This window comes from Mytilus californianus, unplaced genomic scaffold (genome assembly GCF_021869535.1).
Source record: "Mytilus californianus isolate M0D057914Y unplaced genomic scaffold, xbMytCali1.0.p SCAF_10, whole genome shotgun sequence".
NCBI classification, from domain to species: Eukaryota; Metazoa; Mollusca; class Bivalvia; order Mytilida; family Mytilidae; genus Mytilus; species Mytilus californianus.
This window is the reverse complement of record NW_026262582.1, coordinates 47757288-47829376: the sequence shown is the minus strand read 5'-3', so window position 1 is coordinate 47829376 and position 72089 is coordinate 47757288. Positions and strand designations below refer to the sequence as shown.

Below are 72089 nucleotides of genomic sequence, written 5' to 3'. Positions count from 1 at the left end.
TTAGTTTCATACGATAGTCACGCCATCTTGAAATTATTACGAAACAAATATTAGTTCTCATTGGTTGCTATATGATTAGGGAAAGATTCTATTTGCTAGAACGAGAAATAGAATTAGGAATATGTCTCGCTCAGGAGAAGATCTTAAATACGGACAAAATTGCAATATAGGTATTCAAGATCTAATCCGATACCCGGTCAATGAATACTTTTGCCTTTTCTGGTTTAGCATGCTTATATAATGTAGAGTCAAATTTATGTTACAAAATAAGAGAAGGGGAAAGATGAACAAGTTTCTAAATGATCATATGCCTATATAAACATATATATACCAACACTTAAAATACATATGTTTGCACCTGTCCTAAGTCAGGAATCTGATTACAGTAGTTGTCGTCTGTTTATGTAGTTCATACGTGTTTCTCGTTTCTCGTTTTTGTATAGATTAGACCGTTGGTTTTTCGTTTGAATGGTTTTACACTAGTAATTTTTTGGGCTCTTTATAGCTTGCTGTTCGGTGTGAGCCAATGCTCCGTGTTAAGGGCCGTACCTTGACCTATAATGGTTTACTTTTATTAATTGTAACTTAGATGGAGAGTTGTCTCATTGGCACTCATACCACATCTTCCTATATCTATATAACTGCCAATGATCTTCAAGAATTTTGTCAGAATGCATGTATTCCATGTTCTAAAACCAAATGATATATACAAATAACAAGTTACGCAAACGGTAAATGAAACTTTTGGAATGTGCATTAAAATTGTCGTAAGGATGATCTGGAATATTTAGGAAGCATCTAATAACAAGTAACAAAAAATGGCTGTGTAGAAAAACATACATGAAGATATTTATTTGCAAATGCATATTGCGTAAAAAATTCCCACAACTCTGGAACGACTAGCCATACAAGTTCCAAAGTGAGTCTAGATTCATCAATATCAACATTTGAAATTTATTAAGTTGAGCAAAGCATACTATTGCATGCCATGTAGAATATTGCCTTTTATTGATCTGACCGTCAAATTTTCATAACTGTGGGATGACAGAATCATAAATTTTCACAATATCATTATTAATGAAACGATATCTTTGGAATGACGTCACCAATCACAAGGAATCTTCCTTCTATCAATCCTGATATTTTAGGGAATTGGTTCAAGCAAATGTGAGATATTGTTGGAATTTTTCATGGAAAAACTGCAATTTACCATAATACGTCCCATTTAAGTCATGTTTAAAATACCACACTTATGAGTATATGCACAAAGGAGATAAATAACACATTTCCCATACTTAAAAAACCACATAGACCACATCTTGCTTAAAAGTATGGTAAGTGAAGCACTTCATAGCTTTTTAGAAAGCTAAAACTTGTTCATTTGTATTTTTGTAGAGAAATGTTATAAGGTATCCCTTTGTTGCATTCGTTAATACGACAGTACATGATCTTTCCTCTGTTTTCGGGTGCATTGTCGGTAAATGAAATTTAACAGGAGTCAGTTTTATCTATTTCGTGCGTCCAAAAAGCTTTTTCTAGATTAACCTTGATCAGGAACGCTCAAACCTAAACATTTGATAATCAGGAATGCATAGATTCGTGGACACGGTTAGAGGTATATGACCAAAATAGACCGAAAAGGAATAGCCAAATTCATATAATGTCAACTCTGCCCTAGGGAGTAGGAAACATAGTTTGTTGATTATTTATTTATTTATAAACGATGAATTTTAGAAAAGTATGTTATAAATCATGACAGTATCGAAGCACCGAAGCACCGAAACCCGTAAAAACGATAGCAGATAGAAGTGTACAATGATAATTAGCTTGAGTATGTCCTTTTTTTTGTAAATTACGGATGATATTCAGATGCATAATAATTGATAGGAGATTTCAGAATAGTATACTGACAGTGCATGTGATTTTGTTCTAATGATGTTTTTTTCATGATCGTATCCTCTACCTGTATACTTGTAATACATGGTTGTTTGTTGTGAACCATTTAAGATATTTAGGTAATAGGGCCTAATTATTAAGATAACTGTAATTTTTAAAAGACGTACGGACAAAATTGTAAATGATAGACACAATAGATAAGCTTTGGATCGTTAAAAAAACTCCATTCAACCTCCTGGTTTCTCTTTGACGAACCAATGCTTATCCTTTGTATCTTTATTATTTTTTTTTTCAATCAAACCACATCTACTTATTTTCATATATTGAATATATTATTATATAACAACATCTCAAATTTGGATTAATTTGGAATACCAACTATGCAAGACAAAAAAAAACAAAAAAAACAAATAAATAAACAAAAACAAAAACAAACAAACACATTGGTGCCTCGGCATTAACAGCATGTTAATAGGCAATAATTTTTTAATGTCTAAATATTAGCTGTATTCATTTAGTACGAGACGAGAAATGCGAGCTTTTATCGAAGTCAGCTGAAGACCGGTGCGCCGAAAAGAATCTTACATAGTGACGTTAAAAATTCAGTTTCGCCTCGGTTCACAACGTTTTCTTAGGGTAACAATCACCCTCTCAGTTACACGTACTTGTTATTTATGTAATCTCCGATAGATTGGTACAAGAAACAGGAGAAAAGCGATGTTTATCCTATTCTTCTGTTTCAAGCCGACTACAAATACAACTGATAATTTAAGACACTAAACACTCATTGTCTGTATCCTGCGAATTATTTTCTGCAATGTTGTTGCTTAAACAGATGAGAAAACTAATATAAATTAAATTTTTTCTTTCTTTTTTTGAAATTAAATTTTTGTGTATTCCTCTTTGTTGCCTCGCTGTAGTAATTAAAATGAAATTAATACAGTCAGCTGTTGACCGATAAGTCAAAAAGAATCTCACATGGTTGGCAATGTACCATCTCAGTTATGTGTTATTTATGCAATATTCCAGCTTTAAAGAAATGGTTAAAAACAACATAAAATGAAAAATAAACGACATTTCACTATATGCCAAGAGATACGTCATGGATTGCAAGTCCAATTCACAAATCTATAGGTCATGTTAGTTCACACAATACGTCATTGGCTAGCAAAACACAAAAATAGTCCGGCAGTTGCGGTGCCTAAATTAAAAAAAAACAACCAACAAATGGCATTTTAACGTTTAGGTAACGTCTGTAAATAAATAGCAGTGCAATGCAATATTTCGTCAAAGTAGATACGAAGTACGCACTTCACACATTTTTGTAAAATGTATGGCTTCATGAGAGAAGGGGGTCTCTATGTAACCCATTGACTGTTCGTTATTGTAAAAACGTTGGAATTAAAAACAAAATATTTGCAGCAGGATATGATTTGACATAAGATATCAATGACAAGTGCACTTGCTATTGACAAATTATTTCCGTTTGTAATTCTACTTAACATATTACATATTTTGGTGCACCTTCATGGGTTACCTGGTGTGATACATGCTCCATCTGCGGAATGTTTGTAATGGATAAATTAGGTAAACATAAAACATGCTTTATCCCAGGTATGCAATCAAACACAAAATATGAATATCAAGGCCTATTGTCAACAAAGGAATGACAGTTTCAAATAAATGTTATTTATATACAAAGGGATGACAGTTTAGATTGGAATGCATATTCCGTTTATATAGTCAGGGTACGTTGCCCATTAGCAAATAAGACGTATAGCAAAACATGCATATAAAGATTAAGAGATATGAATGCGAATGAGACAACTATTCACCAAAGTTCAAATGGAGAGGATGTAAGCAATTATAGGCAACCATACGCGAACAGTTTCAACAATGACAAAAAAACATACCGCATAGCCGGCTATAAAAGACTCCGACATGAAACATATGAAACAATTCAATTGCCCAAACTAATGGCCTTATCTATAACAAAAAAAAAAGAAAAGCAATTTTGACAGACATTCACCAATGACAACCGTTGAACTTCAGATTTGGGAAAGCCACATAAAGAATGTGGCTTAGTTTAATTTAGGTGTGATTGCTCAACCCTCCCCTAACCTAGGACAGAGTATTTATTACATGCCTAACAAAAGACAAAGACACACAGTACAATCGGAAAGTACTCGCAATTATTGACAGCTAGTGCAAAACCAACTACAACTATTAAAAAAATCATATATCTAAGCCTAAAATATTAATCAATTCACATCCAAAAGCCAATGGATTTAGTGTAAATACGTCATGAACAGTCAGATAAAAACATGACTTTGTTAAATGCCAAAATATAGGTATCGACAGATTGTAGTACCTTGAATGTGCATATGTGTATAAAAGTAATAGTTAGTTTTTAAGAGTTTTGATTTACTGATAACAAAATTAATATTCATCAAAGTAAAACCAATATTCAAAGATGGAATTACTTTGTTGAATGTTTACTTTTATATGTATCAAACTAATAAGATTCCGCTTGTAACACATCCATATTATTCCTGTTGCCTTTCGTTTTTAGTAATGTGCTTAATTATTAGATGTACTAATCTTAAGCCTTGCATTTAATCAGTTACGTACTTAAATTAATATGTTTCATAAACATGTGTATGTAGATATAAAATGCCAATTCAGTTTATCCTAATTGAAATAATGTCGCTAATTTTAAAGACTAGGAAATGACCCATACCGGTTAAAATATAAAAAAATATATATATAATTAAAAAAAACTGATACACCAGTCTTTCTACGTTTGTTCTTAACCACTAGTTCATGCAATTTCATAATCTTTACCAAAACGTCTATTGGTCTATTAGTGTAAACAATATTTTATTTAGAAACAGATAAATAAATACGTACATCAATACAATACATGGATTGGAAAACAAGTGACAGGTCACTTATACAAATTCCTCTCCTTATTGGTCTATTAGTCTATTGGATGAAAATACAACACCAAACGTTCATGAAACAGATTTACATAATACCAAGCTTCAAAAAGACCAACATTATATATAAATATTCTGTATTGGAACGATACATTCTTAATCAAATCAGAAAATAGAAATCGTAAGTAAATGTTCACACACATCAATGGCTTTTCTGTACAGATGATTCCATTTGTACCAAAGCGTAATAAAAACTGATACTTTACATTTATTTTTCATCATTTTTTAACCAAACGAATGCAATTAAAAATTAATAAAAATATTAAGGGAAATTGAAAACTAAAATCCAATAAAACAGACAAAATCACGATAAAAAAGAAAAAAAGATGAAAGACAAACGAAAGTCCACAAACTCCTACATAGAAAACTTAATTCACCATCGAGGAAAAGATACGTACGGGATTATTGCTATGATAATTTGTGGTCATCTGTGACACTAATATTCCATACCGATCAATCAAATCACGGCGGCGTCTGCAAAATTTTTTAAAGGATGACTTCATCTTTATGATTTGGATATTGATTTCTAATTGTCCATTTAATTCCATTGATTTGTTAAATAAAGGCAACAGTAGTATACCGCTGTTCAAAAGTCATAAATCGATTCAAGAAAACAAATCCGGGTTACAAACTAAAACCGAGGGAAACACATCATCTATAAGAGGAAAGTCTGAATATACAGCAACTAATACTAACGTGTTTTTCTTCGTTGTTAGTAATGTTCCGATGGCTTTCTTTTATTGAGTGAACATGTCTCAGTTAGCTCGATATGAACGTGTTTGAAGGGAGTATTGTATTCCAATAACCGTAATAATATGTTTTTGCAGGAAGGATATTGATACATGTAACACATATTGATTAAAATTTCATTACTCACTAATAAAGAGATTCCAATTTGAAAGTTTGGTACCCCCTGCATGGATTTAGCTGATAGATGGTATTTTGCATCTACCTTTAAACGATGATTTTGTTTATTAATCCTACAAACTTAACATTGTCCTTTTAGATAATCCACAAACCATTATCATTGTTTAACAACAGCAAGTGACGTGGCCGTTTATATAATTATCATTATGTGTTTCGCAGAGTAATAATAAGATTTTGACAACTTTAACAGCAATTTAACAAACAAATCCTTAAAAACAATATAAGGTCTAGACATATTTAGGAGATTGAACCACTAACAAGGTTTTTGACCTGAAAAGGCACATGACCGGTTTTGTAGGAATATTATACTTTTAACGACTACCCCTTTTCGACAGTAAGAATGAACATACACATGAAAATTAATACACCAGCTTTGCAATGTTAAAGGAAAATTCAAGGGTGAATTTGATAATCTAACGTAAAGAGTAAACGTTTAATTGCAAACGAACTTTAAAACAAAGTTTAATTTATTCTTTGATGGATTGAAGTCGAACATGTTCACAAGCCTCTTTTCAATTTTGAATCATATTGTATAAATGTCAGCTATTTCTGACCGGTATAAATAATTATTATGTTACTATTTCATGTTAAGACAGATAACAAATATTAAGTGTCCTTGCACTGTCACATTGTTACCGCAAACTTTCTGATAACATACCCTCACTGTGTCTAAACTACCCCGGCAAAAAATGTTTGGACTCAATTAAAGTAAACGTTTTTATACAAAGCAAAATTAAAATGATTTTTGTTCCAATAACGCAGGAATTCAAGTGTTTACGGATTCAAATAAATAATAAGTAATCCTCTGAAAGAAATCGTTTTCCAACGTGCCATCAAACTCATGAACGCCGGATTTTAATTTACGTTATGCGATTATGCATTATTTTCTATGACAAAACCGGGTCCCGCTTTGTGAAGTTTTAGGACAAAACCGGGTCCTTCCATTTTGACATGACGCATTTCTTTCGCTCTATGCAGAGAAATACAAATATTGAGGTGTTCAAAATGACTTGTCTTGCAGTTTCCATGTTAATATCTTTCTTTCCGTACAATGTGCACAATTTAACGAGAAATTAAACAAATTAGAGGCAAGGTTCACTCAATTCACCATTTTGATGTGCCTTTTTACTTATTTCTCCACTAATCTAGAGCGGTTGTACAACATAGTACATCTCACATTCGAAAATACTTATGTGTGTATTATATTCTTCAATATCATAAAAATAACTAATAAATAAACAAAAATCCAACATTTTCTCTGTCTGTTGACGGTCCGTCACCGTACCAGATATTAGATATTATTGAGTCCAAACTTGTTTTGCCGAGGTAGTTCAGACAAAATGACCCTTTTGTTAGAAGTGTTTAATAATGTAAATAAAAAGTAACGTATATTGAATGATAAAAATGTAATCAAAACGGTTAAATCCCATCCCTCCTATTTAAAGACACCTATAAAACAGAGCGAGCACATAAGTCGAAAAACAGCAATTGAATACAATAATAAAAATATTCCTAGTACCACTTCGTTCTTGTTTGTCCAGGCTACAGAACTGTGAGACTAGAATATTTGCCTAAATATTATTGTTGTTGGCCAAATACTTTTAAACTTTTTCATTTGCTTCAAGCAAAATCTAAATCATTTACAATTAAATTGTGTAATTTTCTGAAACATGCAAGGAAAATTAGATCATGTATTGTGAATTAATTGTACCTTTATTACATTATGTATTGTTCTCTGCTATCTGTCGTTTTTGTCATATTGTATATACTTGTCTAATTATTGCTACAGCATGTTATTTATGCTTTTGCAAATAAAATATTCATTCAATACTTAGCGTTTCACTATATTAATTCCTTTTCTAAAATTTTGAGAGAGAAAAACAGAATGTGTAGTTGTTTACATATTCCAATGATCTTTATTGTAGTATGACTATTGACTGCTGTTTGACCTTTTTATGACCAAGAATAAAAGATTTACTGCAAACTGCTATCAGACAATCCGTTTCCAATAATATTTACTACATTAAAACATTATATCATTTTTTTCTAACTTTAAAAATAATGAACATTGAAATCATTCCTGTTATTTGTGCTGTTTTGTTGTTAAAAAATCACAAAATTAAAATTTAGGGTCAAACAATCTGACTTTTAATTAGATGGTATATCAACATTAAATCATTTTGGGCGACTATTTGTTTTATCTTTAAGGACAGAAAAACAGGTGTTAATCTTAAATATAAATATTCTACATGACATAATTGCAAAATATATTAAGTTTATTTATGAATTGCAACACAAAATCTCAAGTATAACAAAAATAATACTAGAACAGTTATCATTGTAGTTTTAATGGGATTTATCATATTATATTATGTAAGTGATTACAGTCCACGATATCTTCACACACGTAGACAGTGTCAAGTCTTGAACGAATAAAATTGGATTGATATAAATTTTATAATTTCTAGTTTTGAATTAAAGGGACAATATGCAATTACTATTTCACTTGCATTACTTTAATATATACGTCACAATGAGAAATAACATAAACATACATAAAGATGAAACATAAGCATGATAAGTGAATAAGTAAATAAATAAACATAATACGAATGATTATAAAATCATATATAAGTACGTCTAAACAAGTGACAACTCCACGATCCCGGCGAGGGAAGAACAAACATTTGCTTCCGCAAATTTGCAGATATAACATTGTTGAGGCAGAGCTGATATTTAGAGTAACTATATATATATAATATAATATATAAACACAAAAATAATAAACGACAGTGAAAATTTAGTTTTGTTAACAAATAGAATTGATTTAGGAAAATGTAACCCAAATCGATTCTGCTACCTCACACCAAGATACCAAGAAATGATAACATTGGTTTCTTTCAGCTTTTATCGCTCCATAAAAACGAATATCAGGCTAAATAAATCAAATAATGTCTGTATACATATCAGTTCCAAGTTATTGACAGTTTAAATATATATGCCAATACATATTTGAATGTATTACCTATGAAAGAAAAAAAAAGAAATGTTTGAACGTCTATATAGGGTAACTGCATGTTGTAATTGCTTTATTTCTTTCATGATAATCAGAGTTGTCTGTTTGACAAGATATATTTACTGGATTCATAATAAATTACACTAGCAGGCATATAGATAATTATACATATTTATGTAGATTCCGTTACGTTTTTTCAACAGTACCTTCTTTTACGGATCGTCTACGGATTGGATAAGTTGCACGTAGAAGATTAAAAATAACTAAATGTTCGTTTATTTCATTTACGCATTACGATGTTGAAGTTAGAATAAGTGTAGTTCAAGATGAATATATATATATAGATATTTATATAGTTTACAAGGCTGTGTTTATTTTTCCATCTCGTGTTTGTCTGTTCTATATTATTGAAATATTACAGATATCCAGATTTTCGACAAATATTTTTTATAACCAGTTAGGGAACAGTCATTATTTACCAGCTGGGGAGGGATGCGGGGTTGATTTTTTTCACCAAAACTATGATGATAAAATTATGGACAATTTCAAAACCTTTTTCAAACTAACCTTTACTCAGTCCTCACCTATCGCAACTACTCCATCATTCTCTCCATGACAACTTTCACTCTTCATTTGCTCCTCACTTTCATGACCACTTATTTCCTCCATACTGGCTCCCTGATCGGCAGTCCCTAACCAACTTTCATGCTGTCTTTCATACAATTCCCAATATCTTTCTTCCACACAATTATCCAAGTTTTCCAAAATCAAACATATATTACTGTATGGTTTCGCTTTTGACCACGCTATCTTTTTATCAAATATAGAAAGTCTTTGTGCAATAAAATATATTTTTATCCCAATAAAGAATAATAAAGCTTTCATAATTGTTGCATGTGAGCATAAAGATTATTTTGTGCAAAATGTATTGGTAACAATATAAGGTAGACCAAATTTAAATTGCCATTCTTGGTTGTAAAACAGTAGTACAATCTTGGTTCAGTTATTTGCTTAAATCTGAAAATTTTGAGACAGAATGGCAATTTGTTGGATTTATTTAAAAAAGAAAAATAAGCAATGAATTATATTATTTAGACTATTTCAACAAATAACAAATATTTGTTTTGTTCGATTTAATTTTTCAACTTAGCCATATAAGGGTAGATAACTCTTTTTGTGAAAAGAATATAAAGGAATATTAATGAAATCGTTGTGTTTGCTTTTTGCAAGATAACAATTATTTTTTTTTCTAAAAACACATTACAAAAAATATCTTCTCATAATTCAGTTTGAAATTCTATCAGATAGATGTCTTTTTGTTCACAAAAAAAATTGTTTTCATGAATAATATATGCAAATTTGGGAAGTTTTACAACTTATAGCTTGAAAAATATCACGCTGGCCCATACTTTTTATTATATCTTTGAAAAAAGCATGGTAAAAATTACACTATCGTAAAATAGAAAAAAAAATCTTTATGAGGAAATATTTCTTGATTATCCACTTTCAGTATCCTATGTCTTCTCGAATATTTCCAAAACAAAAATACAAATTCTTAAGAATGATCACTATTTACATCGACAATATGATATCAAATCTACAAGCATTTACAAAAAATGTACATCATGTGTAAAATTCTTTTAAATTGATAAAAAATGTTAGACATCAGCTTTTTTGGTCGTTTGTTTGTAATTCAAATATAGTCCGGCCTGTATGCCGTTGGCCTAAAATAAAAATTTACAAATATCATGTGCAGTAAAACTGTTGATTTTTGTAATGATGAAAGATACATAGATGAAGGTACGTGATAAAATGTGGTTAAAAGGACAATTATATATCATATGACCAGCTCTTTAATTAGTGTTAATTCATCATTAGTTTTGTTAGGTTCGATGCATCCTTTGCGTCATAACAGGTTGAAGTCATACTCATTACTAATATTTTATACATAATGTATACTTGCAATTATATACGTATGCAGTTGTCATCGCATTTATCAGAACTTCGCTGTGCATTCATAGAACTCGTTTATCAAACAGAGGCCAAATTTTAATTCCATTTATATTTAAGACGTTAATCCCAAACTTTATTTCATTGTTGTTTTCTTTCAAATGGTACGTATCTAATCATAGTTATGTGCTGTCGTCATTGATGTGGAACAAAATAGCCCACTGAACGTTAAACATCAAACAATCATCTATTTATTCGTCTTCTTGCCTTTTTTAACAATCGTACCCGTGCTGTCTGACATTTGCATTTGATATGTAATTCTCAGGAATATGACGTTTCAGAATCGTCAATGTATCGCATTTAGGTTTATGATTTCGAAAGCGTACAGCAAAATGTTAGGATTGCTTATTCTAATATGACGCTCTACCTTTAGTTTTGCAAACAAAGCCATTAAAGAACATGGGGTTGGGTGGGTGTATATGCGTGACTTCAAAATTAAAATTACAAAGTCAGATGTATTTTGAAAAATGCAAGAGTTCAATATGGACATTTTTTTTTATGTTGCTCGCTGGGAAATTAAATAAGAATATTTTTAAAGTAATTTTTCACTATCTGTTCGCGTTTCAACCGTGAAACGTTTGTTTTTGAATAACGTGTTGGCTCCATCAAATCAAAATGGTCGCCTTTCAAACGTGTCACGTGTCTTATAGATCCGGTTCGAATTACAAAGATTTTGAACTTTCCTATAAGAATCGAAATTATTCTATCGTGCCATGTTGTTTACTCATTCTAACAAAATAAAGACATTGTCTACATTGTACCAAAGTAAAAAGGAACACAGATCATGGCGAGACAGAATTATGTTTTAAATAGCGTACCATTAATATACTTTCCAACATTTTACACCTTTCTAACGCACTGACAAAATATACTAACAAAAGCAATGCCCAAACATGCCAAAATGAGCATAGAGCAATGCATGAAAGAAAAATGTCTCAATTTGCGTCTTATTTTTAGAAATTCTAACAATGAAGTAAAGTTATTCCTATTTTTAAACAAACGTTTTGGAATACGTACAATGTTTGAACACTTTTCATGTCCGGGCCTTTTAAAAGCCGACTATACGGTACGGGTTTTTCTCATTGTTGAAGGCCGCACAATATTATAATTGCTTATATCCACTTCATTTGTACTCTGGTGGAAAGTTGTCTCATGTGTTAGTCATACGACATCTCCTTATTTATATAATTAAACTATTTAAACTCTTTATATTATAAAACGCTGAATTGAAACAAAGATTCAATAATAGTTTGAATTGGAACAGTTTAATCAGAGATCTGATTTGAAAACTATAACATCTTGTAAAACATACCTTCCGAAACTGTTAAAGACGGGTATACTTTCACTTCTTATTTGTGGTCTTTTTATATTAAACTGAAATAACAATAAAACGTGGATGTGATAGCTACAATATGAAAAACAACAAAACAGCATAAGCATTGACGTATATGATATGGAAACATTTTGACAACTTCTTAATCAATTTATTTCAAAGTTAACATATACTGAATATGAATATGATTTAATGCAGTGCGGATCTACACACATTGTGCACGTATTGTGCGGAGTATAGCATGTAACCCCAAGTACAATGAAAAAAAGCTTAATATATCTGCTTCATAATTTATAAATGTTATAGCCTGAAATAGGAATATATTTCAAATAAGTCCATTTTTCTAGAGATTTGTCACTTTTTCGACCTTTTTTCATGATTTCATATGTGGCGCTACCCCTCGCCTATTGAAATATTTGTTGAAAAGGATTAAAAAAAATAGTATATAAAAAATATTTCAGCCTAAAATTTCGTGTGCGAGGGATGGCGCCACTGTGAATTCTTCAAAAAACTATCCTTTATTATCACAAATTATGCAAAAAATCAGGTTTTAATCAAGTTTACCTATATTGATGTCGTCACAAACACATCACTAATGACGCAAATGGTAAAAATCATTTTAATTGAAACAATGTCACATTGTAACATATGTTTTCATTAAATTTTTACAACATTATCGCAGTTACAAATTTCAGATTTTAGGGCCATTGTAAAATATGAAGTTTTTTGTCGAGTGAGCACAACGAACGAAAAAGGGTAAATAATATATAGTCATCTCCCGTTTAGCAGAACAATCCTTGTTGCATGTAACGTGATGCATGTGTTTGACAGTGCAGGGTGTGATATATACACAGCCACATCCGTTAGGAATGAGGAAGCTAAATTCCATGCCTTGTGTTTGGAGAGTTTTACACTGTGTGCAATTTGGAGAACCTTTGCATATACTGTCTGATAGGTACGTAGGTGGCCTGTTTCAATGTGCAATTTCTGTCTAACACCCTATTTTCTAGTGGCAGTCAAAATTACTATTGCTTTATCCCAGTTGTCCTATCTTTCAAAACATACTTATTTCGGTGCTTTATGTCTATTGATTTATGTTCGATCTTATTAATTAGACAATTGCAAGTTATTTTTAGAGTTTGTTCTTGTGTTGTTGTGCTGTTACACCACTGTCCCAGGTTAGGGGAGGGTTGAGGGCTCATAAACCAGTTAAACCCGCAACTTTCGTTATGTGCCTGTCCCAAGTAATGAGCCTATAGTACAGTGGTTGTCGGTGTTCCATTTCTGTCATATTCGTTTTTCGTAAATTGATTTGTTATAAAATAGGCTTTCAGTTTTCCCGTTTGAATTATTTCTCATTTTTCATGTATGGGCCTTTTATAGTCTTCTACACTAGTATGGTGGCTTTTTAGTGCTCATTACCACTTCATATTAACTCTGGTGGATAGTTGCCTCATTCGCAATCATACCACATCTCCTCATGTTTATATCACTTGTATTAAATGTTAAATTGCACTGAAAGTTAAGCAAGTAACGATCAATTAATTATTGTTTCAAATTATAGTTAGAGTAGGCATCCACTGTTGTTCATGTCATTATTTATGAATATCCTACATCGTAGCATTTTTTTTTAACTATAATTCATACAGTTTGAAGAAAAGGAGATTATAGGGTAGTTGCCAATGAGACAGTAATCCAACGAAAAAAACAACACAAAAGGCACCTATAAGTAAACATACATTATTCATGAATAGACAAGTGTCTATTCAATATGTAAAGTTCTAAATCATCCCTAGTCTATTAAAGCTGTGAATAAGAATAACCGAAACAATAAGTCTGTCACTCAATATGTAAAACCAAATTCTCAAAATAACGAACATTAAGATGCGACCACTATTGACGATGTTTCCCAGTCGGTATCTACATTACTGCGTACACGTGTAGTTTTTTTTACATGTATATATTTAGAACAGCACTCTGTTGGCATTGATTTAATTTATTACTTTTTTCATAATTGCTGAAATAACCATATCAGGGCGCACAAATATGATTCAGCTGTGTCCAATAAATCCAAACGTTTTGGAAGACTTCATTTTTAAAAATGTTATTTTGGTTTTACCTCTTTTTCAAAAATAGCATTGTTGCAGAAATCTGGAACGTAGTCAATGTCGTCTTGTAGATCAGATGTAGTTTCATTAGATAACTAAAATATAGTGAATCAAATAATTAAGATAGGTATTAAATAAATTTGACGTTGACTATAAAATAGATGTAATCATGGTTACCGTAATACGACATATGAAATATCATTTGATTTCTATTAATATGAACAAAGAGTAGTTTCTGAAAACTCTAAAATGAACGATCCAGTTCTATTATGATAATTTGATTAAATTGGATTACACCATTCGTAATACTACAAAAGTTTTGTCAACTATCATCACAAATGTATTTATGACGTTTTGACATAAGGTTAGCTGCAGTACTCTTTAACTTCGTAAAACACACTTTTATCACAAAGGTCTATTGACTATTTCTTTTTTATCTAATTAAATAAAATATCTGACACTCGATTCATGTAACGAATAATTCTTGATTCAAATTTTACATAAGATAAACTGCATCGACGTTTATTGTAGAAAAAGAAAGTTGCGGAATAAACCAAGGGGACAATCAAAACTCATTCGTCGAAGAAAATCTGACAGCGTCGAGTAAACAAAATCGACGAAAAATCAAAATCGGGGTTGATCTCAGGTGCCCCGAAAGTTAACATGTACTTCTCCACATAAAATGCGTTGTTTAAGGTGCGTAAGTAGGGGTGTCATCCCAAATTCCCGAAAAAATAGAGTAGTCTTTCCCGGATCCCGAAACATTAAACAACAAGAGAGTAAATTGGTGCACGCACCAAATGTTTGGGCCGAAAGTAAGGAGGTTTTTGGTGTAAAAAAGTGCAAAATGCTTATATAAACAATCTGTATATTGAGTTGACTTGAATCCTCAATTGCCAGAACTGTTCCAATCCAATTAGTTATGATAATGCTATAAAATATTACTAAATTGTGCAGGTGATGAAATCGAATATTATTTAAGTGCAGTTGATGAAATGGAATATCATTTAATTCATTTTCAAGTCTTCATTTTGAAACTCGTGACTATCAAAGTTGCATCTACTGACAAAATATTTGTATTCCTCATCTCAGATATGGACTTTAACGCAGCCTTTCACCTCATTTTCTCATCAATGAATTTTATGTCAAGATGACTTATTTTTAAGGACCCTCCTGACTATAAAAGATGCATCTGCTGACAGAATATTATTTCTACACGAGTTGTATCTCAGATATGGACTCTAACGCAAACTTTAAGCAGTCACTCATATATGAAATGTAGGTCAAGATGGCCTTATTTTTATCAGGACCCCTTAGTTATTTAATACGCATCTATAAAAAAAATCTCATGAACTATGACTTATACTTCCACAGATAGATTGACTTGAACTTTGTGACGGACAGATGAAACACTTCGTTTGACAAAAGATATAAAAATCTTAAACCAAACAAATGTCAAATTATTCATCTCAGTAAAGGTTGAGAAATCCTCGACAAAATGTTGTCATTTCTATTCGGTTTTGGTGAAATTTTAAAGTATCAACAAACAGACATAAAAATATGGATGTAGCTTTGTATGATATTTAACAATGAATTCTGCTCAAACCGATGCGAGGGGTCAACTGGAAATTATTACCAGTTATGAGGAATATTGCTCATTGTTGAATGCCTCATGGTGACTGCTTACATACTTCAACTAAAAATCAGAAAGCTTCAGACAGTATAGCAAATTATTCTCTTCGTAACAGCTGAGAAATCCTTGACAAACTGTTTTCATTTCTGTTGGGTTGCAGTAAAATTGCAAAGTATTAACAAACACCAAGTGGATATTTAAGAGGCTTGAAAATCACGTTCAGTTACTGAAGTTAAAAATCCTTTTTGCTTAGGGGGTTCACGCTTATATATTGGTGAGTTTTGGAAGTGTCTATGGGTCATTCGATATCATCAGAATCAAGATTCTCGGAACGTCTCGAAATTTTCGATCATTTATACAGGTAGTTATATATTTGTAGATTGGAAAGTAAAACAATAAAGACTAGGTTGCAGTAAAAAAAATCATTTACATGTTTAGAACCTATTTGACTTTCGACAAAACATGTGTTTTAATAATGTGAATGTTTATTAAATATCAGGTATAATGAAAACGCAATTATATACTTCATGCTTTGAGACGGTCCCTGTACGCGTTGTGTGTGTAGTATTTAATATAGCGTCACGTTGTGCATTGTGACTATAAACCTGTGAATAGAGTATTGATATATAATGTCCCACAAAAAAACTGATTATTTCTGAACGTTTATCATTTGATATTTTGTATTTCAATCATAGCAGGGGGAAATGTCGGAAGGCATGAAGAAAATTAAGAAAAACGATATTTCTGTTAAAAATATTTATCTTAGGTCGGAAACACAGTGGTCGGAAAGCAGAAAGATAATTAAACAAAAGGATTTTTCTGCTAAAATATCTATATTTCATTAATAGATACTACCAGACTAAGCGAATATTCTTATTAAGTTTAAAATGAGACTGAATTCATTCTTAACAGAATATGATTAAAATGACATAGATACGTGCATTATGTCTCACAGGTTTGAACAGTCATTACATTTATGAAAATTATATGCAATGTATGAGCACCAATGAGCAGGGATGCGTACCCAAAGGTAGCTAAATATTTAAATTTTAAACAGTCGTGAATGAAAAAATATGAAGATATGATAGATAAAATAAATGCATCCAGTTTATAGGTTGCACTTTGTAAATACAGCTGTTTCTCAAACCACGCCTCTTTTGGGGAGATATAGAATATTCATAGATAATTAATTTTGTTTATATACTGGTTCCCAGTTATGATCTCTATGTTTCATTTCAGAGAGACATAACTTGGGAATGTTACCAGTAAATATACATATGCATATTGTTTATACTGAAATCTGTGGTAATCCTCCAGTTAAGGTAGGGGTAGTTAAGAAATGTAGTGTTAGTTTAAACTCGTAGAAGTTCGGGGCGTATAAACGTTGAAAATATGCCGCACAGCCCTATATTTTGACCTTTAAAAAAATAGTAGTGCATATGAACTTTCCATTCTAGGATATGATTTTTTTCAAACTTCATAGTAAAAGTGGTACAGTTTTAGCCGTAAAAGGAGTTCCTATGGGAAATTGCATTGCCAATATTTACAGAAATGCAACCTATATTGGGTGAAAAAAGAGAACATACAGAATTCAGCCAAATTTGGTTTATCTCACAGATTTTAATGATATCAACTCAAATATGAAGTTTTATAAATATTTCATGAAGATTGAGAAAATCTTGGGCCTTAACTATGATGACTTAGCATAAATTCACAGTTTACAGTATGCATAGTTTACTTAAAGCCCTGAATGCAAAATACATTCATAATATATGCATATTTGTAAATTAAATTGTTTAGAAGTGCTTATATTTACTCTTCGCAGTCATTGAAACTCATAAATCCTTCCTGAATATTATTGGTGGGGTGTTTTTGTCCTGTCGATAACCCAAAAGTAAGCCGTAACACCTGAATCTCCTTTTTTGTCACCGCACAATAAAAAATACAAGCTAAAAATACAAAAATATCTCAACAAAACTTACAATAGTGTGTCCTATCCTGAATATGTACTAAATATTCCATATTGCTAGAAACAGCAGAATCATTTAGGAAATTTGAGGCCCCATGGGCAAAAAACAGAGAAAATTGTCTACCCCTGGGTCATAAAACAAATAATATAACTTGTAAATGCTATGATTTTATGATTTTAAAGGTCTTTATATAGAAAACAATAACAGTGCTTGGAAGTTATGCAAAAATCAGATGTTAGCAGTCATTTCTATAAAATTGTAAGTGAATTTGTACATCAGACAGGTATCTGCATACATACAACTATTGCAAATATGGCTTTGTTTTAACACTTCTAGTTCATATATTAGCTAAATTATGTCAGATATATGGTTAGAGATGATACTGTTGTGACAAAAATTCTAAACTGACCATTTGAGGCAGAAATTGTGAACTTTCGTTGGCAAACAGGCATACAGTTAGATGTGGACTGGAGACAGAGGCTGGATTGGATACTTTATATAATCTTGAATGTTGGAATGGTTGACTGCTAAACATTACATTTACAGTATTCTGAAATGCTTTCAATTTGTTATCAGAACAGTTTTAAACAGGTTCTAGACATTTCATGTCAGAAAACATGCAAATAGGGTAAGCTGGCAATAATTAAAGTATTGTTTTCAAATTCTTTAAAAAACTGAAACAGGGAAGGGGGTATAAAATGTACAGTAAAAGAAAACTTCGAGTATATGCAGTGATTTCTTTAATGCTATAATTCTGATAAATAAGTATTAATGTAGGGAAAAGGTGTTTTTAGAGAGTTTTCGATTTGAATAAATGTCTGTATAGATTGCACTTTGTAAATACAGCTGTTTCTCAAACCACGCCTCTTTTGGGGAGATGTAGAATATTCATAGATAATTAATTTTGTTTACATACTGGTTCCCAGTTATGATCTCTATGTTTCATCTCATAGAGACATAACTTGGGAATGTTACCAGTAAATATACATATGCATATTGTTTATATTGAAATCTGTGGTAATCCTCTAGTTAAGGTAGGGGTAGTTAAGAAATGTAGTGTTAGTTTAAACTCGTAGAAGTTCGGGGCATATAAACGTTGAAATATGCCGCACAGCCCTATATTTTGACCTTTAAAAAAAATAGTAGTGCATATGAACTTTCCATTCTAGGATATGATTTTTTTCAAAACTTCATAGTAAAAGTGGTACAGTTTTAGCCGTAAAAGGAGTTCCTATGGGACATTGCATTGTCAATATTTACAGAAATGCAACCTATAAAGCAAACGGAGTGCTTAAATTTATATTGCGATTGGTTTGTGTAATTTGCATTAGGCATCCGGTTTGTAGACACTGGGATTTGCAAAAGGGTTTTGAAAAAATGATGTACACTCCCAAGTAATAAATAAAATAGTTGAGCCTTAAAATGTATATTCAAATAGTAGCTGTACAACTATCCAACATTGCTTTCAAATGACTTGTGCAAAAATCTACACACAATTACATATTTTCAATAAAGGTGTTTTAACATCATCATTATCTTATTCTATTCACAGTCAATTATTTCAATTCAAAAGCAAACAATTTTCAGCAACAATTTTTGGTGACCAGTCAGCGGTCTTGGGTTCACGTATTGCTTTCCTTTTTTTTTTTTTTTTTTGAAAGAAAGCAACTTGTATCTGTGCTATGCTTCTGGATTGGACTGATGATAATCTCCGAAAAAAACGAATGGCTTGACTTTGACATTTCTGTGTCTTTGTGAAAAACCCGCGAAACATGGAAACATGTTACCTATAAAAACTCCCGAGATCGTTTAAGTTGAAAGTAAAGATATCTTTATTATGATTATTTTTCTTAGTGATGAAAACTGTATATATAATAATCAAAATAGAATATAAAATAACTATTTTGAGAAAATAAAAACGCAAACTATAAATCATTTCCCATGCTCCGACGACGAGTTGTTGTAAGATTATGGTACATTCTTTACATTTCTAAAAATAACCTAGGATGAAATTTGAAAAAAAAGCAGGACAGGAGTTTTGAGTAAAAAAAAGGCAGGATGAGCAACTTGGCAAAAAAAAGGCAGGATGACAATTTATGTAAAAAATGTCAGGATAAACTAATAAAAAAGGCAGGACCGAATAGAGTGAAAAATAAAAAGGCAGGACAGAGATTACAACTTAAAAAAAATGCAGGACAAAATTTTTCATCCTAGCCCCCATAAAAATCAAATGGTTGCTCCCTAATATAGATCCGCAGATAATCATGTAAAAATCTCAACTCCATATCATATGATGGACCGGCTTAGTGCCGGCCCATAATAAGTCCCGTGTACCGATATGTGTAAATCCCGAATTCCCGCTAAAGTAAAGACCCAATCCCGAATTCCCGCTACAATAATGGCCTAATCCCGACGTCAGGGAAAAGGTCCTTCATACCCCTCATTCATGCTTACTTCTCTTCTTCTATAATCAATGAAATAACTGTCATCATCTCTACTGGAATTTGTTAAATATAAGTTAGATGGTACTCTCTGACGCCCCAACAGTCCCATTGGATGGTTATAACTCAAAGTACCATGTTCATGTCTAAAATACAATAGATTAGCAAATTAAAGAGGTCTGCATAAAACATTAAACACATATGTTGGCAGTTAAAATTTGCTCTCACTTCGTAAATACATTTATTAGCACTTGCGTTTGTTTTCGTCTAATAGTGCATGCGGTGTGCGGTTAATCTGGAGGTGTTTGAATATAAGTCAAGATCCCGTTTTTTCTCTACTTCATACTCTTTTTTCGTTTGATATGGTTTTTATTATTTCTGAGTAAGTTATATTCTACATGTTTACATAATTCACACAAGCATGTAGCTGACAATTTTAACGGAGTTGCTCGTTTTGTTTGTCCTACCGTAACGACGGTTCTTTCTAATTCACTTCCGTGTTTGTCTATAATTCTATGTACATGGTTTATGCTATTTGAACACGCTACGATGATGATTCCAAATGTGTACCAAAAAAAATAAGAGGGTAGGTTGAATAATAAAAATATCAGAAGGTGAGAGTAGCAAAGGCTCGAAAAAAAAAACGATACACCGAAAAGTATTACAGAAAATTAAGGATAAGGCAGCATGACCCGAAATCAAAACAAAAATTATACGAAAATTTTTTTTATAAATTAAAAAGCTGGTGAATGTTAAGTATTACGAATGGACATCCAGTAGCCGCTAATTGTGAAACAAAACTTGGTATACATTGCACCCACAGAACTCTACGATTAAGCCCTTTTCTAGATGCTGTATATTTAAGTGTACCTTGATTTATTTTAGATTTTGTTTTCTTTGTAGTTTTAGATATTGATAACTAATACCTAAACAAATTTAACTCATCTGGTAAAAAAAAATTCCTAGAATATCTCTTTCAAATTACTAACAGATATACGCATGAAGTGAGAAAGTATCGGCAAAACAAAATATTTGGATTGCATCCAATTTGGTATAATGACATAAATGTTATACGAAAAAACACCAAGAAAAAGTTACAATTTAATTCTGGTCAATAATGTAATATCGACGCAATCAGAATTATTTTCCAGAACATGACAAAAAAAACAGTTTTTTGTGTTATACCCATGTTATAATACTCACAAGTTTTCATTGTCATATTGGGTCCTCTTATCTCCCCTTTTCGATCTATAAATACAGCAAATGACTGCGATAATTAACACAACAGCTGCGGACCCACCAGTTACCGCAGCAATTATATAGTACTTAAAATCAGAAGTAATTTTTTCAGCTTTATGTTCGCAGTGTGCACCAGAATATGTGAACACATCGTCTTCGGAACACCTACAATAGTAGATATGAAATATGATATAGTAATACTTTGAAGTTGGTCAGGCATATAATATGCAACCCCTGTCTTCATGTTTGCATTCGTATATGTAGTCACTTCTTCGTAAAATAAAACTGATAAAAAAATAATCAATTAAGATAAAAACAATAAAGAAAAACAATAAACTCAACAAAAAATAATCAAAAAAAAAAAAGACTTGCAAAGGGTAGATTTTTGTCTCTAATGAAACCCAAAATAGGCAATGTTTATGGTACATAAATAGTGGAGATAATGTAAGTATAAATATATTATGTGACAAGTTCGTAGAATAGACAAAATAAATTTACATAACTCTTTAAACTTGTAAACCAACATGTCAGTTTATAGCTGTGATCTATAGTTGTTAATTTCTGTGTCATTTGGTCTCTTTTGGAGAGTTGTCTTATTGCCAATCATACCGCATCTTTTCATTTGTATATGTCAGTGTAGAAATTGACTATACAACAGATACATTAGATTAGAATGATATCGATTGATAGTTTGACACTAGCAGACAAATATCTAGTCAAACCCGTAACATGCAAAGCAAGGAGAGAGACATGTTCTTTTTGTAAATATATCCAGTCTTATACTTAGCCGAAACGATTGATCGCGTTTTGAAGGTTTACAGGCAAGCTTATGAATACCAGGATTTGCTCAAATTCCCTGATCCGTTGGTTTATAGAACGTTTGTCTTTAAATTAGATAATCCGAAATTGGTTTCCATTCTCTAACTTTAGTTTGTCTCATCCAAATGTTATGAAACTGATACACAATGCTTATTACTATAAAACACAGATCAAGTTAGAATTTTGGAGACGTCACTTATACCGTTCAAGAGTTAAGCCCTTTACAAATAACAGATCTAGAAATGCTGAATTTTACGTTTCTGTTCTCTAACTAATTAAAAGTTAGACTCGACCAAATTTTATGAAATTTATACACAATGCTTACTACCACAAAACTCAAATTAAGTTCGAATTAAGGTGGCGCCACTTTAACCGTTCTTAAATTGTGTCCCTGAATAACGTTATATGCAAGTTGGGGCATCATCTGTGTATCATGGACACATTCTTCATTTATTTTTATATAAATCCTGGTATCTTTAATTTTTTTTTATCACAAATTTAAAACTTAAAGGAAGATATAGCAGCAAGTTTTCTTTTCAAACCCTTGACGACTCGGGAATGCTACCACAAAACAACTACGGCGGTACAAATTGACAGGCATATTCAATATAATATACAGATACTAAGTAGCTTCGTACACTGACTGGTACAAAAATGTACGTCATGAGCAGTTCTCTGAAAATGTATTAACAATTACTAGCTTCAGAACAGTTTGTTCTATTTAGAAAAACACAAATTGGGAAAAATGCGCACGAATTTTTATTTCTGAAAAAAAATCAATAGTCTATCATTACAATTGCTTACTTGCATGTCGCATTCTGTTTGTCGTTTATTACACACTTCCCATTATGTTGACAAGGATTTGTCTTACAAGGTGCATACCACTCACACTCTCGCGTGATTCCTTTACCACAAAGCTTATGTCCAACTTGTTTTAACGCTGACGTTACTAAAACAGATACATGAAGTCAAGCCATGATATTTGGTCACTGATATTCGTACATGTATATGGTGTAAACAAATACGGACAAATTCTCGTTGTTGATGATTAAAGATACATCTATATACACATTTAAGTGTTAAGGATTAAGCCATTGTCATACCTCAGGATGGTTTTGCCTTGGCATTTCAATACAACGTTTCTTTGTCCTTATTTTATCTATTCCTGTTAGGAATTTTTCAATGAATTGCTGGTTGCTTTCCCTTTGGCATTTACCCATCATATTCTCGTTTATTTGATTAAGTGTATGTCGTCGAATAATACAAATGTGTGCAAACCTAACCATGCTGTAAAATGAATATAATTGTAAGTTTAAGATAATAGTCCGAGAGTAACACGTGTGGTCATTTGTATTATGTTTGGGCAAATTGCCCCCCCCCCCCCCCCCCCAAAAAAAAAATAAATAAATAAACAAGCTTACCTGCATTGTTAAGCATTTGTAGCGATTCCTCTGTTTTGTTTTTGTTAAACTGGTAATTTCCAATTTTCCCCGATCCGTTGTTTAAAAGGGTGATTGTCATTTCAAACATTTCGTCCGTTATATCGTCGTCATTTCTGTCAGTATCATTTTTGTATGGTTTGAACACTAACTGTGAAACGACCTCTAGTTCGCTGTTTCAAAAAAATGAATGCATTTGGTTAGGACAACTCTCATATACATTTACTAACGCTATTCCGTCTTTTATATTGTTTTTGCGATAAGAAAGAAACTCATAAAAATTCAGTTACTTTTAAGTTCAGATATCCTGCATATTTTTGAAATGTTACCTAATGTTTGTGTTACTTCAGACTGTTTGTACCTATGATATTACCAAAACAATTATATTTGTTGAGGATAGCAAAGGAAGACATGATGACAGACTTCATGTTAAATGTGAATGTTTAACAAACTGATGGCTTAAAATAGCATTACCGTTCAAATGCACTCTTTATATATTTTTTATAAATAAAAAGCGGGCAAAATACTTAGGGCAATAAAAACATTAGTCGAAGCGAAATAAATGAACTCTCGCAACAATTAAATTGAATTTGGATCATAGTTTAAAACAGACAGGCTTTTACGATTGCTGTCGAAGGTGCACGTTGCCTATTGTTTTTAGCATATTTTCGTTATATCAAATATCAAATTATCCAGACGCTTTAGAAAGGGCAGAATCAAACTCATTCAGCTTTAATGTCAGTCATATTGTACATTTTGTTACTTTACTTTTTTTAATGTCTTCAAATATGAATCAAACGAGATAAAATGAATATAAATGTATAGTTGCGTATATAGCTGATATATTTATTCAACCACGAGAAGTGAAGGAGTCGATATTATCATATAACACACATCGATAAGATTTCGATAATTATTATGTTGACAAATGGTATTAATTCTAAAATAAAAAGTGCACTTCAGTCAAAACGGGCAATTGTTTTCAGTGTAAGTATAACTTTTTTACCTACACGAAGAAAACCTTAGTTTACTTTTTATGATGAATATTTTATGTGAAAACAAAGTCTTAATGACAGAATAAGGGCGTGTAAAAATTCCTTTGCAGGTGCTATGTGTCTGTTCAAAGTCAGAAGCCAGTAACTTAGTTTTTGTCGTTTAATGATTGCCTGTTATTTGGTACATTAATCAAGCCTTTTGGTTTTTCATTGAGAGTCTTTAAATTTTGTCAATTCGGTGCATTTTATAGCTTTCTGTACATACATAATTCTTCTACTCATTTGTGAAGGCCCTATATAGACCAACAGAGCTGTGCACATCTATTCAATTTTGGTCTTTGGTAGACTTATTTTTTTCTACACGCATGCTTCACATCAGAGAAGGAAAAAAAGGCCCTCAAGTTTTAATTTCAGTGATTAAGGATACTTTTTTCCGTTTAAAATTTGTGTTGTATAAACTATATTTTCTATGTTGTAAATGTTAATTAAACGGAGGCAATTTGTTTAACCTTCATACCTATTGTTAATCTGACGTCGTCTTCTTTGCTTGGCAATAGGGTTTCTCACTCTGCAAAAAAATAATGTTCTGCGTGTTTGGTATTGAAATCACAATCTGTGTTAAATTGTTTGAGGAAAGTCTTGATGATTTGATATTCCTTCCTCGTTCGTTCGTTCGTTCGTTCGTTTTTTCGTTCGTTCGTTCGTTTGTTCTTTCGTTCGTTCGTTCGTTTGTTCGTTCCTTCGTTCGTTCGTTCGTTCGTTCCTTCGTTCGTTCCTTCGTTCGTTCGTTCGTTCCTTCCTTCATTTCTTCCTCCCTACCTCCCTTCCTTCCTTCCTTCATCGTTTGTTCGTTCGTTAGTTCGTTCGTTCGTTCGTTCGTTCGTTCGTTCGTTCGTTCGTTCATTCATTCGTTCGTTCGTTCGAGAATATAGACTAGAACATTCCCCCCAAAACATGTATTTTTGTTAAAAATTAACAAAAAAAGTTTAAAAAATAATAAACCCTTATCAAAACTGCTTTTATTTTTAAAAGTTTAATCGATATCTTGATGAGGATATTATATTGTACGTTGATCTTTATTTATTTTGACTATGTTCTTATGAAATCGTGTTGATGCTAGAATAAATGCTACAAAAGTATGAAGTTGATCGAAATGAAAAAAGACTAAGCCAATAGTTGTTAATTAGGATCTTTTTTTAACTAATCCATACAACTCCCAGAAGACATGTCATCGCCGATACTTCGATTCTTCATTCAAACCTAGAAGTACATGTAAGAGTTATAGGATAGATTTTACAGAGGGTTTGACTTCGATGGTCCCGTATACCATCACAAGTATCTCCGCTAACATTGCCAGATCCAGAGACCATTCAAACTGCCTTTGCCTTGCAAGAACGGCCAGACACTGTACCAAACAGTAACGAGTTTTATGAAGTACTAAATGATTAAAACAATATAAGGTAGTAATGACAACTACTATGGAGAAAAAACTAAAATTGGTGTCTGAATTTGCAATAAAAAAAAAAAAATACTTAACTTTTAAATAGAAAAAAACTTTGCAAACTTTACAGAATAAAACATTTTAACATAAATTATGATAATAACTAGAAGAAAATTATATACATTACATGTAGGCAAACATCATGTGATTAAATTTTTCGACTTTTTATACTTTTATATTTTTGATTTCGTTTTGCTCATGTATTTGTAACAATTCCTATTACAGTGCTTAAAGGTTTTTGGGACCATAAATACTGTTTACATTATTGTGCTATTTACTATATTCTATGAACATGATGAAATAAACACAAATGAAGTACACTAAAATTGCACATGAATTGAAAACTATAAGGGTATTCCATTTAAATTTAGTAATACCTGAAGTTAATTAGCTTCATGTTTTTTCAACCTAATCCACCTTAATACCATGTTTGTATAAGCATTCCTCCTATTCCTACATGAATTTTTTACATTTTACATACCGAATTATCAAATGTAGGAATAGCAGGGAAAAAACACGTGAGTATCCCAAACAATCTAGTCGTTTTAATTCGCTCATAACGAGAAATCAGAAGGATCAGAAAGTTGACGAAATTGAATTATATTCGAACCCATGGAGAACATTTGATTGCTAATATGATGCATTTCAAGATTTCAGAAATTTCTTAACGTTTTATCAGAAGAATGCGTATATGTGAGTGTATTCTTGGGAAGCATTCTATTTGGTGGTTGTCGTTTGTTGCTATGTTACATATTTGTTTTTCGTTCATTTTTTGTACATTAATTAGGCCTCTAGTTTTCTCGTATGAATTGTTAAATACATTTGTAATTTCGGGGCCCTTTATAGCTGACTATTCGGTATTGGCTTTGCTCATTGTTGAAGGCCGTACGGTGACATATAATAGCTGTGTATTTCTGTGTCATTAAGTCTCTTGTGGAGAGTTGTCTCATTGGCAATCAAACCACATCTTCTTTTTTTTAATTATCATTCTGTAACTTATAGTATTGTATTTTTCATTTCTGCATTTATTGTTTCTTGTTCTCTAAAACAACATACTTGAATTGAAGGATCCGTATGGTGACAAATCCAGTTAGACTGTTATACGCTTCATAAAGCTACAATAAATAAAAAAACAAGATATAGAAAACACATATTAACTAGTTTTGATAAGGCTAGTAACGCCTACTTATTTTGAAGAAGAAACACGTGCACATCTAAAATGTACATTTCAATAAAACTTTTATATAATAAATAGTACAAATGCATTGTTTTCAATCTTTTATTTTTTGTATCCAAATGATGTCGAGGGTCTCTTTTAGTATATCAAGGAGTGTGTCTTTCAATTTTAATAATAAATAATTAAATATACATAACGATATGTTGTTCCGTTATATTGTGGCTTGTTTTGTTGTGTTGCACACTCGCCGCCGCCTTTAAGTGTGTGTGTGTGTGGTTTTTTTTGTTGTTTTTTTTTTTTTTTTTTTATCTCGCTTCAATTCAACAGCGGAATATTGAACTTTTCTGCGCTACCAAAGGTAAGTTGATGAATTATAGATCTTCGTGTATAAACATATTTGAAAAAAAAGAGGCGCAGAATATCAAAGGATTTTTTTTAAAACCCAGGATCGAGAGAAACTACAAACCATACGGGGCAAAAGATATACAACGAAAAGACAGGATAAAAAAACACTGTAAAGAAACTGAAATTCCAAGGATTACAAAAAAAAAAATGAATCTAAACAAAAACAAAATTGATGGGTAATCTGAGTTATCTATTTGTCTTTAAATTTTAAGTGTTAAATATAAAAGAAAGAAAGGAGTATACAGTTTTTTTCAAATTTAAATTTAATTGACCACTGTCAGCGAGATACATTTGTGACATGGGTTTTTTGGAAGCAAAAATGATACGACGTGTATCACAATCATGCATTGGATTTTTTTTTACCAGAATCACGAAAACACGTTTTCAATGCTACAAGGATAGAAACGCATGCGCCAAAAAAACCTTGTCAACCTTCTACACTACTTTATAATTATTTTTGGTGTTTATAGCACAATACGAAAATTTGAAATACAAAAATAAAAACTAGTAGCTTTGATTAAAACAAAATTGATTGCCCTTTATACACGTAATTATGAGCGTGCATTTGAAACTCACTGATTTAAACAGGGTGTAATCGGTATTTTGGAATGCGCTCACAAATGTATATTGCACTTTTGGGGTACTTGATATGAACAGAGCATGTTAATTAGATGTTGTACCACTGTTGTTGTCTAATTTATATTTTGTTATGAAACTTACAATTGCATGTGTTGTGTTTCTCAAATCTCTAAATTCTTTAGTGCTATTGTTCTCGGCTCTTTTTTCAAAATGGCTACCACTCAAGAAGAATGCTAACTGCACATATACTTCTACTTCTGATAAGAAATATCGATACACCAATTCGTTTAATTATAAATATACATTAAGAATGATATATTAAAATGTGAGTATACAAACAAACAAAAAAACGAAATAGAGACAGTTTCCAAGAAAATAATAAAAAATATATATATATATGCTTTTTTTTTTTAAATAATTAAAACATTTTCAATACGATCAATTCACTTTAATTCATTGAATGACAATAACGTCAAAACTTCGGTTAACTTGTACGTTAACCACATACTTCTGCCTAAAGCAAAACAAAATACGTTAGAGTATATTCTAATAAGGTTAAAAAATTACCCCTTTTCTTTGGCTTATTTTCAAGTTATGATGCAATTGCCATTACCACAATGTATCAAAGCTCTAACAATGACAAGAAGGAAAACGTATTTAAGTTTGTTTGAAAATTTACGTTCAAGGTTGTTTTCAATGACGTCATAATTACAAAAATGTAACATGCATCTCATTTTTAAACCAAATTCAATAAAAGCAAACAAATTCCAATAGGTGTTTGCTTCAGGAAACATAAACGCACGTGACAAAAAAAAATGCTTTCAACATTATATGTTTTAATACAAATGAACTTTCAGACCTGAATATGGTTTTTGTCGAATGTTGTGCTCTATCTTTCCTAGACATAATACTAGTTGAAATCCAGAACATTTTATTAACTTTTAAACACATTTCTTTTTTCGACTTTACTGGGTGTAAATCGTGTAACTGTAACAGCTTTACAAAAAAATTACGGCAAAAATCTTCCCGTCTAGACCTAAAATATTTAGGGCTAGACTTGAAACGAACCTTTATTCCGAACTTTCTCTTTTTATTGCCATTTGTTCCTTAATTAACACAAAATGTAAAAAAAACAACCACGTAAACATGGTTGTGTCTTATCGTGAAAAAAGACAAACGCTGACAATCTTAAATTAATTTTAGGCAATGCAGTTCCTTCTTTTTATTCAACTTTTTAATTTCTTATGTATTTGTCTTTTTTCGGAAACCTTTGTCACATTTGGTTATACTTTTGACGAAAAAAATACTCTCAAAATATGGCACAAAACTAGTTAATGTTCGTTTTACTACATATAAAGTGTGTTATGTTAGCTGTATAAACAATGCCATTATCATAAAAATTGTATTCTTCATTTGTCCAGTATAGCTTTGCTGACTTGCGATGAAAAATACACACTTATGTTGCTTATCTTGTTTAAAGGAATAAACAAGTATAAGACATACATCTGATGTATTACTAGTACGTTGCAAAAAGCAAAAGATTTTATTTTGTAAATACAGACGTTTTTTCTTTACTTTTTATTTCTTTGAATTTTCAAATAAACATACATTTAATTTCAAACGTTGCAAACCTTTTTTTATTGTTACACTCGTTACTCTATCTATAGTAGTTGCTGGTACTGTAGGTGGTGTCGTTAGTTTGGTTGTAGGTATCGTACTAGGTATAGTTGTACTATCGGTCGTAGGTGGTGTTTTTGGTTTGGTTGTAGATGTAGTACTAGGTATAGTTGTACTATCGGTTGTAATTGGTGTCGTTGGTTTGGTTGTAGGTAAAGTACTAGGAATAGTTGTACTATCGGTCGTAGGTGGTGTTGTTGGTTTGGTTGTAGATGTAGTACTAGGTATAGTTGTACTATCGGTCGTAGGTGGTGTGGTCGGTTTGGTTGTACGTGTAATACTAGGTATAGTTGTTCTATCGGTCGTAGGTGGTGTCGTTGGTTTGGTTGTAGGTGTTGTACTAGGAATAGTTGTACTATCGGTCGTAGGTGGTGTCGTTGGTTTGGTTGTAGATGTAGTACTAGGTATAGTTGTTCTATCGGTCGTAGGTGGAGTTGTTGGTTTGGTTGTAGGTGTAATTCCAGGAATAGTTGTACTATCGGTCGAAGGTGGTGTTGTTGGTTTGGTTGTAGATGTAGTACTAGGTATAGTTGTACTATCGATCATAGGTGGTATCTTTGGTTTGGTTGTAGATGTAGTACTAGGTATAGTTTTACTATCGGTCGTAGGTGGTGATGTTGGTTTGGTTGTAGGTGTAATACTAGAAATAGTTGTACTCTCAGTCGTCATTGGTTTTGTTGGCTTCGTTGTAGGTATATAACTAGGAATAGTTGTACTATCTGTCATAGGTGGTATCGTTGATTGGATTGCATGTGTAATACCAGGAATAGTTGTACTATCGGTCGAAGGTGGTGTTGTTGGTTTGGTTGTAGATGTAGTACTAGGTATAGTTGTACTATCAGTCGTAGCTGGTATCGTTGGTTTGGTTGTAGATGTAGTACTAGGTATAGTTTTACTATCGGTCGTAGGTGGTGTTATTGGTTTGGTTGTAGATGTAGTACTAGGAATAGTTGTACTATCGGTCATAGGTGGTGTGGTTTGTTTGGTTGTAGGTGTAATACTAGAAATAGTTGTACTATCGGTCATAGGTAAAGTCGTTGGTTTGGTTGTAGGTGTAATACTAGGTATAGATGTACTATCGGTCGTAGGTGGTGTCGTTGATTTGGTTGTAGGTGTAGTACTAGGTATAGTTGTACTCTCGGTCGTAATTGGTGTCGTTGGTTTGGTTGTAGATGCAGTACTAGGTATAGTTGTACTATCGGTCGTAGGTGGTGTCGTTGGTTTGGTTGTAGGTGTAGTATTATTAATAGTTGTACTATCAGTTGTAGGTGGTGTTGTTGGTGTGGTTGTAGGTATTATTCTAGAAATAGTTGTACTCTCGGCCGTAGGTGGTATCCTTGGTTTGGTTGTAGATGTAGTACTAGGTATAGTTGTTCTATCAGTCGTAGGTGGTGTCGTTGGCTTCGTTGTAGGTGTTATACTAGGAATACTTGTACTATCGGTCGTAGGTGGTTTCGTTGGTTTGGTTGAAGGTGTAATACCAGGAATAGTTGTACTCTCGGTCGTAGGTAGTGTCGTTGGTTTGGTTGTAGGTGTAATACTAGGTATAGTTGTACTATCGGTCGTAGGTGGTGTCGTTGATTTGGTTGTAGGTGTAGTACTAGGTATAGTTGTACTATCGGTCGTAGGTGGTGTTGTTGGCTTCGTTGTAGGTTTAGTACTAGAAATAGTTGTACTATCGGTCGTAGATGGTGTCGTTAGCTTGGTTGTAGGTATAGTACTAGAAATAGTTGTACTCTCAGTCGCCATTGGTTTCGTTGGTTTCGATGTAGGTATATAACTAGAAATAGTTGTACTATCTGTCGTAGGTGGTGTCGTAGGTTTGGTTGTAGGTGTAGTACTAGGTACAGTTGTACTCTCGGTCGTAATTGGTGTCGTTGGTTTGGTTGTAGATGTAGTACTAGGTATAGTTGTACTATCGGTCGTAGGTGGTGTCGTTGGTTTGGTTGTAGGTGTAGTATAATTAATAGTTGTACTATCAGTTGTAGGTGGTGTTGTTGGTGTGGTTGTAGGTATTGTTCTAGAAATAGTTGTACTCTCGGCCGTAGGTGGTATCCTTGGTTTGGTTGTAGATGTAGTACTAGGTATAGTTGTTCTATCAGTCGTAGGTGGTGTCGTTGGCTTCGTTGTAGGTGTTATACTAGGAATACTTGTACTATCGGTCGTAGGTGGTTTCGATGGTTTGGTTGAAGGTGTAATACCAGGAATAGTTGTACTATCGGTCGTAGGTAGTGTCGTTGGTTTGGTTGTAGGTGTAAAACTAGGTATAGTTGTACTATCGGTCGTATGTGGTGTCGTTGATTTGGTTGTAGGTGTAGTACTAGGTATAGTTGTACTCTCGGTCGTAGGTGGTGGCGTTGGTTTGGTTGTAGGTATAGTACTAGAAATAGTTGTACTATCGGTCGTAGGTGGTGTCGTTGATTTGGTTGTAGGTGTAGTACTAGGTATAGTTGTACTCTCGGTCGTAGGTGGTGTCGTTAGCTTGGTTGTAGGTATAGTACTAGAAATAGTTGTACTCTCAGTCGCCATTGGTTTCGTTGGCTTCGATGTAGGTATATAACTAGGAATAGTTGTACTATCGGTCGTAGGTGGTATCGTTGATTTGATTGCATGTGTAGTACTAGGAATAGTTTTACTATCGGTCGTAGGTGGTGTCGTTGATTTGATTTTATGTGTAGTACTAGGAATAGTTTTACTATCGGTCATAGGTGGTGTGGTTGGTTTGGTTGTAGGTGTAGTACTAGGTATAGTTGTACTATCGGTCGTAGGTGGTGTTGTTGGTTTGGTTGTATGTGTAGTACTAGGTATAGTTTTACTATCGGCCATAGGTGGTGTGGTTGGTTTGGTTGTAGGTGTAGTACTAGGTATAGTTGTACTATCGGTCGTAGGTGGTGTTGTTTGTTTGGTTGTATGTGTAGTACTAGAAATAGTTGTACTATCGTTTGTTGGTTTGGTTGTAGGTGTAGTACTATGAATAGTTGTACTATCGGTCGTAGGTGGTGTTGTTGGTTTGGTTGTAGGTGTAGTACTATAAATAGTTGTACTATCGGTTGTTGGTTTTGTTATAGGTATTGTACTAGGAATAGTTGTACTATCTGTCGTAGGTGGTGTCGTAGGTTTGGTTGTAGGTGTAGTACTAGGTACAGTTGTACTCTCGGTCGTAGCTGGTATCCGTGGTTTGGTTGTAGGTGTAGTGCTAGGTATAGTTGTACTATCGGTCGTAGCTGGTATCGTTGGTTTGGTTGTAGATGTAGTACTAGGTATAGTTTTACTATCGGTCGTAGGTGGTGTTATTGGTTTGGTTGTAGATGTAGTACTAGGAATAGTTGTACTATCGGTCATAGGTGGTGTGGTTTGTTTGGTTGTAGGTGTAATACTAGAAATAGTTGTACTATCGGTCATAAGTAAAGTCGTTGGTTTGGTTGTATGTGTAGTACTAGGTATAGTTGTACTCTCGGTCGTAATTGGTGTCGTTGGTTTGGTTGTAGATGTAGTACTAGGTATAGTTGTACTATCGGTCGTAGATGGTGTCGTTGGTTTGGTTGTAGGTGTAGTATTATTAATAGTTGTACTATCAGTTGTAGGTGGTGTTGTTGGTATGGTTGTAGGTATTGTTCTAGAAATAGTTGTACTCTTGGCCGTAGGTTTTATCCTTGGTTTGGTTGTAGATGTAGTACTAGGTATAGTTGTTCTATCAGTCGTAGGTGGTGTCGTTGGCTTCGTTGTATGTGTTATACTAGGAATACTTGTACTATCGGTCATAGGTGGTGTTGTTGATTTGATTGTATGTGTAGTACTAGGAATAGTTTTACTATCGGTCGTAGGTGGTGTCGTTGATTTGATTTTATGTGTAGTACTAGAAATAGTTTTACTATCGGTCATAGGTGGTGTGGTTGGTTTGGTTGTAGGTGTAGTACTAGGTATAGTTGTACTATCAGTCGTAGGTGGTGTTGTTAGTTTGGTTGTATGTGTAGTACTAGGTATAGTTTTACTATCGGTCATAGGTGGTGTGGTTGGTTTGGTTGTAGGTGTTGTACTAGGAATAGTTGTACTATCAGTCGTAGGTGGTGTGGTTGGTTTGGTTGTAGGTGTAGTACTAGGTATAGTTGTACTATCGGTCGTAGGTGGTGTTGTTGGTTTGGTTGTATGAGTAGTACTAGGAATAGTTACACTATCGGTCGTAGATGGTGTTGTTGGTTTGGTTGTAGGTGAAGTACTAGAAATAGTAGTACTATCCTTTGTTGGTTTGGTTGTAGGTGTAGTACTAGGTATAGTTGTTCTATCGGTCGTAGGTGGTGTTGTTGGTTTGGTTGTAGGTGTAGTACTATGAATAGTTGTACTATCGGTCGTAGGTGGTGTGGTTGGTTTGGTTGTAGGTGTAGTACTAGGTATAGTTGTACTATCGGTCGTAGGTGGTGTCTTTGGTTTGGTTGTAGTTGTAGTACTAGGAATAGTTGTACTATCGGTCATAGGTGGTGTTTTTGGTTTGGTTGTAGGTGTAGTACTAGGAACAGTTGTACTATCAGTTGTAGATGATGTCGTTGGTTTGTTTGTAGATATTGTACTAGAAAAAGTTGTACTCTCTGTCTTAGCTGGTGTCGTTGGTTTGGTTGTAGGTGTAGTACTATGAATAGTTGTACTATCGGTCGACGGTGGTGTCGTTGGTTTTGTTATAGATGTAGTACTAGGAATAGTTGTACTATCGGTCGTAGGTGGTGTTGTTGGTTTGGTTGTAGATGTAGTACTAGGTATAATTGTACTATCGGTCGTAGGTGGTGTTGTTGGTTTGGTTGTAGATTTAGTTATAGGTATAGTTGTACTATCGGTCGTAGGAATCGTTGTTGGTTTGGTTGTAGATGTAGATGGAGTTGTTGGTTTGGTTGTAGGTGTAATTCCAGGAATAGTTGTACTATCGGTCGAAGGTGGTGTTGTTGGTTTGGTTGTAGATGTAGTACTAGGTATAGTTGTACTATCGATCATAGGTGGTATCTTTGGTTTGGTTGTAGATGTAGTACTAGGTATAGTTTTACTATCGGTCGTAGGTGGTGATGTTGGTTTGGTTGTAGGTGTAATACTAGAAATAGTTGTACTCTCAGTCGTCATTGGTTTTGTTGGCTTCGTTGTAGGTATATAACTAGGAATAGTTGTACTATCTGTCATAGGTGGTATCGTTGATTGGATTGCATGTGTAATACCAGGAATAGTTGTACTATCGGTCGAAGGTGGTGTTGTTGGTTTGGTTGTAGATGTAGTACTAGGTATAGTTGTACTATCAGTCGTAGCTGGTATCGTTGGTTTGGTTGTAGATGTAGTACTAGGTATAGTTTTACTATCGGTCGTAGGTGGTGTTATTGGTTTGGTTGTAGATGTAGTACTAGGAATAGTTGTACTATCGGTCATAGGTGGTGTGGTTTGTTTGGTTGTAGGTGTAATACTAGAAATAGTTGTACTATCGGTCATAGGTAAAGTCGTTGGTTTGGTTGTAGGTGTAATACTAGGTATAGATGTACTATCGGTCGTAGGTGGTGTCGATTTGGTTGTAGGTGTAGTACTAGGTATAGTTGTACTCTCGGTCGTAATTGGTGTCGTTGGTTTGGTTGTAGATGCAGTACTAGGTATAGTTGTACTATCGGTCGTAGGTGGTGTCGTTGGTTTGGTTGTAGGTGTAGTATTATTAATAGTTGTACTATCAGTTGTAGGTGGTGTTGTTGGTGTGGTTGTAGGTATTATTCTAGAAATAGTTGTACTCTCGGCCGTAGGTGGTATCCTTGGTTTGGTTGTAGATGTAGTACTAGGTATAGTTGTTCTATCAGTCGTAGGTGGTGTCGTTGGCTTCGTTGTAGGTGTTATACTAGGAATACTTGTACTATCGGTCGTAGGTGGTTTCGTTGGTTTGGTTGAAGGTGTAATACCAGGAATAGTTGTACTCTCGGTCGTAGGTAGTGTCGTTGGTTTGGTTGTAGGTGTAATACTAGGTATAGTTGTACTATCGGTCGTAGGTGGTGTCGTTGATTTGGTTGTAGGTGTAGTACTAGGTATAGTTGTACTATCGGTCGTAGGTGGTGTTGTTGGCTTCGTTGTAGGTATAGTACTAGAAATAGTTGTACTATCGGTCGTAGATGGTGTCGTTAGCTTGGTTGTAGGTATAGTACTAGAAATAGTTGTACTCTCAGTCGCCATTGGTTTCGTTGGTTTCGATGTAGGTATATAACTAGAAATAGTTGTACTATCTGTCGTAGGTGGTGTCGTAGGTTTGGTTGTAGGTGTAGTACTAGGTACAGTTGTACTCTCGGTCGTAATTGGTGTCGTTGGTTTGGTTGTAGATGTAGTACTAGGTATAGTTGTACTATCGGTCGTAGGTGGTGTCGTTGGTTTGGTTGTAGGTGTAGTATAATTAATAGTTGTACTATCAGTTGTAGGTGGTGTTGTTGGTGTGGTTGTAGGTATTGTTCTAGAAATAGTTGTACTCTCGGCCGTAGGTGGTATCCTTGGTTTGGTTGTAGATGTAGTACTAGGTATAGTTGTTCTATCAGTCGTAGGTGGTGTCGTTGGCTTCGTTGTAGGTGTTATACTAGGAATACTTGTACTATCGGTCGTAGGTGGTTTCGATGGTTTGGTTGAAGGTGTAATACCAGGAATAGTTGTACTATCGGTCGTAGGTAGTGTCGTTGGTTTGGTTGTAGGTGTAAAACTAGGTATAGTTGTACTATCGGTCGTATGTGGTGTCGTTGATTTGGTTGTAGGTGTAGTACTAGGTATAGTTGTACTCTCGGTCGTAGGTGGTGGCGTTGGTTTGGTTGTAGGTATAGTACTAGAAATAGTTGTACTATCGGTCGTAGGTGGTGTCGTTGATTTGGTTGTAGGTGTAGTACTAGGTATAGTTGTACTCTCGGTCGTAGGTGGTGTCGTTAGCTTGGTTGTAGGTATAGTACTAGAAATAGTTGTACTCTCAGTCGCCATTGGTTTCGTTGGCTTCGATGTAGGTATATAACTAGGAATAGTTGTACTATCGGTCGTAGGTGGTATCGTTGATTTGATTGCATGTGTAGTACTAGGAATAGTTTTACTATTGGTCGTAGGTGGTATCGTTGATTTGATTGTATGTGTAGTACTAGGAATAGTTTTACTACTGGTCGTAGGTGGGGTCGTAGGTTTGGTTTTAGGTGTAGTACTAGGTATAGTTGTACTCTCGGTCGTAATTGGTGTCGTTGGCTTCGTTGTAGATATAGTACTAGAAATAGTTGTACTATCGGTCGTAGATGGTGTCGTTAGCTTGGTTGTAGGTATAGTATTAGAAATAGTTGTACTCTCAGTCGTCATTGGTTTCGTTGGCTTCGTTGTAGGTATATAACTAGGAATAGTTTTACTATCGGTCGTAGGTAATATCGTTGATTTGATTGTATGTGAAGTACTAGGAATAGTTTTACTACTGGTCGTAGGTGGGGTCGTAGGTTTGGTTGTAGGTGTAGTACTAGGTATAGTTGTACTATCGGTCATAGGTGGTGTTGTTGATTTGATTGTATGTGTAGTACTAGGAATAGTTTTACTATCGGTCGTAGGTGGTGTCGTTGATTTGATTTTATGTGTAGTACTAGGAATAGTTTTACTATCGGTCATAGGTGGTGTGGTTGGTTTGGTTGTAGGTGTAGTACTAGGTATAGTTGTACTATCGGTCGTAGGTGGTGTTGTTGGTTTGGTTGTATGTGTAGTACTAGGTATAGTTTTACTATCGGCCATAGGTGGTGTGGTTGGTTTGGTTGTAGGTGTAGTACTAGGAATAGCTTTACTATTGGTCGTAGGTGGTGTCGTTGATTTGATTTTATGTGTAGTACTAGGAATAGTTTTACTATCGGTCATAGGTGGTGTGGTTGGTTTGGTTGTAGGTGTAGTACTAGGTATAGTTGTACTATCGGTCGTAGGTGGTGTTGTTGGTTTGGTTGTATGTGTAGTACTAGGAATAGTTTTACTACTGGTCGTAGGTGGGGTCGTAGGTTTGGTTTTAGGTGTAGTACTAGGTATAGTTGTACTCTCGGTCGTAATTGGTGTCGTTGGCTTCGTTGTAGATATAGTACTAGAAATAGTTGTACTATCGGTCGTAGATGGTGTCGTTAGCTTGGTTGTAGGTATAGTATTAGAAATAGTTGTACTCTCAGTCGTCATTGGTTTCGTTGGCTTCGTTGTAGGTATATAACTAGGAATAGTTTTACTATCGGTCGTAGGTAATATCGTTGATTTGATTGTATGTGAAGTACTAAGAATAGTTTTACTACTGGTCGTAGGTGGGGTCGTAGGTTTGGTTGTAGGTGTAGTACTAGGTATAGTTGTACTATCGGTCATAGGTGGTGTTGTTGATTTGATTGTATGTGTAGTACTAGGAATAGTTTTACTATCGGTCGTAGGTGGTGTCGTTGATTTGATTTTATGTGTAGTACTAGGAATAGTTTTACTATCGGTCATAGGTGGTGTGGTTGGTTTGGTTGTAGGTGTAGTACTAGGTATAGTTGTACTATCGGTCGTAGGTGGTGTTGTTGGTTTGGTTGTATGTGTAGTACTAGGTATAGTTTTACTATCGGCCATAGGTGGTGTGGTTGGTTTGGTTGTAGGTGTAGTACTAGGTATAGTTGTACTATCGGTCGTAGGTGGTGTTGTTTGTTTGGTTGTATGTGTAGTACTAGAAATAGTTGTACTATCGTTTGTTGGTTTGGTTGTAGGTGTAGTACTATGAATAGTTGTACTATCGGTCGTAGGTGGTGTTGTTGGTTTGGTTGTAGGTGTAGTACTATAAATAGTTGTACTATCGGTTGTTGGTTTTGTTATAGGTATTGTACTAGGAATAGTTGTACTATCTGTCGTAGGTGGTGTCGTAGGTTTGGTTGTAGGTGTAGTACTAGGTACAGTTGTACTCTCGGTCGTAGCTGGTATCCGTGGTTTGGTTGTAGGTGTAGTGCTAGGTATAGTTGTACTATCGGTCGTAGCTGGTATCGTTGGTTTGGTTGTAGATGTAGTACTAGGTATAGTTTTACTATCGGTCGTAGGTGGTGTTATTGGTTTGGTTGTAGATGTAGTACTAGGAATAGTTGTACTATCGGTCATAGGTGGTGTGGTTTGTTTGGTTGTAGGTGTAATACTAGAAATAGTTGTACTATCGGTCATAAGTAAAGTCGTTGGTTTGGTTGTATGTGTAGTACTAGGTATAGTTGTACTCTCGGTCGTAATTGGTGTCGTTGGTTTGGTTGTAGATGTAGTACTAGGTATAGTTGTACTATCGGTCGTAGATGGTGTCGTTGGTTTGGTTGTAGGTGTAGTATTATTAATAGTTGTACTATCAGTTGTAGGTGGTGTTGTTGGTATGGTTGTAGGTATTGTTCTAGAAATAGTTGTACTCTTGGCCGTAGGTTTTATCCTTGGTTTGGTTGTAGATGTAGTACTAGGTATAGTTGTTCTATCAGTCGTAGGTGGTGTCGTTGGCTTCGTTGTATGTGTTATACTAGGAATACTTGTACTATCGGTCGTAGGTGGTGTCGATGGTTTTGTTATAGGTGTAATACTAGGTATAGTTATTCTATCAGTCGTAGGTGGTGTTGTTGGTTTGGTTGTAGGTGTTGTACTAGGAATAGTTGTTCTATCGGTCGTAGGTGGTGTCGTTGGTTTGGTTGTAGGTGTTGTACTAGGAATAGTTGTTTTATCGGTCGAAGTTGATGTCGTTGGTATGGTTGTAGGTATTGTTCTAGAAATAGTTGTACTCTCGGCCGTAGGTGGTATCCTTGGTTTGATTGTAGATGTAGTACTAGATGTAATTGTACTATCTGTCAAAGTTGGTGTCGTTGGTTTTGTTATAGGTGTAGTACTAGGTATAGTTGTACTATCGGTCGTAGGTGGTATCGTTTGTTTGGTTGTAGGTGTAGTGCTAGGTATAGTTGTACTATCGGTCGTAAGTGGTGTTGTTGGTTTGGTTGTAGATGTAGTACTAGGTATAATTGTACTATCGGTCGTAGGTGGTGTTGTTGGTTTGGTTGTAGATGTAGTACTAGCTATAGTTGTACTCTCGGTCGTAAGTGGTGTTGTTGGTTTGGTTGTAGATGTAGTACTAGGTATAATTGTACTATCGGTCGTAGGTGGTGTTGTTGGTTTGGTTGTAGACGTAGTACTAGGTATAGTTGTATTATCGTTCGTAGGTGGTGTCGTTGGTTTGGTTGTAGGTGTAGTATTATGATTAGTTGTACTATCAGTTGTAGGTGGTGTCGTTGGTTTGGTTGTAGATGTAGTACTAGGTATAGTTGTACTATCAGTCGAAGATGGTGTCGTTGGTTTGGTTGTAGATGTAGTACTAGGTATAATTGTACTATCGGTCGTAGGTGGTGTTGTTGGTTTGGTTGTAGACGTAGTACTAGGTATAGTTGTATTATCGTTCGTAGGTGGTGTCGTTGGTTTGGTTGTAGGTGTAGTATTATGATTAGTTGTACTATCAGTTGTAGGTGGTGTCGTTGGTTTGGTTGTAGATGTAGTACTAGGTATAGTTGTACTATCAGTCGTAGATGGTGTCGTTGGTTTGGTTGTAGATGTAGTACTAGGAATAGTTGTACTCTCGGTCGTAGCTGGTATCCGTGGTTTGGTTGTAGGTGTAGTACTAGGGATAGTTGTACTATCGGTCGTAGGTGGTGTCGTTGGTTTTTTTATAGGTGTAGTACTAGGTATAGTTGTTCTATCAGTCGTTGGTGGTGTTGTTGGTTTGGTTGTAGGTGTTTTACTAGAAATAGTTGTACTATCGGTCGTAGGTGGTGTCGTTGGTTTGGTTGTAGGTGTAGTATAATGATTAGTTGTACTATCAGTTGTAGGTGGTGTCGTTGGTTTGGTTGTAGATGTAGTACTAGGTATAGTTGTACTATCGGTCGTAGGTGGTGTCGTTGGTTTGGTTGTAGGTGTAGTATTATGATTAGTTGTACTATCGGTCGTAGGTGGTGTCGTTGGTTTGGTTGTAGGTATTGTGCTAGGTATAGTTCTACTATCGGTCGTAGGTGGTGTCGTTGGTTTGGTTGTAGGTAAAGTACTAGGAATAGTTGTACTATCAGTTGTGGGTGGTGTTGTTGGTATGGTTGTAGGTATTGTTCTAGAAATAGTTGTACTCTCGGCCGTAGGTGGTATCCTTGGTTTGGTTGTAGATGTAGTACTAGGTATAGGTGTTCTATCAGTCGTAGGTGGTGTCGTTGGGTTGGTTGTAGGTGTAGTACTAGGTATAGTTGTTCTATCAGTCGTAGGTGGTGTCGTTGGGTTGGTTGTAGATGTAGTGCTAGGTATAGTTGTACTATCGGTCGTAGGTGGTGTCGATGGTTTTGTTATAGGTGTAGTACTAGGTATAGTTGTACTATCGGTCGTAGGTGGTGTCGTTAGTTTGGTTGTAGGTGTAGTATTATGAATAGTTGTACTATCAGTTGTAGGTGGTGTTGTTGGTATGGTTGTAGGTATTGTTCTAGAAATAGTTGTACTCTCGGCCGTAGGTGGTATCCTTGGTTTGGTTGTAGATGAAGTACTATGTTTAGTTGTACTATCGGTCGTAGGTGGTTTCGCTGGTTTGGTTGTAGGTGTAGTACTAGGAATAGTTATACTATCGGTCAAAGGTGGTGTCGTTGGTTTGGTTGTAGGTGTAGTACTAGGAATAGTTGTACTCTCCGTCGTAATTGGTGTCGTTGGTTTGGTTGTAGATGTAGTACTAGGTATAGTTGTACTATCGGTCGTATGTGGTGTCGTTGGTTTGGTTGTAGGTGTAGTATTATGAATAGTTGTACTATCAGTTGTAGGTGGTGTTGTTGGTATGGTTGTAGGTATTGTTCTAGAAATAGTTGTACTCTCGGCCGTAGGTGGTATCCTTGGTTTGGTTGTAGATGTAGTACTAGGTATAGTTGTACTATCGGTCGTAGGTGGTGTCGTTGGTTTGGTTGTAGGTGTAGTATTATGAATAGTTGTACTATCAGTTGTAGGTGGTGTAGTTGGTATGATTGTAGGTATTGTTCTAGAAATAGTTGTACTCTCGGCCGTAGGTGGTATCCTTGGTTTGGTTGTAGATGTAGTACTAGGTATAACTGTTCTATCAGTCGTAGGTGGTGTCGTTGGGTTGGTTGTAGATGTAGGACTAGGTATAGTTGTACTATCGGTCGTAGGTGGTGTCGATGGTTTTGTTATAGGTGTAATACTAGGCATAGTTATTCTTTCAGTCGTAAGTGGTGTTGTTGGTTTGGTTGTAGGTGTTGTACTAGGAATAGTTGTTCTATCGGTCGTAGGTGGTGTCGTTGGTTTGGTTGTAGGTGTTGTACTAGGATTAGTTGTTTTATCGGTCGAAGTTGATGTGGTTGGTATGGTTGTAGGTGAAGTACTAGAAATAGTAGTACTATCCTTTGTTGGTTTGGTTGTAGGTGTAGTACTAGGTATAGTTGTTCTATCGGTCGTAGGTGGTGTTGTTGGTTTGGTTGTAGGTGTAGTACTATGAATAGTTGTACTATCGGTCGTAGGTGGTGTGGTTGGTTTGGTTGTAGGTGTAGTACTAGGTATAGTTGTACTATCGGTCGTAGGTGGTGTCTTTGGTTTGGTTGTAGTTGTAGTACTAGGAATAGTTGTACTATCGGTCATAGGTGGTGTTTTTGGTTTGGTTGTAGGTGTAGTACTAGGAACAGTTGTACTATCAGTTGTAGGTGATGTCGTTGGTTTGTTTGTAGATATTGTACTAGAAAAAGTTGTACTCTCTGTCGTAGCTGGTGTCGTTGGTTTGGTTGTAGGTGTAGTACTATGAATAGTTGTACTATCGGTCGACGGTGGTGTCGTTGGTTTTGTTATAGATGTAGTACTAGGAATAGTTGTACTATCGGTCGTAGGTGGTGTTGTTGGTTTGGTTGTAGATGTAGTACTAGGTATAGTTGTACTATCGGTCGTAGGTGGTGTTGTTGGTTTGGTTGTAGATTTAGTAATAGGTATAGTTGTACTATCGGTCGTAGGAATCGTTGTTGGTTTGGTTGTAGATGTAGTACTAGGTATAGTTGTACTATCGGTCGTAGGTGGTGTCGTTGGTTTGATTGTAGGTGTAGTATTATGATTAGTTGTTCTATCAGTTGTAGGTGGTGTCGTTGGTTTGGTTGTAGGTGTAGTATTATGAATAGTTGTACTATCAGTTGTAGGTGGTGTAGTTGGTATGGTTGTAGGTATTGTTCTAGAAATATTTGTACTCTCGGCCGTAGGTGGTATCCTTGGTTTGGTTGTAGATGTAGTACTAGGTATAGTTGTAGTATCGATCGTAGGTGGTGTCGATGGTTTTGTTATAGGTGTAATACTAGGTATAGTTATTCTATCAGTCGTAGGTGGTGTTGTTGGTTTGGTTGTAGGTGTTGTACTAGGAATAGTTGTTCTATCGGTCGTAGGTGGTGTCGTTGGTTTGGTTGTAGGTGTTGTACTAGGAATAGTTGTTTTATCGGTCGAAGTTGATGTCGTTGGTATGGTTGTAGGTATTGTTCTAGAAATAGTTGTACTCTCGGCCGTAGGTGGTATCCTTGGTTTGATTGTAGATGTAGTACTAGATGTAATTGTACTATCTGTCAAAGTTGGTGTCGTTGGTTTTGTTATAGGTGTAGTACTAGGTATAGTTGTACTATCGGTCGTAGGTGGTATCGTTTGTTTGGTTGTAGGTGTAGTGCTAGGTATAGTTGTACTATCGGTCGTAAGTGGTGTTGTTGGTTTGGTTGTAGATGTAGTACTAGGTATAATTGTACTATCGGTCGTAGGTGGTGTTGTTGGTTTGGTTGTAGATGTAGTACTAGCTATAGTTGTACTCTCGGTCGTAAGTGGTGTTGTTGGTTTGGTTGTAGATGTAGTACTAGGTATAATTGTACTATCGGTCGTAGGTGGTGTTGTTGGTTTGGTTGTAGACGTAGTACTAGGTATAGTTGTATTATCGTTCGTAGGTGGTGTCGTTGGTTTGGTTGTAGGTGTAGTATTATGATTAGTTGTACTATCAGTTGTAGGTGGTGTCGTTGGTTTGGTTGTAGATGTAGTACTAGGTATAGTTGTACTATCAGTCGTAGATGGTGTCGTTGGTTTGGTTGTAGATGTAGTACTAGGTATAATTGTACTATCGGTCGTAGGTGGTGTTGTTGGTTTGGTTGTAGACGTAGTACTAGGTATAGTTGTATTATCGTTCGTAGGTGGTGTCGTTGGTTTGGTTGTAGGTGTAGTATTATGATTAGTTGTACTATCAGTTGTAGGTGGTGTCGTTGGTTTGGTTGTAGATGTAGTACTAGGTATAGTTGTACTATCAGTCGTAGATGGTGTCGTTGGTTTGGTTGTAGATGTAGTACTAGGAATAGTTGTACTCTCGGTCGTAGCTGGTATCCGTGGTTTGGTTGTAGGTGTAGTACTAGGGATAGTTGTACTATCGGTCGTAGGTGGTGTCGTTGGTTTTTTTATAGGTGTAGTACTAGGTATAGTTGTTCTATCAGTCGTTGGTGGTGTTGTTGGTTTGGTTGTAGGTGTTTTACTAGAAATAGTTGTACTATCGGTCGTAGGTGGTGTCGTTGGTTTGGTTGTAGGTGTAGTATAATGATTAGTTGTACTATCAGTTGTAGGTGGTGTCGTTGGTTTGGTTGTAAATGTAGTACTAGGTATAGTTGTACTATCGGTCGTAGGTGGTGTCGTTGGTTTGGTTGTAGGTGTAGTATTATGATTAGTTGTACTATTGGTCGTAGGTGGTGTCGTTGGTTTGGTTGTAGGTATTGTGCTAGGTATAGTTCTACTATCGGTCGTAGGTGGTGTCGTTGGTTTGGTTGTAGGTAAAGTACTAGGAATAGTTGTACTATCAGTTGTGGGTGGTGTTGTTGGTATGGTTGTAGGTATTGTTCTAGAAATTGTTGTACTCTCGGCCGTAGGTGGTATCCTTGGTTTGGTTGTAGATGTAGTACTAGGTATAGGTGTTCTATCAGTCGTAGGTGGTGTCGTTGGGTTGGTTGTAGGTGTAGTACTAGGTATAGTTGTTCTATCAGTCGTAGGTGGTGTCGTTGGGTTGGTTGTAGATGTAGTGCTAGGTATAGTTGTACTATCGGTCGTAGGTGGTGTCGATGGTTTTGTTATAGGTGTAGTACTAGGTATAGTTGTACTATCGGTCGTAGGTGGTGTCGTTAGTTTGGTTGTAGGTGTAGTATTATGAATAGTTGTACTATCAGTTGTAGGTGGTGTTGTTGGTATGGTTGTAGGTATTGTTCTAGAAATAGTTGTACTCTCGGCCGTAGGTGGTATCCTTGGTTTGGTTGTAGATGTAGTACTATGTTTAGTTGTACTATCGGTCGTAGGTGGTGTCGCTGGTTTGGTTGTAGGTGTAGTACTAGGAATAGTTATACTATCGGTCAAAGGTGGTGTCGTTGGTTTGGTTGTAGGTGTAGTACTAGGAATAGTTGTACTCTCCGTCGTAATTGGTGTCGTTGGTTTGGTTGTAGATGTAGTACTAGGTATAGTTGTACTATCGGTCGTATGTGGTGTCGTTGGTTTGGTTGAAGGTGTAGTATTATGAATAGTTGTACTATCAGTTGTAGGTGGTGTTGTTGGTATGGTTGTAGGTATTGTTCTAGAAATAGTTGTACTCTCGGCCGTAGGTGGTATCCTTGGTTTGGTTGTAGATGTAGTACTAGGTATAGTTGTACTATCGGTCGTAGGTGGTGTCGTTGGTTTGGTTGTAGGTGTAGTATTATGAATAGTTGTACTATCAGTTGTAGGTGGTGTAGTTGGTATGATTGTAGGTATTGTTCTAGAAATAGTTGTACTCTCGGCCGTAGGTGGTATCCTTGGTTTGGTTGTAGATGTAGTACTAGGTATAGTTGTTCTATCAGTCGTAGGTGGTGTCGTTGGGTTGGTTGTAGATGTAGGACTAGGTATAGTTGTACTATCGGTCGTAGGTGGTGTCGATGGTTTTGTTATAGGTGTAATACTAGGCATAGTTATTCTTTCAGTCGTAAGTGGTGTTGTTGGTTTGGTTGTAGGTGTTGTACTAGGAATAGTTGTTCTATCGGTCGTAGGTGGTGTCGTTGGTTTGGTTGTAGGTGTTGTACTAGGATTAGTTGTTTTATCGGTCGAAGTTGATGTGGTTGGTATGGTTGTAGGTGAAGTACTAGAAATAGTAGTACTATCCTTTGTTGGTTTGGTTGTAGGTGTAGTACTAGGTATAGTTGTTCTATCGGTCGTAGGTGGTGTTGTTGGTTTGGTTGTAGGTGTAGTACTATGAATAGTTGTACTATCGGTCGTAGGTGGTGTGGTTGGTTTGGTTGTAGGTGTAGTACTAGGTATAGTTGTACTATCGGTCGTAGGTGGTGTCTTTGGTTTGGTTGTAGTTGTAGTACTAGGAATAGTTGTACTATCGGTCATAGGTGGTGTTTTTGGTTTGGTTGTAGGTGTAGTACTAGGAACAGTTGTACTATCAGTTGTAGGTGATGTCGTTGGTTTGTTTGTAGATATTGTACTAGAAAAAGTTGTACTCTCTGTCGTAGCTGGTGTCGTTGGTTTGGTTGTAGGTGTAGTACTATGAATAGTTGTACTATCGGTCGACGGTGGTGTCGTTGGTTTTGTTATAGATGTAGTACTAGGAATAGTTGTACTATCGGTCGTAGGTGGTGTTGTTGGTTTGGTTGTAGATGTAGTACTAGGTATAGTTGTACTATCGGTCGTAGGTGGTGTTGTTGGTTTGGTTGTAGATTTAGTAATAGGTATAGTTGTACTATCGGTCGTAGGAATCGTTGTTGGTTTGGTTGTAGATGTAGTACTAGGTATAGTTGTACTATCGGTCGTAGGTGGTGTCGTTGGTTTGATTGTAGGTGTAGTATTATGATTAGTTGTTCTATCAGTTGTAGGTGGTGTCGTTGGTTTGGTTGTAGGTGTAGTATTATGAATAGTTGTACTATCAGTTGTAGGTGGTGTAGTTGGTATGGTTGTAGGTATTGTTCTAGAAATATTTGTACTCTCGGCCGTAGGTGGTATCCTTGGTTTGGTTGTAGATGTAGTACTAGGTATAGTTGTTCTATCAGTCGTAGGTGGTGTCGTTGGGTTGGTTGTAGATGTAGTACTAGGTATAGTTGTACTATCGGTCGTAGGTGGTGTCGATGGTTTTGTTATTGGTGTAATACTAGGTATAGTTATTCTATCAGTCGAAGTTGATGTCGTTGGTATGGTTGTAGGTATTGTTCTAGAAATAGTTGTACTCTCGGCCTTATGTGGTATCCTTGGTTTGATTGTAGATGTAGTACTAGATGTAATTGTACTATCTGTCAAAGATGGTGTCGTTGGTTTTGTTATAGGTGTAGTACTAGGTATAGTTGTACTATCGGTCGTAGGTGGTATCGTTTGTTTGGTTGTAGGTGTAGTGCTAGGTATAGTTGTACTATCGGTCGTAAGTGGTGTTGTTGGTTTGGTTGTAGATGTAGTACTAGGTATAATTGTACTATCGGTCGTAGGTGGTGTTGTTGGTTTGGTTGTAGATGTAGTACTAGCTATAGTTGTACTCTCGGTCGTAAGTGGTGTTGTTGGTTTGGTTGTAGATGTAGTACTAGGTATAATTGTACTATCGGTCGTAGGTGGTGTTGTTGGTTTGGTTGTAGACGTAGTACTAGGTATAGTTGTATTATCGTTCGTAGGTGGTGTCGTTGGTTTGGTTGTAGGTGTAGTATTATGATTAGTTGTACTATCAGTTGTAGGTGGTGTCGTTGGTTTGGTTGTAGATGTAGTACTAGGTATAGTTGTACTATCAGTCGTAGATGGTGTCGTTGGTTTGGTTGTAGATGTAGTACTAGGTATAATTGTACTATCGGTCGTAGGTGGTGTTGTTGGTTTGGTTGTAGACGTAGTACTAGGTATAGTTGTATTATCGTTCGTAGGTGGTGTCGTTGGTTTGGTTGTAGGTGTAGTATTATGATTAGTTGTACTATCAGTTGTAGTTGGTGTCGTTGGTTTGGTTGTAGATGTAGTACTAGGAATAGTTGTACTCTCGGTCGTAGCTGGTATCTGTGGTTTGGTTGTAGGTGTAGTACTAGGGATAGTTGTACTATCGGTCGTAGGTGGTGTCGTTGGTTTTTTTATAGGTGTAGTACTAGGTATAGTTGTTCTATCAGTCGTTGGTGGTGTTGTTGGTTTGGTTGTAGGTGTTTTACTAGAAATAGTTGTACTATCGGTCGTAGGTGGTGTCGTTGGTTTGGTTGTAGGTGTAGTATAATGATTAGTTGTACTATCAGTTGTAGGTGGTGTCGTTGGTTTGGTTGTAGATGTAGTACTAGGTATAGTTGTACTATCGGTCGTAGGTGGTGTCGTTGGTTTGGTTGTAGGTGTAGTATTATGATTAGTTGTACTATCAGTCGTAGGTGGTGTCGTTGGTTTGGTTGTAGGTGTTGTACTAGGAATAGTTGTACTATCGGTCGTAGGTGGTGTCGTTGGTTTGGTTGTAGGTGTTGTACTAGGAATAGTTGTTTTATCGGTCGTAGTTGATACCGTTGGTTTGGTTGTAGGTATAGTGCTAGGAATAGTTGTACTCTCGGTCGTAGGTGGTGTCGTTGGTTTGGTTGTAGGTATTGTACTAGCTAGAGGAATAGTTGAACTATCGGTCGTAGGTGGTGTTGTTGGTTTGGTTGTGGGTGTTGTACTAGGAATAGTTGTACTATCGGTCGTAGGTGGTGTCATTGGTTTTGTTGTAGATGTAGTACTAGGTATAGTTGTACTATCAGTTGTAGGTGGTGTCGTTGGTTTGGTTGTAGTTATTGTACTAGAAATAGTTGCACTCTCGGTCGTAGGTGGTGTCGTTGGTTTGGTTGTAGGTATTGTTCTAGATATATTTGTACTCTCGGCCGTAGGTGGTATCCTTGGTTTGGTTGTAGATGTAGTACTAGGTATAGTTGTTCTATCAGTCGTAGGTGGTGTCGTTGGTTTGGTTGTAGATGTAGTACTAGGTATAGTTGTACAATCGGTCGTAGGTGGTATCGTTGGTTTGGTTGTAGGTGTAGTACTAGGTATAGTTGTACTATCGGTCGTAGGTGGTGTTGTTGGTTTTGTTATAGGTGTAGTACTAGGTATAGTTATTCTATTAGTCGTAGGTGGTGTTGCTGGTTTGGTTGTAGGAGTTGTTCTAGGAATAGTTGTTTTATCGGTCGTAGTTGATGTCGTTGGTTTGGTTGTAGGTGTTGTACTAGGAATAGTTGTTTTATCGATCGTAGTTGATGTCGTTGGTATGGTTGTAGGTATTGTTCTAGAAATAGTTGTACTCTTGGCCGTAGGTGGTATCCTTGGTTTGGTTGTAGATGTAGTACTAGATATAGTTGTACTATCGGTTGTAATTGGTGTCGTTGGTTTGGTTGTAGGTGTAGTACTAGGTATAGTTGTACTATCGATCGTAGGTGGTATCGTTGGTTTGGTTGTAGGTGTAGTACTAGATATAGTTGTGCTATCAGACGTAGGTGGTGTTGTTGGTTTTGTTGTAGGTGTTGTACTAAGAATAGTTGTACTCTCGGTCGTAGGTGGTGTTATTGGTTTGGTTGTAGGTGTAGTGCTAGGAATAGTTGTACTGTCGCTCGTATGTGGTGTCATTGGTTTGGTTGTAGGTGTTGTACTTGGAATAGTTGTACTATCGGTCTGAGGTGGTGTCGTTGGTTTGGTTGTAGGGGTTGTACTAGTAATAGTTGTACTATCGGTCGTAGGTGGTGTCGTTGGTTTTGTTATAGGTGTAGTACTGTGTATAGTTGTTCTATCAGTCGTAGGTGGTGTTGTTGGTTTGGTTGTAGGTGTTGTACTAGAAATAGTTGTACTATCGGTCGTAGGTGATGTCGTTGGTTTGGTTGCAGGTGTAGTGCTAGGAATAGTTGTACTGTCGGTCGTAGGTGGTGTCGTTGGTTTGGTTGTAGGTGTTGTACTTGGAATAGTTGTACTATTGGTCTTAGGTAGTGTCGTTGGTTTGGTTGTAGGTGTAGTACTATGTATAGTTGTACTATCAGTCGTAGGTGGTGTCGTTTGTTTTGTTATAGGTGTAGTACTAGGTATAGTTGTACTATCGGTCGTAGGTTGTGTCGTTGGTTTGGTTGTAGGTGTTGTACTAGCTAGAGAAATAGTTGTACTATCGAAATTAGGTGATGTCGTTGGTTTGGTTGTAGGTATTGTACTAGAAATAGTTGTACTCTCGGTAGTAGGTGGTATCGTAGGTTTGGTTATTGATGTAGTACTAGGTATAGTTGTACTATCGGTCGTAGGTGGTGTCGTTGATTTTGATGTAGGTGTAGTACTATGAATAGTTGTACTATCAGTTGTAGGTGATGTCGTTGGCTTGGTTGTAGGTATTGTACTAGAAATAGTTGTACTCTCGGTAGTAGGTGGTATCGTAGGTTTGGTTATTGATGTAGTACTAGGTATAGTTGTACTATCGGTCGTAGGTGGTGTCGTTGATTTTGATGTAGGTGTAGTACTAGGAATAGTTGTACTATCGGTTGTAGGTGGTGTCGTTGGTTCGGTTGTAGGTGTAGTACTATGTATAGTTGTACTATCGGTCGTAGGTGGTGTCGTTGGTTTGGTTGTAGGTGTAGTACAAGGTTTAGTTGTACTATCGGTCGTAGGTGGTGTCGTTGGTTTTGTTATAGGTGTAGTACTAGGTATTGTTATTCTATCAGTCGTAGGTGGTGTTGTTGGCTTGGTTTTAGGTGTTGTACTAGGAAAAGTTGTACTATCGGTCGTAGGTGGTGTCGTTGGTTTGGTTGTAGGTGTTGTACTAGGAATAGTTGTTTTATCGGTCGTAGTTGATACCGTTGGTTTGGTTGTAGGTATAGTGCTAGTTATAGTTGTACTCTCGGTCGTAGGTTGTGTCGTTGGTTTGGTTGTAGGTATTGTACTAGCTAGAGGAATAGTTGAACTATCGGTCGTAGGTGGTGTTGTTGGTTTGGTTGTGGGTGTTGTACTAGGAATAGTTGTACTATCGGTCGTAGGTGGTGTCATTGGTTTTGTTGTAGATGTAGTACTAGGTATAGTTGTACTATCAGTTGTAGGTGGTGTCGTTGGTTTGGTTGTAGTTATTGTACTAGAAATAGTTGCACTCTCGGTCGTAGGTGGTGTTGTTGGTTTGGTTGTAGGTATTGTTCTAGATATATTTGTACTCTCGGCCGTAGGTGGTATCCTTGGTTTGGTTGTAGATGAAGTACTAGGTATAGTTGTTCTATCAGTCGTAGGTGGTGTCGTTGGTTTGGTTGTAGATGTAGTACTAGGTATAGTTGTACAATCGGTCGTAGGTGGTATCGTTGGTTTGGTTGTAGGTGTAGTACTAGGTATAGTTGTACTATCGGTCGTAGGTGGTGTTGTTGGTTTTGTTATAGGTGTAGTACTAGGTATAGTTATTCTATTAGTCGTAGGTGGTGTTGTTGGTTTGGTTGTAGGAGTTGTTCTAGGAATAGTTGTTTTATCGGTCGTAGTTGATGTCGTTGGTATGGTTGTAGGTATTGTTCTAGAAATAGTTGTACTCTTGGCCGTAGGTGGTATCCTTGCTTTGGTTGTAGATGTAGTACTAGATATAGTTGTACTATCGGTCGTAATTGGTGTCGTTGGTTTGGTTGTAGGTGTAGTACTAGGTATAGTTGTACTATCGATCGTAGGTGGTATCGTTGGTTTGGTTATAGGTGTAGTACTAGATATAGTTGTGCTATCAGTCGTAGGTGGTGTCGTTGGTTTGGTTGTAGATGTAGTACTAGGTATAGTTGTACTATCGGTCGTAGGTGATGTCGTTGGTTTGGTTGTAGGTGTAGTACTAGGAATAGTTGTACTCTCGGTCGTAATTGGTGTCGTTGGTTTGGTTGTAGATGTAGTACTAGGTATAGTTGTACTATCGGTCGTAGGTAGTGACGTTGGTTTTGCTGTAGGTGTAGTACTAGGTTTAGTTGTACTATCGGTCGTAGGTGGTGTCGTTGGTTTTGTTATAGGTGTTGTACTAGAAATAGTTGTATTCTCGGTTGTAGGTGGTATCGTTGGTTTGGTTGTAGATGTAGTACTTGGAAGAGTTGTAGTTATGGTGGTGGATGCAGTCGATGATTTGGTTGTAGGAGTAGAAGGCGATACAATTGTAGTAATGGTCGTCAGTGTTGTTGATTGTTTGTTTGAAGGTGTTGTAGTAAGTAGAGTTCTCGTTACATGTGAATGTATTGTAGTCTCTTTGTTTTGCTGAGATAGGGGTCGGGTTTCCCTAGTAAAATGTCCAGTTTGTTGCAGTGGTCTTTGTTTAGTCATATGGTTGATTTCATTTTGAAGATTAGATTCCGCAAAATTATTTATGTTTACATTATACATGTTGTCCATTGTAGGGTTTGATTTGAATACCGTCGAACTATGTCTTGCAGTTTCCTTTAAACTGTCGTTTGTGTTGACTGAAAGGGAAACCTATACTTACATTTACATTAATATTGAAATTTGATGAGTACAACTTTGATGAAATTAAGACATTGTGTTATTTCAATCTTTGTATATATGGATGTTTACTTATTTGCTAACATAGCTTTCTTCATTTTCATTTTACAGTTTAAAAGTAAAGCAATTTATTTGAGTTTCAGTTGATAATTATTTGTTTAAGGATGTTTGCTACTCTGTTTCAAAATAACAAGCTTTTTAAAAGACTATTCTAAAATGATAGTATATAAATAAAGGAACTAAAAAAGCAGAAAAAAATGAAGGGTCCGTGAGCTTGTTTTCGAGTTATAAGCCATTGAAAATTTGGCGGGAAACGATTATCTCTAGATTTTTCTTTCTTTTAACGTTGGCCGCGTTTTTGTTTCAAAAACTATGAAAAAATAACAAGGATTTTATAAGACTTTCAAATATGGCTTTTTAAACTATGTTTAATAAAATTATGAAAAAAAAATTGGGATTAGTGGGCAATTTTTTTTAATGGCAATACATGGATAAAACAAGAGGATTCCGAAAATCTGGCAAAAATTCAAAAACAAGAGGAGCAAACATCCTTAAATATATGCTTTTGTGTACTGGAAGTTCGTACATACTTATCATAATTACACTCAGGCAAATTTGACCTTTGACGTATTTGACTATCTAGTGTCTGTTCTATCTACGTATTTTGATAATGTATACATGTAACTTCTGACGTGGTTTTCAACCCGGAAGGAGTTTGCGGGTTACTCATGAAGGTAAATCGAGCAAAGCGTTTCAGACGCACGAAATTTATCAAGTGTTTTTTTTTTTTTCATTTACTTGTTGATGGATATTTCGAACGTTAAACTTTAATCGTATGTTTGTGATTTAATGAGGTGCTTGCAGTAGCAGGAGTCGTAGAACGTTAATCATTGAGTGTTGACTTCTGGTTATTCTAAAAAAAAAACCAATCATATTCTACATGGTGATTAGGGGTACAGTTTTTTTTTAAACCGAAACAATAACCAATGTCATGCCTAATATTATTTTGAAAACAAATACTACTTAGAACTTTGATGAAAAAAAAAAGTATGAAGCAGGCTTGAAATTAACAAATGTTCACCGGGGTTAACTTCAACATAAAATATATTTTACTATAATACATAACATTGGGATCAGTTTTAACGTTCTTTAGGAATGTAAGAACAGTCTGTCACACAGAATTGTTTTCAACTGTTACATGGCATTTCAACCGTACACCAGCTCTTCGCAGAACTGTTCTATGGTAGAACTGTGTCAGAATCAAGTCAAAGATAGGACCTTTAGAATCAATTCAAGGGTAAATATGTCCAAATATGTGCTGTCAGAATCTGTTCTATGGTGAGAATGTTCTTAATTCCATACGAATGCTGAATGGGAAATAGAAATATGGTCACCGTGGTCCGAACGGCAGTAAAAGCCTTGCCAATGTGAGACGTCATTTCCGCTATATAGATGATGTCCTCTCACTAAATGATTCAAAGTTTGGTGACTATGTATCCCATCAAACTTGAGATAAAGGATACAACAGATACAGTTGCGTCTGCGTCATATCTTGACTTACATGTAGAAATTTACAATGAGGGTCGGTTAATAAGAAAACTTTACGACAAAAGAGATAATTCCAGATTCCTTATTGTGCACTTTCCATTTATATGTACTGTATCAACATTCCAACAGCGCCTGCATATGGAGTACATTTATCCCAGTAGATACAATATTCCCGGGCTTGCATTTCCTATTATGATTTCATTGATAGAGAGTTGCTGATGACAAGGAAGCTATCATACAGTTCCATGTGTTGAAGTTGAAATCACCCCTTAGTAAATTTTACGGACGCCACCACGAGTGAGTTGACTATTATGGAATATCTATTTCACAGTTGCCGTAACTTCAATCACGTCATCTTTTCCCCGAATGTGACCTACTGAATTAGACTTATCACCTGCTCTGTACATGAGCAACACGACGGTGCCACATGTGGAGCAGGATCTGCCTACCCTTCCGGAGCACCTGAGATCATCCCCGGTTTTCATTGGGGTTAGTGTTGCTCAGTCTTTAGTTTTCTATGTTGTGTTTTGTGTACTGTTGTTTTTCTTTTGGTCTATCTGTTTTTGCCATGGCGTTGTCAGTTTACTTTCGACTTATGAGATTGAATGTTCCTTTGGTATCATTTGCCTCTCTTTTTGCTGTGCGGGATGTAAAAATACGCAGCCACGTCCGGTCATAATAGGGATGCTAAATCCAATGCCTCGCTAAGAGAGGATGCCACGCTCTGTGCACGTTAAGATTCCATGCAAAAACTCTTGGAGAGATCCGTAGATGGCCTGTTGCAATTCAAAATGTCTGTCTCTATCCAATATACCCTGATTTTCAAGTGACAGTCAAACATTTCCAACCTTCATTCCGGAAGTTCTCTTACCTGCATCACGGACGACCTCTATTAAGTACCTACATATTGTATTTATTGTTCATTTTTTCTCGTCCTGAACAATAAATCTAAATTACATAAGAAAAAGCAGCCCTGTGAGCGTGATTTAGAGCAAGCGCAGTTCGCTGGTTTTCCGAGGATTAAATAGTAAAAATAATTACAGTTTGAGATATATGTTTCAAGTCTGTTATTTCACCATGTTTATAGTTAATTTCTGATTACAATTTTTTCTTGGGTACATATAAATGCTTATTAAAAAAATGATCAATAAACAAAAATGGAAATAAGCTATAAAAAAATAGACAGATAAAGAAAAAAAATGAGACTAATAAAACAAACTAAATATATTACTTGAATAAGATAATAAATAAAAACTATAGACATAGATAAATCTGTCCAAAACTATTCTCGATAAAAAAAAACTGCCAGGATATATTCAAGGGTAGAACTATTAAAATCAGTTCTAGCTATTAAGGATAGAATCTGTTCTAGGCTAGATAGTTCTTGACAGATGATAAGCGCGGTTAGAGCTTATCCCATCCATGAACCGTTTTATCGTATTGTTTTATAATTGTACTTACCTAAGGTGGCTATAACGGTATTTAGATATAAAGCGAAACATACTGAAAATAGCATTTCTGAAAAATAAACAAATAGTTCAGAACTGTCCTTTCATACCTATAGAAAAGGGTGTTGAATAGCTAATTTTATTTTAACTCGTAATGTCTGTTTTCATTATAAATAAATCTATTCCTTTTTTTTTAAACACTTAAAAAAAAAATATATATGCACATGATACGACATTTTTCTCTCTTTTTTTTTGTGTCCAATTTTGGGCTTTTTGTGTGTTATTTGTATGTTTGTTTGTTTTTTCTATATAAAAATAAGGAGATGTGGTATGATTTCCAATGAGACAACTATCCACCAAAGTTTAAATGAAGTGAAAGTAAGCAATTCTAGGCACCGTACGGCCTTCATCAATAAGAAAACCCTATACATATACATATACATGTTTAGCCGTATAGTCGGCTATAAAAGGCCTCGACATGAAAAAACTAGCGACCTTATTCATTACAAAACAATTTATGGAAAACAAATATGACAGACATGATACAACGACAACCACTGAACTACAGGCTCCTGACTTGGGACAGGCACATGCAGAATGTGGCGGAGTTAAACTAGTTTGAAGGCGCCAACCCTGCTCCTAACCTTGGACAGTGATACAACAGTACAACATCAGAACAAACTATAAAATTCTGTTAAAAAGGGCTCAACTCACCTGATCGATACAAAGCATAAAAACACAGACCGGACGTGACAGGGTATTTAAACATCCTTTCACAACAAATCTGAGGGTACTCGCAGTTACTGACAGCGAGGTCAAAGCCAATAACAGCTAATAAAAAAATTATGTATCTTAGACTAACATATCAATCAATACAGATCCAACACCCAATGGATTTAGCGTAAAGACGTCGTTAACAGTCAGAGAAAATTATATATACAAACCACGACCTTGTGCAATGCCAAAATATAGGTACCGACAGATTGTAGTCCCGTGAAAGTGAATATGTGTATAACAATAATATTAAGTATAGTTTTAATATACTGATAACAAAATCAATACTTATACCAATAAAAAAACAATATTCAAAGGTTTAATTACAGTGTTGAATTGATAACCTTTTAGAATACGTTTATTTAAAGGATTGATAAGTTTACCCGGGTCGTATCTCAATTTCCGGGTTCGGTAAATAACATCACTGTAAAATTAAGGATGTGCTATTCCGTTTGAAATGAGTTTTCTACAGGTACAGCCAAACATCCAAACCAAACCTTTGTATCTATGATAGAATTTAGTAAAGGTATTAAGTAATTTCTGGTAAAGAAATCCCTGACGTTATAATTTACCAGTAATATTACGCTAATAACTTGTCCCGGAGACTGTCATACCCCACTCTGTGTCCGACATATCCCAAAAATGATCACACGTTACAACCTGCCAATTTAAGCTGCTGACTAAAAATGCAGTCTTTCTATTATCATCGACAAAAGGTCCATCAGTCGAATAAGTAGATAGTATAAACTAGTGGATTCTGTGGAATCCCTCAAGAATGCTCTCGTTAAATCGGAACTGAATATGACAAATTCAAATGAAGTCAGGACGATAAAACGGACGAGTGGCTAAACGAACGGATGAATAGATAGACGGAGGAACAAGTTGGTCGCAATATAGTCACCACTAAGTGGGGGTGTAAAAGGTATACAGTCTCCATAACCATGAAGGTAATACAAAACAAAATTTCTGTCAATTAAAAGAAAGCAAACAGTTTGAAAGGAGAAGATGTGTCAAAAGCAATATAATTTGACATGAAGGTGGAAGTGGAATTTCTATGTTTTGCAAGATAAGTTTGGTATTAGAGGTTGGTATTTTTTTGTCAGGTATTATTAGAAAAATCTTGACTGCATAACCTTAGGTTATGTCGTTGAAGTACTAGTATATATATTCTCAAAATAACTACAAAACGGTGTAACCATTTATTTATATCGAGAACAAAACAATATAGATGGTAACACATTTTGGATGTTTCTTTTATTTATTCCGCAATGATTGTAATTTCAAAATGTATTCTGGACACTGCAAAATATCATGTTGTTTGTTCCTGTTAACAAGACTTGAACTTTTAAGAGCTTGAACTATTATATAGACACTTGCATTTTGTTAAAGACCTTGTGATGTTTTAACATATTTTTTTCATTTGTATTTGGATGTCTCTTCGTCTTCTCATTTTTTCCAATGTATTATCGAACCAAGGTTTGGTATTTGACAGAAGTTATAGTTATTCCATTAATATATATGTAGGTATATAAATGCATACCGCAGCTTTAAAATAAAAGTAAAATTGAGAACGGAAATAGGGAATATGTCAAAGAGACAACAACCCGACCAAAGAATTGAACACAGCCCAAGGCCACCAATGGGTCTTCAACACAGTGAGAAAATCCCGCACCCGAAGGCGGGCTTCAATAAAATCTTTAAAAAAATTCCTTTTTTGCCATTCTGACAAGATTTGTTTTGTTTGCTATCAAATTTGTGGTAAACGCTCCTTTTTGTAGAGTCCCTATCTTAAAATACTTTACGGTTTACCAGCTGGTTGTCTATCCATAATAATTATTCCTCGTTTTAAGTTCATTAAGTTTTCATATACGATTCTTCAATAACTGTATAAAAGCTGTTTGATGCCCCCAAAATATAATTGCTGAAATATCATGACATCAACACTATTATAACAGGTTTTCAATACTTTATTCTTTCATCCACAGATCGCATATGTTTAGCTTAGAAGCTTAATCTGAGTAACTATAAATAATTTCGAATCATGTCGTTTTTTTTTTTGTTTTTTTTTTTAATCGCACTTTTTGTTTGTTAATGGAAGGAGATCTTATATAACCATGATAACAATACATTTAAATCTAACTTTATATACTTATTTTAGATTTGTTGAAGAATTTACTGGTGGTCTTTACTTGTCCAACAGGAAATATTACATGCATTTCCATGACTTGTTGGACTTAAAACTCTTCAACGGTTGCATCTGATTAAACCAGATAGGTCCCAAAGGTAAAGCCAAACCCCGACAAAGAATCAAACTTATGCATGAGGCAGAAACGTCCAATAATTCAAAATGAGTTCCAAAATTTTATAGCAGCAAATTTCAATAATCCAAATATTCGTATGCTTTTGCCAGTATCAAAGTAGTGCCTACTGAACTGGTGATACAGTAACAGTCGACAGGTAGAGGCATTTCTCTAATTCTTACCCGATTTATCCTTTTCCTGACCTGCTGATTATTTTTATTTAATCAACGTGTGGTTCGTTTGATCTTAATTCTTCATTGGTTAAAATTTGATTATTACGTCAAATTTTCTTTCTTTCTTCTGAATTTCCTATTGTGACGTCATGAAAAAATGCGACCAGGTCTGATGACGTCAAATAGAAAGAACACATCTTTTTGGAGATCATTCGAAAAAAGGATTAAGATTGTCTGTAAATCGTCCAAAATTATTAGAGAAACAGATTCCACCACCAAATCTCGTGCAATACGATAATTATCCACTCTCGAAGTTAAACTTTGAATATTTAACTATCTCGAGTGGATAAATATCGTATCATACTCGATGCAGTGGTAGAATCTATTTAGAGCCTGTTGTAGCTATAATTAAATATAAGTTATTAACGACAATATCCCATCTTTAATGAAGCTGTGATACAGAAAATCACAAAACATATGATTTAGACTTCATTGATTTCATTCCCTTAAGTTGTATGAAATTGATTGTTTATCGTTTTCAATTTTCAAAAGTAAATTGACTCAAAAGTGTTCTAGACTGGGAAACAAAATCAGTTACTCTTGAAAAGCGTCTCTTTTTTTTACAAGTAATAAAAATAGAAAAAAAATATGAAAAACATTGCCAGAAATGTTTTTGAAAAATGGCATTCGTTTACATGATCATACAAGTATTATAAATACTTACTTTAAAAGTAAGAATGCACATGATTTCAATTTTGTTATGGACAGCTTTTGGTGACGTACATGTATGTCATAATGATCTTATATATAAATTAAATTAGATAAGGAATAAGGGTTAATTTATCATTTTCAAATAAAACACAAGGTAGTTACATGCATAAAATATGCGCCTATGGCATGGTATTGGTTGCAAAAATTTGATATTTTTCATTTAAATGCAATATTTCTTATTTAATTGGTATATTTCTTCATTTAAATGCAATATTTTTTTATTTGAATGGTATATTTTTTCATTTAAATGCAATATTTTTTATTCAGATGGTATAATTTTTCATTCAAATGGTATAATTTTTCATTCAAATGGTATAATTTTCGTTCAAATGCAATATTTTTTATTCAATTGGTATAGTAGTTTTTTTTATTTATATGCAATAATTGCATTATGGGAAATTCTTTGACGTCATAAGGTCAAATTTGCAACAACATTTGTGATTGGTCGGAAATTGTTTGGATTTCTCCCCTTTCTTTCTAAACATGGGTGACCAAGAATTAAAAAACGAGTCAGAATATCGCCCCTCTAATTAAATCTAACGTTCGTGCGAGTCCTGCACTGGCTGTTAAAATCTTGTGGTCATAACTAGTATTTCTATTGCAAAATTTCGATGGTCAAAACGTTCGGTCCACTTTTCAAAAACCGTTTCATTGTATATGGATTTATATGCAAGTATATCGTTTTTTTTTAAATAGATTAGACACCGTTGGTTTTCCCGTTTGAATGGTTTTACACTACTAATTTTTTTGGGGCCCTTTTATAGCCTGCTGTTTGGTTTGAGCCAAGGCTCCGTGTTGAAGACCGTACGTTGACCTTTAATGGTTTACATTTACAAATTATGACTTGGATGGAGAGTTGTCTCATCGGCACTCATACCACATCTTCTTATATCTATATACAACGTAAACCAGACGTTTCTCAGACTTTTTTCTTTTTTAAATAAATCCTTTGCCGCGCGTTGTGTACTGATTGATAACTCAGTCTGGGAGAACAAGATTTATTCCAGTACCAGTTGTAATTAGGTTTGAGCAAACTTCCAGTAATTGCAAATACTCTTATGTCGGTGCTTTGTGTCTATTGTCTTAATGTTAGTTTTTTTTTGTGTGTCTCGTATCGATCTTTTGAGTTAATTTGCTGATTTGTGCAGGCTGTTATTTTATTGTACTGTTACACCACTGTCCCAGCTTTGGGATGGGTTGCTCACAAACATGTTGTTGTACTGTTACACCGCTGTCCTAGGTTAGGGGGAGGATTGGGATCCCGCTAACATGTTTAACCCCGCCACATTCTGTATGTATGTGCTTGTCCCAAGTCAGGAGCCTGTAATTCAGTGGTTGCCATTTGTTGCTTTGTTATACATATTTGTGTTTCGTTCATTTTTTTGTACATTAATTCGGCCTTTAGTTTTCTCGATTAAATTGTTTTACATTTTTGATTTCGGGGCCTTTTATAGCTGACTATGCGGTGTAGGCTTTGCTTATTGTCGAAGGCCGTACGGTGACTTATAGCTGTTGATTTCTGTGTCATTTGATCTCTTGTGGAGAGTTGTCTCATTTGCAATCATACCACATCTTCGTTTTTATATGCACCCTGCCATATTCTTTATTTGCCTGTCCCAGGGATGGAGCCTGTAGTTTAGTAGTTGTCGTTGGTTCCTGTCTCGACTCATATTTGATAATTTGTAAATTGTTTTGTTATGTATAATTAGGCTGTTAGTTTTTTCGTTTGAATTGTTCACACTTTTCATGTCGGGCCTTTTATAGACGACTTTACAGTATCAGGTTTTTGTCATTGTTGAAGGCCTTACGATTGTCTACAAAAAGCATTTGTCTACATGACGGCAAAAAGCTCTACAGAGCTTATGTTTGTAGTATTTCATGTAACCCGACTTAAAATAAATTTTTCTTATCTTATCTTATCTTATCTATAATTGCTTACATCCACTTCATATTTGAACTCCGGTGGATAGTTGCCTTATTAGCAATCATATTCCATCTCTTAATTTTTATATTATATACGTGACTTCTAAACTCGTGTTTTCCTGAACAAGCATGAAATAATTTTCACTGGGCGTTAAAATTAGCAACAAACAATCAATCAATTTAAACTTGTGTTAAATAAGAGGAAAACCATTTGATATTTATTTATTTGTTGGGGTGGGGACAGAAGGATTTCATATATGAATATGGTTGCCTGGTAAGAGCTGAAAAATAGGCATGATAATCGACAGATTGAAATGAATAATAATGCCCTCTCTTCCCTTCCCCATCCTTCATCTATAAATTTAAACTGACCACCACGGAATAGCCCAATAGTGTTGAAAGTAGCGTTACACACCAATCAATCAAAATCCCTTCCCTAGAATATCAAATAATCGTCCCTTAACTGTTATTGTCCGTATAGTTCTTATATTTATCCAGCTTATCGTCCTATAGGGATGTCCTACTAAGGCTGTCATACCATAAAAACGTTTATAAAACAGCCCACATTCTAATATATCTGCATTCATAAATTTATTAATTTCATTTAGACTAAACGACGCCTTTTTAGTTTGTTATGTGCCTGTGCCGTCAACCTATCAAAAAAGAAGGGGTGGATGAGAGCCATAAGATCTTCCCAATGCAAACAGAAATGGACTTCTTCTGGCTCACTTCCGAAGAAAAAAAAAACGCGCCCCATTGATATGTTTTAAAAACGCCTTGCCCCTAACCTTTTCTCCAAAAAAAATGGCATTATCAAATATATAAATATATATATAATCATCAAAATTAAAATGCTATTGTATTTTTATAAGACCTACTTCATGACATGACATGGGGCATGGGGGGGGGGGGGGGGGGGGGGGGGGGGGGGGGGGGGGGGGGGGGGGTAGGGGGTCAGTGAAAAAACTATATGAATTAAGTTTTTTTTATCCTACATTGAACTTTTGATGTCGTCCCTAATGTGCAAAAAAAAAATAGATAAGGGGCGGGACCAAACCTATAGATAACATAATAAAGAAATGATGAAATATACAGAATACGTTGATTGACTTTTGGTTGCCTTATGTCCAGTGGCAAATATGTCGCATGTTTAGGACAAATATAATAGAGATCAAAGGATAAAGAATAGAGTGAAATGGTAAAAACTAAAAGATATAGAATTATAGAAACGATCTTTGATCTGAAACCCCTACCCTCACACACACACCATAACAATTACTGCCAATACTCGCATATATACATCTCTATACAAATATCTAAATTTGAACCTTCTCCCCCTCCCTCTAGACACCGAGGTTTTGGGTCCGCCCCTGTTAAATGTGTCTAATTATATACATTTTGTACGGGTCTAGATAATAGCTAAACGTACAATCATATAATTTGTTGGATACCTAATTATATTATATAATGTGTCACAAAATAAACTTGTATACCCCCCTTCCCAATGCAGTATTGAAAAGTAAATCATTTAAAAGTCCTGAAGATAAAACATGTTTTGAAATATTCCCTGCATACTTATTTATGCAAAGACATATAGTAATTATTGAACTACTGTGCCGGGGGCTTGAAAAAAAATCTATTTAAGGGATTCGGAGACGAGAGCAGTAAAAAAAAGCTCAGCAACGAATCCTAAATGTAAAATGATTTGCAGCATAAAAAATGAAAGCACATATTATAGATAGTATTAAATATGAAGTTCACGCCTCATATAGTGAAGTCCTATGTCATAGGACTATTGTTGTAACATGGGTTAGTAACTGGTTCCAATTTATCCTGAATTGGCTTTATTAAAGAATTAGTTCCGGAGTATAACAGCTTATGTCTCTACTTGTGGGTTTCTGGTTCTGCTGTCGTAATTAGGTGATTTTTTTTCTACATGTAGTAAAAAAGAGGGGGCTTAGTCCAAATAATTGTAACGTCCTGGATGCTTTTTATTCTTTTTTCATGTGTGCCTTCCTGCAACGTCTCTGAGGATCAAGAAAAGTAAAAAATGATATAGCACTAAAGAACGTCATGATTACATGTATCTGGACTTAGAAGGGGGAGGGGGGCTAGCTATGTATTTTTTTTTTATTTCAATGTGTTGACTGTAGGAGAGTTTCTTCAGAAAAGGTTTTCGTTGGAGGTGTTTTTGCCATGCACGCAGGCATCTGTTTCTATCCATGAACAAGTTGTGTGTCAAATTAATTATTATTACTTGTCACTCGCATTTTTTGCTCGTCCTGGCCATTATTGGCATTAGCAGCCAGTGCACAAACTCGCACGAACGCCAAATTTAGTTAGAGGGGCGATATTCTGACGCGTTTTTTAATTCTTGGTCACTCAAGTTTAGAAAGAAAGGGGAGAAATCCAAACAATTACCGACCAATCACAAACGTTGTCGCAAATTTGACTTTATGACGTCACAGAATTTCCCATAATGCAATTATTGCATATAAATAAAAAACTACTATACCAATTGAATAAAAAATATTGCATTCAAATGACATTTTATACCAATTGAATAAAAAATATTGCATTTGAACGAAAATTATACAATTTGAATGAAAAATTATACCATTTGAATGAAAAATTATACCATTTGAATGAAAAATTATACCATCTGAATAAAAAATATTGCATTTGAACGAAAATTATACCATTTGAATGAAAAATTATACCATTTGAATGAAAAATTATACCATCTGAATAAAAAATATTGCATTTGAACGAAAATTATACCATTTGAATGAAAAATTTTACCATTTGAATGACAAATTATACCATCTGAATAAAAAATATTGCATTTGAACGAAAATTATACAATTTGAATGAAAAATTATACCATTTGAATGAAAAATTATACCATTTGAATGAAAAATTATACCATCTGAATAAAAAATATTGCATTTGAACGAAAATTATACCATTTGAATGAAAAATTATACCATTTGAATGAAAAATTATACCATCTGAATAAAAAATATTGCATTTGAACGAAAATTATACCATTTGAATGAAAAATTTTACCATTTGAATGGAAAATTATACCATCTGAATGAAAAATTATACCATTTGAATGAAAAATTATACCATCTGAATAAAAAATATTGCATTTGAACGAAAATTATACCATTTGAATGAAAAATTATACCATTTGAATGAAAAATTATACCATTTGAATGAAAAATTATACCATCTGAATAAAAAACATTGCATTTAAATGAAAAAATATACCATTCAAATAAAAAAATATTGCATTTAAATGAAGATATATACCAACTAAATAAGAAATATTGCATTTAAATGAAAAATATCAAATTTTTGCAACCAATACCATGCCATATGCGCCTCAATCATGCTGTGGTACCCTTAGACTTTGATCTCGGTCCCCTTTTATTCCTATATTGCTTATACATGATAATTGCGGAACGCTACTTTCATTCACAAGACTGTGTTGTGAAGAATTTCTTAATCACATTACGTCAAAACGGAGTGCAACAAAGTACATCGATAGGGAAAAGACCTGCTACTCATATCATCGTGATCACGTGATCAATCAAGTTAAAATTTGTAATCAATGTCAAATTAACAAAGGGGACGTGTTGAATATACGAGTGAGAAACATTTATCTTTTTTATACCCTTTATAGTTTTTGTCTTTAGATTTTTGTAGGGGTTATATAAAAATCACCATGTTGCTTCGCCAATCTGTCCATCTATTTGTCTGAAAGTCCGTCTGTCTATTCGTCCGTTTGGAGACCCCCCTAAACGGCTAGACAAAAGTCTATGTTAGGCAGTTGTAGAGCACTACCTGAGGATATACATAACGGGCTACAATTCCAGTCTGATTTGTTGTAATTGAGATAATGGCAGGTATCATTTATAATCTGCAAGATACTAATAAAATTCCCACGCCGAGATGTTCTTTTGTGAGTTCACTAACATTTAGAGTTGTGTTGTTCTGCTCCTCCCCCTTTTTATAGATTTAGTTTGAAACACTTCGTCCCCGAAAGGTAGTGATGAATAAATAGTATAAAAGAGATCCATTTTCAAACCAGCATTATACCAAATAAAAAATAGTTGATATTGTATTGATAAAATAGCACGCGGTGCAGATACAAACTTTTTTTTCAACACAAGATAAGACAGACGATATTTTGTGGATTATGCTACTCAAGTCAAACAATTGCAGATACAGCTATCATGTTTTGTTTGTTCGTTTGGTTTATTTGTTTGCTGTTGTTTCTCTATCTTGTTTACCCAAACGACATTGTTACAGCCCACTATAGCTTGATCATGGTTACATGTATGTAGATGAAATATATAATTTATTTTCATAAAATTATTAATACATTTGTAACTTCTTTTTTAGTAATTCAAATTAAAAATGAACGACTATTACAGATCATTGCATGCTTTGATAAAATTCTTAAACATGTCTGATAAGGATTAAGCTCCGCCTTTCAGCTTATCAAATTTAGTAACTTCCTGAATGAATTCTATGGTTTCCTTGTTCGTTTTAATATATCATCAGGTTTAATTAAATTATGACAATACAATAAATAAAAATATTAAAAGAAGACAGTAATTAAAAGAAAAAAAAAAATAGAAAAAAGAAATCAGGAACGTTTCAGTACAAAACAATCATTATATATATTACACATTATTTTTCTTCGAGTAAAACTACTCGTTGGTGTTTATATCTAACTATTTGAAACAAAAAATAAAATGAGAACTTTCAGCAACAGGTAAGGACATGTTATATTACACGAAGCAGACTCTTGATTCATTACATGAGGATATCTCGGTTGTTAGTAGACTTTTTATTGCTAAATCTTTATTGCTGGGGTAATGTTTTGTAGACTTTTTTTTTCTTATCGTTGTTTTCTTTTTTGTCATGATTTGTTCTCTTCCGACTTATAAGGGTTGATTCTCCCTATGATATTTTCCGCTTCTTTTATATAAATATTCACTTCGAGGGCTTGTTTTTAATTTTGCATATTTCCGTTGAGGTATCATGTCAAAATACGTCTTTCGAAGACAAAAGCTTAATATTTATATATAAGCAAAAGTGAAATATGCAAAGCTAATATTTCTACGTTTAACACTGACGTAGATCTTTTGAAAAAAAAGAATTATCATAAACAAATTTGACAACTTAAGTAAATATTTCATTTTATAGAAATTTGTTCACCAACTTTAACTTTTTTTGTTGTATAAAAAACATCGCATGGTTACACTTTGAAAAGCCTATAAACCATAAAAATACCTAAAAGGTTTAGAATTTTTCTAACATTCAACAACACTTTTTTTTCTATACACTTACCTTTCATATGTTATGTTTTATTATTTGTCAATGATTCTCAATTATTATAATTCCCTTTTTTCAAAGAATCGTACGTTTCAAATGTTCTCAATCTAATGCATTAATTGTAAATATTGCTTTCTCGGATAGTAAAAAATGATCTGCATTGATAACATCGATGGTTTAAACAGTCTAAGTACTAAGTACTGAGTTTTGACTGGTTAATCTTATTTAAATCATCTTAATCAAAACGCACGTTCCAAAATAAAACATTTTTGGGACGTGATTTTTAATAAACTAACTAGAAATTTTAAAACATGTATATAACAATGTATAATTGTTGTTAATAAATATGTAAAAATAAAATTGATATAAAAAAAAAAAAAAGAAAGTAATACAAACAAAGGTTTATTATTTTGCAAAATAATGTTCAACAAGTTTGTCGCAAGTTAACGCAGATGAATAAGAATCCGATAGTTTCTGAACGATTCTGCACATATATGTTGGCTTTGAAGACAGGCTGCTGTCACGACAAAGGACATGATGTCGAAAGTTGGAATCACGTTCAGGACAATTCGTAAATTTGAACTCATTTGTTTTTTTTTTAATTTGACCAATATTTAGGTTGTGATACTGAAAATGTAAGATTGTTACTTTGATTAACATATATATTAATAATAAGAAGAAAAGTTTTAGTAAACTTTCTAATGAAACAAACGAATTTGGCTTTTAAGCAACACATATATATATATATACGAGTCTAAATTGAAAACAACGTTCAAACCTATGATTGCGTTGGTTAAAAACCGCAATTTTTATACGTGTGCATTTAACACAAATTTCTTGGTAGAGGGGTCTAAATCAAAAGACCAAAACAGTGAAAAGTATATTTTAACAAAACGCATTTGACTAACAGGTCGAACAACTGATGTTCTTAAACCCTGCTGACTGCCATTGACGATTGCCAAATAAATTGATCACCATATGTAATATGGATCTTATATCTAATTTAATACCAAACACAAAACAATAAACTTGCGGAAAAGATGGTATACCGCAAACATGAGGTGCAAAAATTTGTACACCATATCTGGATTTCGACAATTAATGTCTCTTCAGTGATGTTAGGGATCGAAACGGTATTTGGAAGGCAATATAATTTACCTCAATTTAGGATAGACTTTTGAATTTTAAAGAGTCGAAATAGGATGAACGGATCATATAAACCCGAAGGAAAATATAATACAAGCCCAAACGAAAAAATATAAATGAGTCTAAATTGAAAACAACATTCAAACCAAATAAATTGATCACCAGATGTAACATGGATCTTATATTTAATTTAATACCAAACAGAAAACAATAAACTTGCGGAAAAGATGGTATACCGCAAACATGAGGTGCAAAAATTTGTACACCATATCCTGATTTCGACAATTAATGTCTCTTCAGTGGTGTTTGGGATCGAAACGGTATTTGGAAGGCCAACTAACTAACTACAACTATCAAGCTGCAGACCAAATATTAAATCATTTCCTTTCGTAGAAGCCAAGAAAACTTTGAAGAAAGTTTCCTTCCCAAGGTTTTTGGACGGACGGGCGGACGGACGGACGGAGTCGAGCGGTTACTAAACCTGCTTTTGCCTTTGGCTTATCAATATCAATGTTCAACCATTGTTTGTTACCTTGTAAATAAGGTTGCATAAAGTACAAATAATTTTAACAATGCAAAAAAAAAGGTCTCTTTGTTTGTTTGTATTAATCTGTTTATCAAAACATAAAAATAATCATAAGTTTTACACACTTAATATATATATATATACTTTATCATGTTTATGGGTAAAAAAAAATATAAAATTGTAAAGACGGAAACAGATTACTTAGTCAAATAGTTAAAATTAAACTTTGTTTGATTTTACTTAATGATACTGACTAAATATACCTTAAACAAAACATGTATTGACTTAGGTACACAGATCATGTAGTATAATTTGATCAGAAATGAAAGTGAATTGTCCATTGCTTAGTACGGAAGAAGTGCATATCTTTGAAGAACAATTGCATAATATAACATTATTATCTTTGATGGTATAATTCAAAATATGATATACAGTTGTTCTACAATGTCATTATCTACTCCAGCCGGAAGAACTTGAGCTTCATACAGCCGATTACAACAAGGCACCTCATTGTCCAATCATCACAACATTACATATGCATGGTTTTTCCCCACTCATTCAACGTATTTTCAAATAAATCTATTTTCCGGCAAACAAGTAACTTTCGTTTTGAATTCTTTTTGAACAAAGACAAACCAGATTAAAATGACTAATTTTAGATTCCTAATATAATAAAAAAAAAACAACTATAATATAATAACATACGAAATCAAAACATTCATTTGTAGAAGTGTCCTTATAATTCATCTATCTATTTCATGATTTATTCGTCAAAATACACCTTTTGTGGACCCTCGTTGATTTGTATAGCGCATGAATATAGTGTGGAACCAACACAGGCAAGTCATAACAATTTTGTTCCCTATGGAGATACCGTTTATCGTCAAATTATCGGAATTCCAATGGGGACTAATTGTGCACCACTTAATGCAGACCTGTTTTTGTGTTTTTATGAGTTACAATTTATGACTAAAATCAGCAAAGACCCATCGAAACAACATCTGATACAAAAATGTATTAACAATTTTAGATATTTGATGATATATTGGCTCTCAATAATGACGACATCATTATGTACACTAAAAAGATTTATCCGGTTGAACTGAATTTGAATAAAGCTAATACTAACAATTAATCCTGCCCTTTCCTGGATCTTGATATTTATATCTTTAACGGGAAGCTTAATACTAAAATTTACGATAAAATAGATGATTTTTCATTTCATATAATTGTTAATTATCCATTTTTAGATGGCACCATCTTATGGTGTTAATATATCTCAACATGTTCGATGCGCTCGTGTATGTAACAATGTATTTGATTTTAACGAAAGAAATCTATGTATTACTAAAAAATTATTACATCAAGGGCCGTGTCAACGAAGATGTCTTAGGACTAGGACGTGCCTTAGGATGGTCTTAGGTCACGTCTTAGTCCTAAGTCAGGTTAACGAAAGTATCCTAAGATAAGATATGTCCTAAATTTGGTCCTATATTTATGATATATACATAGGTGTCTTAGGATGGTCTTAGGATAGTCATAAAAGCTACGATGTCCTAAGTCGAATTAAAAACAACAAATATGGTCTTTAGTAAGTATTTGAAGAATTTAGCTTTGTGAAGATACTATCCCATGTCTTCTTCTTAATATTATTCGTCGCATTATTTGATAGCTTGCTGAATAAAATTATTCTATGCTTATTTACTTCGGCAAGCAGAATTTAATAATAATAATAATTTCCTTCGTTTCAACAGGATACAATATTTATTCCAAAAACTAGTTTACAATAAGGTCCATTATATACATATATTACAACATGAAGTATAAGATTAAATAATAAAAATACTAAATACAAATATTAAACTATTATACTGTAATTGGAATTACACAACATTTTCTTCAATATACGTTTTTTAAAGATTCAATTATGTTACATTGTTTTAAATTTGTAGACAATTTTTTCCATAAAATGCTTCCCGATATCAACAAGGAGCGTTTATAGTATTCAGTTTTAGTTTTTGGAACAAAAAGCATATTACAAATACTTTAGATATAAGAAGATGTGGTATGAGTGCCAATGAGACAACTTTCCATCCAAGTCAAAGTTTATAAAAGTAAACTTTTATAGGTCAAAGTACGGTCTTCAACACGGAGCCTTGGCTCACACCGAACAGTAAGCTATAAAGGGCCCCAAAAATAACTAGTGTAAAACCATTTAAACGAGAAAACCAACGGTCTAATCTATATAAAAAACGAGAAACGAGAAACACTTATGAACCACATCAACAAACGACAACTACTGAACATCAGATTCCTGACTTAGGACAGGTGCAAACAAATGCAGCGGGTTTACACGTATTAATGGTACCAAACCTTCACCCTTTTTCTGAAACAATAGTGTAACATCACAACATAGAAAGACACACTATAAAATGTCAACTGAAATAGCTGAACTCAATCAAAGGACATATAAACACCAGTGAACATACACTGAACAAATAAATTTGACCTATGATACAATGTAAATTTGTCTGGTTGTTCTAGAATTAACCTGATCGCGGCTTATGTCCAAATACATTGAGATATTTCGGAGTCATTTGGTGAAGTACTAAAATTGCTTTTCTATATACAAAATATTCTGAAATGGACATCAATCGCAGCTTTCGAAAAAGTATGAGTGACGATGTTTTATTATTACGCTCATCCATTTAAAATTATTCATGCTGCCCTTTTCAAAGCTTAATTATTCTATCAATATTAGCAGCATTTCTGAACCTGAACAAATCGTACAACAATTATAGAAATGTGGAAAACATTTGAATTTAGGTATCAGAAAAATTAGGAATTATTTTCTTACTAAGGCTGATTCAATAAATGTAATGAAATCGAGTGGACCTATGGACAAAACTAGTTTATATAGCTTAAATTGCAGCACGATAATAACCTGTGACAATTTAGTATAGTTGTTGTATGAAATGTATTTACCATTTCTAACACTGTATATAATAATGTATCTATTAGCATTAGTAGTACGTAAAAACTTTATTTTGCGTATCTTTTTTATTCACTAAATATTCAACCTCCTCCATTTACAAATGTACTGAAATACATTAAAGTATATTTCATTTAGTTCTCTACATATTTTTATTAATTAACTAAATGTGTTAGGATGATCGTAGGACAGTCGTTGTTAGGACTGTCCTAAGATATCTTTTTTTTTAAATCCGAAGTCATGTCTCAGACACGTACTAAGACCATCCTAAATAATGTTATAAGACATATCCTAGGATACTTTCATTGACATGGCCCCAGGGTTTTCGATATCACAAAGCACAAAAATGTCTTCATTCATATCAAAAGCTAACCAACCTTTTAAAACGACTTATTCAGAAGGAATATAGTGACGATACTTTTGTACTGTCCCAGGTTAAGGGGGGGGGGGGGGGGGGGTGGAAGGGGTTGAGCGATCACAAACATCATGTATAACCCCGCTATATTCTTTATGTGCATGACCCAAGTCATAATCCTGT

General features: G+C 34.6%; 2 protein-coding genes across 2 annotated transcripts; both read right to left on the bottom strand.

Moving 5' to 3' along the window:
• Positions 1 to 27433: 27433 nt before the first annotated feature.
• LOC127718762 (mucin-2-like) lies at positions 27434 to 42623 on the bottom strand (the record flags this gene model as incomplete). The annotated part of the gene is made up of 21 exons (XM_052224814.1): positions 27434 to 27441; positions 31421 to 31963; positions 32141 to 32379; positions 32606 to 32645; positions 33194 to 33388; positions 33737 to 34200; positions 34285 to 34426; positions 34565 to 34756; positions 35240 to 35317; positions 35852 to 36092; positions 36207 to 36394; positions 36572 to 36810; positions 37078 to 37675; positions 38072 to 38595; positions 38837 to 38850; positions 39414 to 39632; positions 39915 to 40086; positions 40306 to 40508; positions 40551 to 40759; positions 41108 to 41828; positions 42582 to 42623. Coding segments are annotated over 21 exons (5271 nt in total), but the record flags the coding sequence as incomplete, so codon positions are not given.
• Positions 42624 to 42714: 91 nt separating this feature from the next.
• Positions 42715 to 52421, bottom strand: LOC127718761 (mucin-2-like). Its single transcript, XM_052224813.1, has 17 exons — positions 52042 to 52421; positions 50842 to 51405; positions 50259 to 50679; positions 49272 to 50096; positions 48524 to 49010; positions 48022 to 48175; positions 47782 to 47907; positions 46964 to 47562; positions 46484 to 46675; positions 46316 to 46319; positions 44876 to 45459; positions 44314 to 44527; positions 44074 to 44199; positions 43227 to 43479; positions 43001 to 43184; positions 42776 to 42907; positions 42715 to 42734 (listed from the first exon to the last, which is right to left on the bottom strand). The coding sequence occupies exons 1-17, from the start codon at positions 52419 to 52421 to the stop codon at positions 42715 to 42717; spliced, it is 5265 nt and encodes a 1754-aa protein (XP_052080773.1).
• Positions 52422 to 72089: the final 19668 nt, after the last annotated feature.

Bases quoted from the DNA above. Each gene is read 5' to 3' on its own strand.
- LOC127718761 (XM_052224813.1), bottom strand. From the start codon at position 52,421: ATGACTAAACAAAGACCACTGCAACAAACTGGACATTTTACTAGGGAA. The intron at 50,680-50,841 runs GCCAACAACACC...AACTATACATAG, and splicing joins AGTACAACACCTAAAACCAA to TACTACACCTACAACCGAAC. The intron at 49,011-49,271 runs GCAACACCACCT...CCTACGGCCGAG, and splicing joins CAACTCCTACAACCAAACCA to AGTACAAATATATCTAGAAC.